Source organism: Bubalus kerabau, chromosome 1 (assembly GCF_029407905.1).
Source record: "Bubalus kerabau isolate K-KA32 ecotype Philippines breed swamp buffalo chromosome 1, PCC_UOA_SB_1v2, whole genome shotgun sequence".
NCBI lineage: Eukaryota > Metazoa > Chordata > Mammalia > Artiodactyla > Bovidae > Bubalus > Bubalus kerabau.
Window position 1 is genome coordinate 122,626,839 of NC_073624.1, and position 71,466 is coordinate 122,698,304.

General features: G+C 51.5%; 1 long non-coding RNA gene across 7 annotated transcripts; it reads right to left on the bottom strand.

Moving 5' to 3' along the window:
• Window positions 1-6,052: 6,052 nt before the first annotated feature.
• On the bottom strand, window positions 6,053-42,722 carry LOC129657449 (uncharacterized). Of its 7 annotated transcripts, none has more exons than XR_008716734.1 (4): window positions 42,486-42,722; window positions 40,040-40,094; window positions 12,760-12,883; window positions 6,053-6,727 (listed from the first exon to the last, which is right to left on the bottom strand). It is a non-coding gene; the product is annotated as an uncharacterized LOC129657449 (long non-coding RNA). The 7 variants fall into 7 exon arrangements; XR_008716736.1 differs by lacking the exon at window positions 42,486-42,722 and adding an exon at window positions 42,178-42,279; XR_008716738.1 differs by lacking the exons at window positions 40,040-40,094; window positions 42,486-42,722 and adding exons at window positions 21,296-21,452; window positions 21,739-22,128.
• Window positions 42,723-71,466: the final 28,744 nt, after the last annotated feature.

Sequence of the window (71,466 nt, forward strand, 5' to 3'; positions counted from 1 at the left end):
GCAGAGAGCTCCAGGCAATGCTTTGTGCCCAGGCCTGGAAGCCCAGTTTCCAGACGTGGGAGAGAAGAGGCAGGCTGGCTGCGGGAGCTTGCAAGCTGTATTGGGATGGACCGAGTGAGCTTCCACAGCGGCGGAGCTCCAGCTCTGTGCCCAGGCGCGATAGCGCAGAGCCCCGGCCAAGAGGCTGCTCTACCTGGGCGAGCCTCGCCAAGCCCTTCCCAGCTTCTAGCGTTCTCGCCCGGGAAGAACAGGTTGCGGGAGTGGGGTAGACGTAACTGGCGCCCGACTGGCCTCAGCTCCACTCTTCCCTTCCCTTTGCACCTATGATCCAGGCCTCCTTACAGAGGGCTTAGGTCCCGAAAGAGAGCTCTGTCAGAGGGAAGGGAAGCGCCCCAGGCTGCATTCCCAAGCTGTTGCTTGGCCGCCCAGACTCAGCACTGCACGGAGGGAATCAGGCTCTCTGTGCCCCTATGTTGGGCACGCAGATTCACACACAGGGTGTCTCCGTAGGAATCAAGAACGTTCCTGTCAGAGTGAGGTTCACTAGAGTTATACTAGGGAGCAAAGACTTGTCCAGGTGGTCTTGTCTTCCCTTGTGCGTTGGGGTCTCTGGGCTCAGCCCCAGCTCCGTGGAAACAACCCCTGAGAAAATATCTTCAAGATACGCTTTTCCCAGAGGCTGGGAACCAGGGTTCGTAGGAGGAGAGAAAAGCAAGCCTCCGTCGGGCACAAAAATGCAGCCAACCTGCCAGTGTTTGGAAGCCTCTATTTGGAAGGAATGGGTTAGCTTCTCCTATAGGAGACCTCCAGGTCTGCTCAGAAGTCGGTAATTCCAGAGGCAGGGTGCTGGTTCCTGACTGCCCTTTGCCAGCCTTGCAAAGACATTCCTAGATTCTAGAGTTATTTTCCATGAAGCAGTAGGCTTCGGGAATATGTCAGACGGGACTGGCGCCTTATTGGCTACAGCTCAGCTATTGCCTTTCCATTCAAACTAGGACAAGGGCCTACTTTATGAAGGGTAAGGGTCTTCTTCTTTGCAAACTGCCAAGGGCTACAGCAAGGGAAGCCTAAGCGGATGGATTCTCAAGCAGGTGCTTTGCCACAAAACATCAACACCCCACGGAGAGAATCAGGCTCCCTGTGCCCCAATGTTGGGAGTGTAGCTTCACACACAGAGTTGTCTCTATAGGAGCCAAGAATGTTCCTGAGAGATTAGGTTCACTAAACCTCTCCTACAGAGCATAGACCTATCCATTTGGTTTTGCCTTCCCCTGTGAGTTGGGTCCCCGATGTCCGCCACACCTCTGGGGAAACTGTCCTTGAGAAAAGATCTCCAGGAACAACTTCGCTGAGACTGGGAAATGCTGTTCACAGGAAGTAAGGCAAGCGAACCTCCTGCAGAGAAAAAGAGGCCTTACTGTCCCTGGAGGAGCAGGCTGCCAGAGTATGTGAAACCTGACTGCTGCCTTACTGGCCTCAGTTCCACCATTGCCTGTTCATCCTAGCTAGAACCCAGGCCTACTTGGAGAAGCGTTTGGGTGCGGATTTCTACAAAGTGCCAAGGGCTACAGCAGTGAGAATTCTCTCAGCGGTAAGGGAGAGCATTGTGTGGATTCTCAGGCTGTTTTCTGAACGACAGCATCAAAATGAACAGGAGAATCAGGCTCTCTGTGCCCCTATGTTAGGTACGCAGCTTCACACACAGAGGTGTCTCTATAGGAGCCAAGAATGTTCCTGAGAGATGAGGTTCACTAGAGGCCTGCTACAGAGCATAGACCTGTCCATATGGTTTTGCCTTGCCCTGTGAGTTGGGTCCCTAAGGTCCGTCCCAGCTCAGGGGAGGGAGCCCCTGAGAAAAGATCTCCAGGGACCGCTTTTCACCCAGGCTGGCAAACGCAGTTCACAGGAGGTAATGCAAGAGAGCCTCCTGCAGGGAAAAAGAGGCCTTACTGTCCCTGGACGATCAGGCTGCAAGAGTGTGTGAGACCTGACTGGTGCCTTACTGGCCTCAGCTCCGCCATTGCATATTCCTCCGAACTAGCACCCAGGCCTACTAGGAGAAGGGTTTGTGTGCGGATTTCTAAATACTGCCAAGGGCTATAGCAATGAGAACTGTGTCACAGGTAAGGAAGAGCATTGTATGGATTTTCAAGCTGTTGTTTGAACGACAGCTTCAAAGCTGCACAGAGAGAATCAGGCTCTCTGTGTCTCCATGTTTGGTATGCAGCTTCACAGACAGGGGTGTCTCCATAGGAAACAACAACATTCCTGACAGAGTGAGGTTCACTAGAGCTCTCCTAGAGAGCAAAGACTTGTCCATGTGGTTTTTCTTCCCCTGTGTGTTTCGGTCTCCAGGTTCGGCCCCAGCTCTGTGGAAACCCCTGAGAAAAGATAGTCAAGATCCGCTTTTCCCAGAGGCTGGAATGCGGGGTTCATAGGAGGCGGGAAAAACAGTCCTCCTTCGGGCAACAAGAGGCAGCCAACCGGCCTGTGTTTGGAAGCCTCTATTTGCAAGGAATGGGTTAGTTTCTCCTGACCGAGACCTCCAGATCTGCTGAGAAGATAGAAATTCCAGAGGCAGGGTCGAGGTTCCTGACTGCCCTTTGCCAGCCTTGCAAAGACATTCCCAGATTCTAGCGTTATTTTCCATGAAGGAGCAGGCTTCGGGAATATGTCAGACTTGACGGGGGCCTTACTGGCCTCAGCTCAGCTATTGCCTTTCCATTCAAACTAGGACAAGGGCCTACTTGGTGAAGGGTAAGGGTCTGCTTCTTTCCAAACTGCCAAGGACTACAGCAATGAGACCTCTGTCAAGGTGAGGGAAGCCTACGCAGATGGATTCTTAGCAGGTGCTTTGCCACAAAGCATCAGCACCCCACGGAGAGAATCAGACTCCCTTTGCCACTATGTTGGGTGTGTAGCTACACGCACAGAGGAGTCTCTGTAGAAGCCAAGAATGTTCCTGAGAGATGACGTTCACTAGATCTCTCCTACAGAGCATAGACCTGTCCATGTGGTTTTGTCTTCCCCTGTGAGTTGGGCCCCCGAGGTCCGACCCAGCTCAGGGTTAACAGCCCCTGAGAAAAGATCTCCAGGAACAGCTTTGCGCCCAGGCTGGGAAATGCAGTTCACAGGAGGCAAGGCAAGGCAAACGAGCCTCCTGCAGTGAAAAAGAGGCCTTACTGCTCCTGGAGGAGCAGGCTGCAAGAATCTGTGAGACCTCATTTGTGCCTTACTGGCCTCAGCTCCGCCATTGCCTGTTGTTCCGAGCTAGGACCCAGGCCTACTTGGAGAAGGGTTTGGGTGCGGATTTCTACAAACTGTCAAGGACTACAGCAATGAGAATTCTCTCAGCAGTAAGGGAGAGCATTGTATGGATTCTCAAGCTGTTTTCTGAATGACAGCATCAAAACTACACAGAGAGAATCAGGCTCTCTGTGCCCCTATGTTGGGTATGCAGCTTCACACCCAGAAATGTCTCTATAGGAGCAAAGAATGTTCCTCAGAGATGAGGTTCAGTAGAGCTCTCCTACAGAGCATAGACCTGTCCATGTGGTTCTGCCTTCCCCTGTGAGTGGGGTCCCCAAAGTCCACCCGGCTCCGGGGAAACAACCAGAGTAAAGATCTCCAGGAACCGCTTTTCGCCCAGGCTGGGAAACACTGTTCACAGGAAGTAAGAGCGAGCCTCCTGCAGAGTAAAAGAGGCCTTACTGTCTCTGGAGGAGCAAGCTGCCAGAGTGTGTGAGACCTGACTGGTGCCTTACTGGCCTCAGCTCCGCCATTGCATGTTCATCCGAACTAGGACCCAGGCCTACTTGGAGAAAGGTTTGGGTGCGGATTTCGACAAGCTGCCAAGGGCTACAGCAATGAGAACTCTCTTTGAGGTAAGGGAAAGCATTGTATGGATTCTCAAGCTGTTGTTTGAAGGACAGCTTCAAAGCTGCACAGAGAGAATCAGGCTCTCTGTGCCCCTATTTGGCTGTGCAGCTTCACACTCAGAATTTGACTCTGTTGGAGCCAGAAATATTCCTGAAAGACTTAGGTTCACGAAAGCTGTCCTACAGAGCAAAGACATTGGATGTAGTTTTGCCTTCCCTTGTCAGTATGGGTCCCCTAGCTTGGCCCCAGCTCCGGGGATACAGCCTCTGAAAAAAATCTTCCAAGAAGCGATTTTCCTCCAGGCTGTTAAGTGGAATTCACAGTTTGTAAGTAAAGGAAGCCTGCTTCGTGGAAGAGCAGGCAGCCAACTGGCCCTGTGTTAGGAAGCCTGTATTTGGAAGGAATGGGTTAGCTTCTACAGCGGGAGAACCTCAGATATGCTCAGGGGACTGAAATACTAGAGTCAGGGTTGAGGTTCTCCCCTGTCCTTTGCACGCCTTGCAAAGACATTCCTAGCTTCTAGCGTTAGTGTCCCTGTAGTAGCAGGCTGCGGGAGCGTATGATAAATGACTGGTGCATTCCTGTCCTCAGCTCCACTATTGCCTTTCTATTCGAACTAGAACCCAGGCCTACTTTGAGAGGGGTTAGGGCCCAGTGTTTCCAAACTGCCAAGGGCTACGGCAATGCGAGCTCTGTCAGAGGTAAGAAAAGAGCAATTGGTTGGATTCTTCAGCTGCTGCATGGCCGCACAGCTTCCGCGCCGCATGGAGAGCATGAGGCTCCTTGTGGCCCTATTTTGGGTATGCAGCAACACGCACACAGAGTGTCTGTGTTCGCTTAGGTACAGGCTTATGTACACTAGAGCTCTCCTACAGAGCAAAGATATGTGGATGTGGTTTTGCCTTTCCCTATGAGTTTGGGTCCCTTACCTCAGCCCCAGCCCCGGGGAAACAGTCCCTGAGAAAATACTTACAATAAGTGGTTTGTCCGTCAGCTGGGAAGCGAAGTTCACAGAATGCGGGTAAACGAAGCCTCCCTTGAGGAAGGAGAGTCAGCCAACTGGTGTGTGTTTGCAAGCGTGTATTTGGAAAGAACGGGTTAGCTTCTACAATGGGAGATGTCCAGATCTGCTCAGAGGACCGAAACTCAGAGTTAGAGTTGAGCTCAGTGTCAGGGCCAAGCATCTCACATGCCATCTGTGAACCTTGTTAATGACATTCCTAGGTTATAGTGGCATTGCCCATGAAGGAGCAGGCTGCGGCACTGCGTCAGACATGTTTGGGCGCATTACTCTGGTCAGCTCCACTATTTCCTTTCATGTACATTTTGGTCTCTAGGCCCGGTATCGAGGGGCGCACACAGGGTGTTTTCCCGCAGGATCCAAGAATGTTCCAGACAGTCCTAGGCTCACTAGCTGTTGCTAGGTCGCACATTATGCTATACTTATTGTTAATGATAAAAATACTATTGGAGCTCTAATTATTTTTTTTTCTTTTTACTTGCAATGCTAGTGATAGAACCAAAGGCTGCTATCTATATCAAACAAGAGAAACGTAAAGGAAACTAAGCAATTTTATGTAATCACATTGCCGTGGTCCTATACAGTAAACTAGAAATTCAAGGGACATGACTTTTCTGAATGCAGGAGACTCTGGTTTCATTCCTGGGTCTGGAAGATTCCCTGGAGAAGGTACAAGCTACCACTCCAGTATTCTGGCCTAGAGAATGCCATGGACTGTATAGTCCATGGGGTCACAGAGTCAGGCACCACTGAGCCACTTTCACTTTCACATGCGGATATTATGTAAAAATAATGTGGTAACAGATCTAGAACCTTTGGCAAGCTAACGAATGAGTAATCTAAATATGAATAATCAACTTTGTCCTGCATGGTGATTACTGTCTGGTATTTGCTTTGAGAGCAGTTGAACTCCTCATTATTAAAGAGAAATAATCCTTTCCTCTCTGAAGCATTTGTGGACCATTCAGTTGGGTGTGGTGAATAAAATACTTAAGGATCTACTACATAAAAATGCAATAGTCAAAGCACAATATTTTTTCGCTCTGTTTCTCAAAGGATGGAATATTTTGTATTTGCCCTGATTTTATGTCTTGACTTCATGTACCATTGTATAGTGACATTTTTAGTTGAAATACAGTAGGACTAAAAATATTGATAGAATACTAATAAATCATGTTGGTATGTGTGGTTGTCACATAGGATTCACAGGAGATTTAAATTCACAGTTGTCAACGTAAAGGATTCATGCTATTTAGCTTCTTCATGAATCTATACCACAAAGGAAGAGCTTTTCACAACATATTTCACTGAGGGAACTACAAGGATGATAGGCGTAATACTACGTGTCAACTCCTGGATTTCTAAGCATTGCTCACAATACAGATCTGCTTTTCAACATCAGGGTTCTTTCAGCGTCCTTGAACAGCATTTGTTTTCCTGTTCAGTTCAGTTCAGTCGCTCGGTCGTGTCCGACTCTTTGCGACCCCCATTGAACCGCAGCACGCCAGACCTCCCTGTCCATCACCAACTCCCAGAGTTTACCCAAACTCGTAACCATTGGGTCGCTGATCCACTGCCGTCCCCTTCTCCTCCTGTCTTCAATCTTTCCCAACATCAGGGTCTTTTCAAATGAGTCAGCTCTCCAAAAACTGGAGTTTCAGCTTCACCATCATTCCTTCCGATGAACACCCAGAACGGATTTCCTTTAGGATGGACTGGTTGGATTTCCTTGCAACCCAAGGGACTCTCAAGAGTCTTCTCCAACACCACAGTTCAAAAGCATCCATTCTTCTGCGCTCAGCTTTCTTTATAGTTCAGCTATATATTCTGTATACAGAAGAAAAACACTCATGAGTATAAAACTTGTTCACATAATACGAGTGTATGAATTGTTATCTTCCCGACCCAGGGATCAAACCCACATCACTTCCATATCCTGCACTGGTAGGCAGAGTATTTACTGAATGTGCCACTGAGGAATCGATACACATTTCAAGAACCACTGCCATCAGCTTCTCCTGTTCATGACCGAAGTAGGAGAAAGAACGCTGGAAGAAGTACCCGTAAGCATATTATTTAGTCAAGGAACTGTTGTTATGCTGGGTACTCCAGTTATTACTGGGACAAGTTGGTTCCTCCAATGATGATGGGTATACCTGAAAAATTCTTACAAATTCATGGGATGCAATGTCTGTATGATCAATGTGTTCATCTTATGCTACTGCTTCAGATAGACCTGCTTCAGCATGAAGGACTGCACTTGAAGGGATGCCTACTATTCCAGCTCAAGCAACAGTTACTGACGTGCAGATCACTGTCCTTTGTTGAACAGGATCAGCAGTTTGTCAACATAGGTAACACGCCAGAGCAAGCCTTGGGATGCAACTCTGAAAACAGGCTAGGCCCTCTTTTTCCCAAGCCCTGCGATAAAATACAAATCCAAAAAAGAAAAATAGCAACGATTTTGTCAGGACTTCCTCACTTTTGCGTTCTGGATGGCAAGAAGCACACACTGAGGCCAGATGACTGCAAGATTTAATTGTGAGCTAACATTGGCTGGGGTGGAAGCTCATCACTCTAGGAAGAATGTGGCTAAACTAAACCGTTTGACTTTCATTCACTTCATGTGCATAGAGTTCCATAATCCTTCGTTAAGGAATTCAGTAAGTTGTACTTCCTTACCCCTTCACCATCTCTTGGTTTACACGAATGTAAGTTCCTAGTCTAGCACTTATTTATACAACGAGTGTTACAGGTAGTAATAGTGCATAAATGATGATGAGCAATGACAGGAAGTTTATTTCTTCTCTGTTCGACTTCTCTATTTTTATACAACCAAGCAGTGAAATATACTTACGAATGTGAATATTTTAGTGGTGTGTAGAAATACACAGTGTTGGCACAATAATTATCAGGGTATTGTGTCTTTTTCATATATTCCTTTGGAGATTCTGTTCCATTATACGCTATCATAAGATATTCAATACAGTTTCTGAAACTATAGAGTAGGTCCTTGTGGTTTCTTTCATACGTAGTACTATGTAGTTGTTAATGCTTCAAACAAAAACTGGTACACAAATATTCATAGCAACTTTATTCACAATAGCCCAAAGGTAGAACCCATTCAAGTGTCCATCGGTGGGTGAATGAATATGCATCACAGGGTATATTCAAAAGCTTGAACAGTATTCTACCATACAAAAAGATAAACTGAAATGGTTCTGCCACTGCGCAAGACACTACAGAAATTACTCCAAAACTAACACATGGAACAAACAGATATTTCAATTCTAATTCATGCTATGTACCCAAAAGGTTTGGAAAAGGGGCTGAAAAAATGCATATTGCTGCAGTCATAGTCACAACAGCGTGATTCACACTGGCCAACAAACGGAGGCAATCTAAGTGTCCATGGACAGCCAGTTCCATAAACAAACTGTGGTAGACACACATTGGAATCTGATTCGGCTCTTCAAAGTCGGTAATTCTGACAATGCCACAATGTGGACGAACCTTATGGTCATTATATTACGTGAAATAAACCAGACCAAAATAGGAGAAACGTTCTGTGATTCCACTAGTATGAAATATCCAAACAAGTCAAGTCCAAAGCCAGAAAAACAGAAAGTGATTCCCAGGGATCGAAGACAGTTCATGTTTCACAGAACCCGCCCAGTTTCCCTTGGGGAAACTGACTTCTCATGACATCTCCAAAACCGATTATACAAATAATTGGAAGTCATATCCAGTCAAATGAATGTAGATATAATTTTACAATGTATACCAACCTCACTCAAACGTCTCAACAGACAAAAGGCAAAATTGTATCTATGGTACCTCAGCTTTGCTTAAAACTGTATCTACAGTACCTTAGTTCTGCTTATGAAATTTAATTAAAAAAAAAAACACACTAAAGTCTATCCAAAAACGGACATAAAAATTATAACATGAACTTTAAAAAATTATAAATTTAAACTGTGAAAAACCTTATTCACACAACTTAAATGCAAGCCACAGAAAAATGTACTGACAAAATACATATATGATAAAGGATCGTACTCCAAATATACCAAAATATCTGGAACAAACAACATCATTAAAAGTGTGTAAATCTGAACTCCTGGTCAAATGAAAGATACAGATAGTAAATCAGCATATCAAAAATACTCAAAATCATATGTCATTAGGAAATTACAAGGTAAAACAGCAGTGAAGTAGCACTGCACACCTATTAGATCCAGTAAGCTCAAAAATGGGGGAGGGGGCGCGGGGCTTCTCTGGTGGCTCAGTGGTAAAGAATCTGCGTGACGATGCAAGACACTCAAGTTCAATCCCTTACCCAGGAAGATCCCACGTGCCAGAGAAACTTAGCTGGACTTTTCCACAGCTAAACAAGGCTCACCTGTGACCTGAACACTACACGCCTAGCACTTACTAAACAGCTTTGAAAAAGTGTCCAGACAAAAAGTATCACACAATTACACACAGCTCTACTTCTAAGAGCTAAAGACTTTCAAATATCAGGATGTCCTCGGGCGATGACTGTGTAAGCAAATTGGGATACATCCAAAGTGAAGGGAAGCAAATGCTACCCCAAAATATACCACTTCAGCATGAGAATTAGTTGGATCTAATTAACTTTCTTTTTTTTAAGAGGACACATGCTCATCTCTCACACCCAAGTTCAAGATGGCTCTTCTGTGAGTCACATTTAGAAGAGAAATCTCATTTCAAAGGAATCCTCAGCATATACCAGATAGAAGGATGACAGTCTTGTGAAACTCTTTTTTTTTTAAATCAATAGGAAAACCTAAGATGTAAATCTGTAGAACGACCATATTCTTCCTTTCCTTTGGTTTTATTTTTATTAATATTGATTTTTTTTTTGTATTTGGCTGCACCAGATCGACCTTCATTGAAGCCAGCCAGATATTTAGGTAAAGGATGCAACTCTGCGTTGTGGCATGGGAGATCTAGTTCTCGGAAAAGGGATTGAACCTGGGCCACCTTCTTTGGGAGTGTCCAGTCTTAGCTACTGGACCACCAGGAAGCCCCTGATTTGGTTTTAGATGAAGATGGTATCTAAGGTGATATCTTGGGCCATTTCAGTCACTGACTCAGTTTCCTGAGTTTCTTCAAAGCACGCACGAAGGTACACATAATAAACCGGTGTGCAAAACAAGGAAAGGGAGTTCATACTACAACACTGTATGCTTACAAATAGCTAAATGGTAAATGGCATGTTATTTATTTTTAATTACTGTGGAGAAAAAAAAGAATGCAGGATTCACACATTTTATAACATGAATAAACATTAAAACCATCTTTAGCGAAAAATATCCATATAGAAAAGGCCACACAGATCCCATATTCACTGTCTGCTCTAAGTCCATCAAGTTTGTCCAAATCAACGTACATCTCCATAGCATTCCTAAAAAAAAAAAAGCGGGGGTGGGGGGGTGGGAAGAAAAGATATATTCATACAATTGAACAATTGCTGAAAGGGAAGTGGGGCTGTGGATACTGCACTATAATTAGTGCAGAAACCAAATGATGTCCTGATTTTGGAGATTATGTGGAGGTTCTGCAGGAGAATGCACCCACTTTGGATAAAACAAATAGAGTGATTTAGATGATGTGGCAAATGCGAGCACTTTTTCCCTTTGCTAGGAGTTTTCTGTACATTTTACCCAGAAAGGAAATTATGTTTCAAAACAAACAAGTCGATACCATAAAAGAAAATCGAATTAGACAGGCAGAAAATTTTCTATAGAGTTCAGACTTAGGCGAAGTTCAAGGGAAGCTGTGATGCTCCACTGTCCTTGTAGGAGTCCACATGGAATGAAGAAGTACTGTGGGAACTCTATTAGTAACCACTGTGCCTTGGGTCTGCAGAACAAACAGATTTTGCAAATAAAATGTTCCCCATAACTTCACAAAAAGTTGTTAGACTACATTCAGTAAAGTTGAATAATTTTCGATCAATTTACAATCATAGAAACTACTACAACTTACAATCCCAATCAATATATAAAAATCACTTGCGTTTCTATAAACTAATAACAAACAGAAACAAACATTAAGAAAATCTCACTTATAATTGCACCCAAAAGAATAAAACATCTAGCAACAAACTTAATCAAGGACATAAAAGACCAGTAGTCAGAAAACTAGAAAGCACGGATAAAGAAACCAAAGAAAACACAAATAAACAGAAAACGACACCACGCTCAAACACTGGAACAAGAGGAATTCAAATGCCCATTTCAAACAAAGCCATCAACAAATACACTGACTGCCATCACAAAATGATATTCAATGGCCTTTTCACAGAAACAGAAATACTCCTACTAGTAGGCTGCTAATATTGAACAGGACCTTAAAGGGCCAAGAAGACTCTGAGAAAGAAGATCACTGCTGGAGATATCTTCCTCTCCGACTTCAAACTACAGCACGGCCCTGTAGTAACCACCACAGTGAGGAACTGGCAGGAACACAGACACAGGGACTCCAGGAAAGAAGAGAGAGCCCAGGAGTGAACCCACATGGACATGGTCAGTTCATGAAAATCAAACCAGGAATGAGCCAAGAGGAAAGGACACTCTTCTGAAGAAACAGGGACAGGAAAACTGGCCAACTACTCAGAAGAACATCTGCGAAGGTTATCCTCTAGGCCATCGAACAGAAATCGAACTGAAAACCTGCCATTTGTACATGGAGCTCCCCCCACCCCCCCCACCCCCCGAGTGCTCTGAGATGGACCTCCGGTCAGCACTCAGCTGGACACAGGAAACATCTACTTTGTCCTCATTTTCCCCTCTTTCAGCGTCTCCCTGCTGGCGGGCACTGAGGCAACCCCTCTCCTCTCAGCTGGGATGCAGCCCCATAACCCCGGAGCCCGAGTCCTGAGGGTCCTGAGGAGACAGAGCTCCCACCAGGGAAGAGCGGGCAGCCCCATGCTCACAGACCTCAGAGGGCTCACTCACAAGCAGCTCTGCTGTGAGCACTCAGACTGGAAGCCCAAACTGAAATGGAGCACAATGGCTCCATGACCCTCCTCAAAACACGGCTAAGGAACAGTCAGAGCCTGGATGGAATGCAGCCATAAAAAGGAACATATTTGAGTCCGTTCTAAGGCAGGGGGTGAACCGAGAGCATATTAAACAGGAAAGTCAGTCAGAAAGAGGAAAACATGGAATCGAGAAGGATGGGTCTGACGAATCTGTTCACATAGCAGCACCGGAGATGCAGACATAGAGGACAGACTTACGGACCAGGGTGGGGAATGGAGAGAGCAACATGGATGCATGTACACCAACATTTGTAAGTAGACAACCAGTGGGATTTGCTGTTAGGACTCAGGGAACTCAAACTGGGGCTCTGTAATAACCTAGAGAGGTGGGGATGGATGGGATGTGGGAGGGAGTTTCCAGAGCGAGGGGACACAAGTACGTCTATGGTTCGTTCGCGTGGATGTATGACAAATCAAACTGATATTGTAAAGCAGTGATCAATGAACTAGAAATAAATAACTGTTTATTAAAAAAAAAATGAAATGAACAGAAGCACAAACTTTGCAACTAACACCGGAATTCCATTTAAAAAACTATACAATTTGAGAAAACAACAAAAGGTCTCCATGATTTTGGTCTGGTGATGAGTTGTAACACACAACAAAAAAGCCAACTTACCAAATTAGGAATATACATTATTTCAAATATTGACTTTTAAGATTTTATACATTGACTGTGTGAAGGACCTTATTCCAGAGAACCAAAAGACACTCTGTTAACTGAACCAGTGACCACCCAACCTTCCAGGCAAAATAGAAGAGAAAACACCTGCAGGAGTCACCTTACCACAGGAGGTCCTGGTAAGGAACAAGGAACTAACAAGCTCCCACCAACAAGGATTCTGCACAGGTCAGCAAGAGGTCAGCAAGAAATGGGAGAGACTGCAGTCCAGAGGTCTAGCAACTTCCATCTAGCAACAAAACACAGCATAGTTAAAATTCTTTCAATGTTATAAAAATAAATAAATAAATAAAAGTCAGAAGTTCTTTGAACACATGACTGAGATTAGGGGTGAGGCAGTACATGTATGTGCCTGGAAAATCTTAAAGTATGAGAAAGGAAAGAAATTAAAGACAACAATCAAGCTGTCCAAACTGATAAAAACGAATGATTACAGAGTTTTATCTGTATACATTAGCCGATAATGCTCTGAAAAGGAATTAAAAAAATTCTCTTTCAATAATGTCAACATGAATAAAATACTTTGCCATGGATGTAACGAGGATGAAAAGACTGGCACACTGGAAATTATACACCCTGGCTGAAAAATATCCTGAATACATGGACAGATATTCCATAATGATGGAAAGACAAGATGGCAACAACATGGAAGGAATCTTCAATCTGAAATGAAGATTCGATATGATTTGATCGCTCAGAGCTTTTGTGCCATCAACTGTTATTAAAGTATGAAAGAGATAGAGAAAGCTGCTGACTTAGACTTGAGGCGGGGTGTACGCCCTGCTGGGCTCTAGCCAGATATTCTACAGGCACTAGCAGTCAGCTAAGGAAAAAAAGGCACTGTCTCAGGGAATGGCAACAGGCCGCTCCCCCATGACATGCCTTGAGATAACATTGGCAGCAGGTGACTCATCCGCGGCCAAAAACTGATTGACATGAATCTTGAAGAAAGGCAGTATTCCAGGCAAATATAGCATTTCCTTAACATAGATGAGGAGAACAAGGTACGAGGAAAACATACTGTTTTGTTCAAGTCGCTTCTGAGCCTTTTGGGGGAACCAACCTGAAGCCAGAGTCTAGCACAAAACATAGGATATTTACATCGCTTGAGACAATCATTTCCTTAGGAAAAAATGCATTGCTTAGCTCAAGGTTTGTCTGCGAAATGCTTACACATCAGGAGATGACGCCAAGCTGGGTTTCAACACACAAGAACATGCATGCAAAGGACAAGCCTGCACAGCCCATCTGCCCCCCTCTCCCACAGCCAGCAGCATTTCCAAGTGACCTCCTAAGGCCTTCCCCAAACTACAGGGGCACCTCTGGGTTTCCTGTTTCCCTCACTTCGAACACTTTTCTTAAAAAAATATAAAACAAAACAAAACCCGCACACTTCTTGATAGAATGCCACAGTGGAAGGAAAATGGGCCTTCAATATTTAAACCTCCCTGTGCCAAACACTTGGAGCTTGGTTTGGTTTGGTTTTGTGTTGAATTACACCACCACATAATTTAAACTTTTTACACGTTCTAGTTATTCAGTTCCAAAACACCAAACTTTTATTGCACAAGGTCCCCATGAAAAGGCCCACGCAGCAGGACAGCCACAGATTCTGCCATGAAAGGGCAGCAAGGTGCCCTCCCCCCTTCTTTGCTGCCTGGGCGGCCACCAGGGTTTGAAATCCATGCACCCTACTAAGTTTCTAGGGTGCAATTCGTGGACCCTTCCCTTTCCCATCCCAGCAGGTGCTCCAGGGCCCACTGGCCTACAAAGTGCCAGAAGCAGGGCTGGGCCAGCCGGCCAGAGTTCAGGGTTCTGTCCCTTGGACTTCCAGCGGACACTAGGCTGCTGGGGAAAACCGCGCAGACTCGGAGATTTTTCAGCAGAGGGGTGGAGCGGTAAAGGCCTTGACCCCAAAGGCGAGGCCTTTCTGCGACCGCCAGGTGGGGGAGCTCCGAGAATGTGCCAACAGAGGGTGGAATACGTGGTTCCCTGCTCCACGCAGTCCCAGTGCCCTGACCTGTGGTCCGCACCCGTCCGCTGCGCCCACTGGATGCCGATCCTTGGGGACCCAGGAGCGCACGAAATGGGCGTGCCCAGCCGCAATGGCGACCCCGAGAGCACAAGTGGGAAGCCCTCCCCCACCCCCGCCAGGAGCCGACCCCCGCCGCGACCGGACCCCACCCCTCTCCCCGCGCCGCCAGGGTTCTCCCCACCCCTGCCGCGCTTCCGGCGGGTTCCCAGCAGCAGTGGCGACCCCCGGGAGCACAACTGGGACCGGCCCCCACCCCCGCCACGACCCGATTCCCGACCCGCGCCGCCCGGGTTCGCCCCGCCTCTGGCGCGCTGCCCACCTTCACCGGGGGCTCCCGGTGAGCCCCGCCCCCACGCCCCCACGCCCGGTTCCAGCAGAGGCTCTCGGACCTCGCTACTGCCGCCAGGTCAAACACGAGGACAATACATCCACCCCACAGAGACAATCCAAGCTGTCTATGATTTAGGGATCCAACGAGGACTACAGAAAGGCAAGATGGCCTGACCTAGGAGGGCCATGATATTCTATAGAACCAGACAAAGTTGGTTACCAAGGAAACTTTTTTCCTTGGAACCCGGAAACCTGGTTCTTTGCATATGCAATGACCAACAATTAGCTTGTTACCCTAGCCTGCCTCACTGCCAGCCACACCCCCCTCCCCACTCCCCAGAAGACCGGCTCAAAGAAATATTTTAAATCTCAGGCGGAAAACTGGAAGATGTCTTGTCTGTCTCTCTGGATTTAGGTATGTGTCAGTGTGAGCCTTGTGGTTTTTGATAAGATTGCTCAAGTTCTGAGTTCTGATTTCAATGGTCTCAAGACAAGGCAGCCCTTCCAAATCAAACTCCTGGGAATCCAAGAAAACATTGACCTAAATGGAAGTCAGAGTCCCGTGAGCTGGGAACTAGTCAATAGGAAATAGCTAGGGTTTTTGGTTTTGCTCCTCCACTCTAGACATGTCTAAGAGTCAACAACATTAAGCACAACCTGTTCATAGTGCCTAGGTTTCTTTTGAGGTAAAAATTGCTCTATTGTTATACCCGTCACAAGCTCGTTCGTCAGCAAGAAAGTACCTGGAAACGACAACAACAAAAGTAAAAAATGTAAATGGGATATGAGCTTTTAGACAAACCCTTAACAATAATTATACTCTAAAATATCTGCCTCTCATAGTCTTGATTGAAGGCAGAGGAGAAGGGGACGACAGAGGATAAGATGGCTGGATGGCATCACTGACTCGATGGACATGAGTTTGAGCAAGCCCCTGGAGTTGGTGACGGACACGGAAGCCTGGCGTCCTGCAGGCCACGGGGTCCCAAAGAGGCAGACACGACTGAGCAACTGAACTGAACTGAACTGACAAACGTTTCTCCAGGTGTTTTGGTTCCCCGAGTTTCTATCCTTGTGCTAAACTAAGTGACGCCAGTGTATTGAATAGCTAGGTCATTTCCAAAGAAATGAAAGTTCTGAAACACTCACGACTTGAAAGGACCTCCCTTTTACACAGAAACAAAAGAGATTTTTGACTCTCCATGAATAGTGTCTGGCACCATCCTGACATGTTAAATGTAAGAAAGCAATTGTTTTGTTTTGTTCTGTTCTGTTCTTGTTGGTGGGGGGTGGCGCGCTATATCGAATGCCAATATAAAAGTCAGTTCTTGGTTGCTGAAGGGAAATGCATGACTTGTTATTACACGAAGGGATGTGGAATGCAATGGCACTTGAGGAAGGAAAACGAAGTAGTTCTGTCTTCCAGGTGGCAGTTTCAGGATGGGGGAAGCAAAGGAATGGGTACAGAATGGGATAAGGAGGTTGTAGGGAAAGTGGACCCCCAGGAAAGAGTTCTGTGCCTAGCACGAGTTTTCTTGAGAGGTTGAACTGCCTTTGCTAATGGAGTTTCAGTTTCTTTACCTCTTAAGTGATCTCTTCTAGGTTGACCTAGAACAGAAATCTTTGGTTAGCTTTGGCTACGTGGAGAAGTAGTGTTTCACGGTGACATATGTGATCCTACCTGACTGTTCGCAACCCTTTTGATATCGATGCACTGCTTCTACTGCTGCTGCCGCCGCCGCCGCCGCCACCGCTGCTAAGTCGTTTCAGTCGTGTCCGACTCTGTGTGACCCCATAGACGGCAGCCCACCAGGCCCCGCAGTCCCTGGGGTTCTCTAGGCAAGAACACTGGAGTGGGTGGCCATTTCCTCCTCCCATGCATGAAAGTGAAAAGTGAACGTGAAGTCGCTCAGTGGTGTCCGACTCTTAGCGACCCCATGGACTGCAGCCTACCAGGCTCCTCCGTCCATGGGATTTTCCACGCAAGAGTACTGGAGTGGGGTGCCATTGCCTTCTCCCAGATCTATGCACAAGCCTGCCTAAATCACTGACTTCTAGCTAGCTTTGGGATGCCAATGACCATCCACCCTTACCAGGCAACAGAGAAGAGAAACCACTTACCACAGGAGGTCCTGGTAAAGGAACAAGGAACTAACAAGCTCCCACCAACCAGGATTCTGCAGAGGTCAACAAGAAGTCAGGAAGAGATGGCAGACTGCAGTCCAGAGGTCCTAGCGACTTCCATCTTGCAGCAGAGACCCAGCATAGTCCAAACGAATTCAATGTTGCAACAAATAAATAAACAAATAAAAGGACAGAAGTTCTTTGCACACATGACTGAGATTAGGGGTGAGGCAGTACATGTATGTGCCCGGAAAATCTTAAAGTATAAGAAAGGAAAGAAATTAAAGACAACTGTCAAGCTGTCCAAACTGATAAAAACGAATGATTACACAGTTTTATCTGTATACATTAGCAGATAATAATCTGAAAAGGAAATTAAAAAAATTCCCTTTCAATAATGTCAACATGAATACAACACTTTGCCATGGATGTACTGACGATGACAAGACTGGCACGCTGGAAGTTCTACACCCTGGCTGAAAACTGTCCTGAATACATGGACAGATATTCCATAACGATGGAAAGACTTAGGATGGCAATCCCATGGAATGCATCTTCAATCTGAAATGAAGATTCGATATGATTTGATCGCTCAGAGCTTTTGTGCCATCAACTGTTATTAAAGTATGAAAGAGATAGAGAAAGCTGCTGACTTAGACTTGAGGCGGGGTGTACGCCCTGCTGGGCTCTAGCCAGATATTCTACAGGCACTAGCAGTCAGCTAAGGAAAGAAAGGCACTGTCTCAGGGAATGGCCCCAGGCCCCTCCCCCACGACATGCCTTGAGGTCACATTGGCAGCAGGTGAGTCATCCGGGGCCAAAAACTGATTGACATGAATCTTGAAGAAAGGCAGTATTCCAGGCAAATATAGCATTTCCTTAACATAGATGAGGAGAACAAGGTACGAAGAAAACATACTGTTTTGTTCAAGTCGCTTCTGAGCCTTTTGGGGGAACCGACCTGAAGCCAGAATCGAGCGGCAATCCATAGGATATTTACATCGCTTAAGACAAACATTTCCTTAGGAACAAATGCATTGCTTAGCTCAAGGTTTGTCTGCGAAATGCTTACACATCAGGAGATGGCTCCGAGTTGGGTTTCCACACACAAGAACATGCATGCAAAGGACAAGCCTGCACAGCCCATCTGCCCCCCTCCCCCACAGCCAGCAGCATTTCCAAGTGACCTCCTAAGGCTTTCCCCAAACTACAGGGGCACCTCTGGGTTTCCTGTTTCCCTCACTTCGAACACTTTTCTTTAAAAAAAAAAAAAAAATCCCGCACACTTCTTGATAGAATGCCACAGTGGAAGGAAAACAGGCCTTCAATGTTTAAACCTCCCTGTGCCAAACACTTGGAGCTTGGTTTGGTTTGGTTTTGTGTTGAATTACACCACCACATAATTTAAACTTTTTACACGTTCTAGTTATTCAGTTCCAAAACACCAAACTTTTATTGCACAAGGTCCCCATGAAAAGGCCCACGCAGCAGGACAGCCACAGATTCTGCCATGAAAGGGCAGCAAGGTGCCCTCCCCCCTTCTTTGCTGCCTGGGCGGCCACCAGGGTTTGAAATCCATGCACCCTACTAAGTTTCTAGGGTGCAATTCGTGGACCCTTCCCTTTCCCATCCCAGCAGGTGCTCCAGGGCCCGCTGGCCTACAAAGCACCAGAAGCAGGGCTGGGCCAGCCGGCCAGAGTTCAGGGTTCTGTCCCTTGGACTTCCAGCGGACACTAGGCTGCTTGGGAAAACCGCGCAGACTCGGAGATTTTTCAGCAGAGGGGTGGAGCGGTAAAGGCCTTGACCCCAAAGGCGAGGCCTTTCTGCGACCGCCAGGTGGGGGAGCTCCGAGAATGTGCCAACAGAGGGCGGAATACGTGGTTCCCTGCTCCACGCAGTCCCAGTGCCCTGACCTGTGGTCCGCACCCGTCCGCTGCGCCCACTGGATGCCGATCCTTGGGGACCCAGGAGCGCACGAAATGGGCGTGCCCAGCCGCAATGGCGACCCCGAGAGCACAAGTGGGAAGCCCTCCCCCACCCCCGCCAGGAGCCGACCCCCGCCGCGACCGGACCCCACCCCTCTCCCCGCGCCGCCAGGGTTCTCCCCGCCCCTGCCGCGCTTCCGGCGGGTTCCCAGCAGCAGTGGCCACCCCCGGGAGCACAACTGGGACCGATCCCCCACCCACAGCCATCGGAATCTCGACCCGCGCAGCCCGGGTTTACCCCGCCCCGGGCGCGCTCCCGGCGCATTCCCAGCCGCAGTGGCCACCTCCGAGAGCACAACTGGGAAGGCCTCCCCCACCCCCGCCAGGAGCCGACCCCCGCCCCGCGCTCCCGGTGCTTTCCCAGCCGCAGTGGGGACCCCCGAGAGCACAACTGGGACCGCCCCCCACCCCCGCCACGACCCGATTCCCGACCCGCGCCCCCCGGGTTCGCCCCACCCCTGGCGCGCTGCCCACCTTCACCGGGGGCTCCCGGTGAGCCCCGCCCCCACGCCCCCACGCCCGGTTCCAGCAGAGGCTCTCGGACCTCGCTACTGCCGCCTGGTCAAACACGAGGACACTACATCCACCCCACAGAGACAATCCAAGCTGTCTATGATTTAGGGATCCAACGAGGACTACAGAAAGGCAAGATGGCCTGACCTAGGAGGGCCATGATATTCTATAGAACCAGACAAAGTTGGTTACCAAGGAAACTTTTTTCCTTGGAACCCGGAAACCTGGTTCTTTGCATATGCAATGACCAACAATTAGCTTGTTACCCAAGCCTGCCTCGCTGCCAGCCCCACCCCCCTCCCCACTCCCCAGAAGACCGGCTCAAAGAAATATTTTAAATCTCAGGCGGAAAACTGGAAGATGTCTTGTCTGTCTCTCTGGATTTAGGTATGTGTCAGTGTGAGCCTTGTGGTTTTTGATAAGATTGCTCAAGTTCTGAGTTCTGATTTCAATGGTCTCAAGACAAGGCAGCCCTTCCAAATCAAACTCCTGGGAATCCAAGAAAACATTGACCTAAATGGAAGTCAGAGTCCCGTGAGCTGGGAACTAGTCAATAGGAAATAGCTAGGGTTTTTGGTTTTGCTCCTCCACTCTAGACATGTCTAAGAGTCAACAACATTAAGCACAACCTGTTCATAGTGCCTAGGTTTCTTTTGAGGTAAAAATTGCTCTATTGTTATACCCGTCACAAGCTCGTTCATCAGCAAGAAAGTACCTGGAAACGACAACAACAAAAGTAAAAAATGTAAATGGGATATGAGCTTTTAGACAAACCCTTAACAATAATTATACTCTAAAATATCTGCCTCTCATAGTCTTGATTGAAGGCAGAGGAGAAGGGGACGACAGAGGATAAGATGGCTGGATGGCATCACTGACTCGATGGACATGAGTTTGAGCAAGCCCCTGGAGTTGGTGACGGACACGGAAGCCTGGCGTCCTGCAGGCCACGGGGTCCCAAAGAGGCAGACACGACTGAGCAACTGAACTGAACTGAACTGACAAACGTTTCTCCAGGTGTTTTGGTTCCCCGAGTTTCTATCCTTGTGCTAAACTAAGTGACGCCAGTGTATTGAATAGCTAGGTCATTTCCAAAGAAATGAAAGTTCTGAAACACTCACGACTTGAAAGGACCTCCCTTTTACACAGAAACAAAAGAGATTTTTGACTCTCCATGAATAGTGTCTGGCACCATCCTGACATGTTAAATGTAAGAAAGCAATTGTTTTGTTTTGTTCTGTTCTGTTCTTGTTGGTGGGGGGGTGGCGCGCTATATCGAATGCCAATATAAAAGTCAGTTCTTGGTTGCTGAAGGGAAATGCATGACTTGTTATTACACGAAGGGATGTGGAATGCAATGGCACTTGAGGAAGGAAAACGAAGTAGTTCTGTCTTCCAGGTGGCAGTTTCAGGATGGGGGAAGCAAAGGAATGGGTACAGAATGGGATAAGGAGGTTGTAGGGAAAGTGGACAACCAGGAAAGAGTTCTGTGCCTAGCACGAGTTTTCTTGAGAGGTTGAACTGCCTTTGCTAATGGAGTTTCAGTTTCTTTACCTCTTAAGTGATCTCTTCTAGGTTGACCTAGAACAGAAATCTTTGGTTAGCTTTGGCTACGTGGAGAAGTAGTGTTTCACGGTGACATATGTGATCCTACCTGACTGTTCGCAACCCTTTTGATATCGATGCACTGCTTCTACTGCTGCTGCCGCCGCCGCCGCCGCCGCCGCCGCTGCTAAGTCGTTTCAGTCGTGTCCGACTCTGTGTGACCCCGTAGACGGCAGCCCACCAGGCCCCGCAGTCCCTGGGGTTCTCTAGGCAAGAACACTGGAGTGGGTGGCCATTTCCTCCTCCCATGCATGAAAGTGAAAAGTGAACGTGAAGTCGCTCAGTGGTGTCCGACTCTTAGCGACCCCATGGACTGCAGCCTACCAGGCTCCTCCGTCCATGGGATTTTCCACGCAAGAGTACTGGAGTGGGGTGCCATTGCCTTCTCCCATATCTATGCGCAAGCCTGCCTAAATCACTGACTTCTAGCTAGCTTTGGGATGCCAATGACCATCCACCCTTACCAGGCAACAGAGAAGAGAAACCACTTACCACAGGAGGTCCTGGTAAAGGAACAAGGAACTAACAAGCTCCCACCAACCAGGATTCTGCAGAGGTCAACAAGAAGTCAGGAAGAGATGGCAGACTGCAGTCCAGAGGTCCTAGCGACTTCCATCTTGCAGCAGAGACCCAGCATAGTCCAAACGAATTCAATGTTGCAACAAATAAATAAACAAATAAAAGGACAGAAGTTCTTTGCACACATGACTGAGATTAGGGGTGAGGCAGTACATGTATGTGCCCGGAAAATCTTAAAGTATAAGAAAGGAAAGAAATTAAAGACAACTGTCAAGCTGTCCAAACTGATAAAAACGAATGATTACACAGTTTTATCTGTATACATTAGCAGATAATAATCTGAAAAGGAAATTAAAAAAATTCCCTTTCAATAATGTCAACATGAATACAACACTTTGCCATGGATGTACTGACGATGACAAGACTGGCACGCTGGAAGTTCTACACCCTGGCTGAAAACTGTCCTGAATACATGGACAGATATTCCATAACGATGGAAAGACTTAGGATGGCAATCCCATGGAATGCATCTTCAATCTGAAATGAAGATTCGATATGATTTGATCGCTCAGAGCTTTTGTGCCATCAACTGTTATTAAAGTATGAAAGAGATAGAGAAAGCTGCTGACTTAGACTTGAGGCGGGGTGTACGCCCTGCTGGGCTCTAGCCAGATATTCTACAGGCACTAGCAGTCAGCTAAGGAAAGAAAGGCACTGTCTCAGGGAATGGCCCCAGGCCCCTCCCCCACGACATGCCTTGAGGTCACATTGGCAGCAGGTGAGTCATCCGGGGCCAAAAACTGATTGACATGAATCTTGAAGAAAGGCAGTATTCCAGGCAAATATAGCATTTCCTTAACATAGATGAGGAGAACAAGGTACGAAGAAAACATACTGTTTTGTTCAAGTCGCTTCTGAGCCTTTTGGGGGAACCGACCTGAAGCCAGAATCGAGCGGCAATCCATAGGATATTTACATCGCTTAAGACAAACATTTCCTTAGGAACAAATGCATTGCTTAGCTCAAGGTTTGTCTGCGAAATGCTTACACATCAGGAGATGGCTCCGAGTTGGGTTTCCACACACAAGAACATGCATGCAAAGGACAAGCCTGCACAGCCCATCTGCCCCCCTCCCCCACAGCCAGCAGCATTTCCAAGTGACCTCCTAAGGCTTTCCCCAAACTACAGGGGCACCTCTGGGTTTCCTGTTTCCCTCACTTCGAACACTTTTCTTTAAAAAAAAAAAAAATCCCGCACACTTCTTGATAGAATGCCACAGTGGAAGGAAAACAGGCCTTCAATGTTTAAACCTCCCTGTGCCAAACACTTGGAGCTTGGTTTGGTTTGGTTTTGTGTTGAATTACACCACCACATAATTTAAACTTTTTACACGTTCTAGTTATTCAGTTCCAAAACACCAAACTTTTATTGCACAAGGTCCCCATGAAAAGGCCCACACAGCAGGACAGCCACAGATTCTGCCATGAAAGGGCAGCAAGGTGCCCTCCCCCCTTCTTTGCTGCCTGGGCGGCCACCAGGGTTTGAAATCCATGCACCCTACTAAGTTTCTAGGGTGCAATTCGTGGACCCTTCCCTTTCCCATCCCAGCAGGTGCTCCAGGGCCCGCTGGCCTACAAAGCGCCAGAAGCAGGGCTGGGCCAGCCGGCCAGAGTTCAGGGTTCTGTCCCTTGGACTTCCAGCGGACACTAGGCTGCTTGGGAAAACCGCGCAGACTCGGAGATTTTTCAGCAGAGGGGTGGAGCGGTAAAGGCCTTGACCCCAAAGGCGAGGCCTTTCTGCGACCACCAGGTGGGGGAGCTCCGAGAATGTGCCAACAGAGGGCGGAATACGTGGTTCCCTGCTCCACGCAGTCCCAGTGCCCTGACCTGTGGTCCGCACCCGTCCGCTGCGCCCACTGGATGCCGATCCTTGGGGACCCAGGAGCGCACGAAATGGGCGTGCCCAGCCGCAATGGCGACCCCGAGAGCACAAGTGGGAAGCCCTCCCCCACCCCCGCCAGGAGCCGACCCCCGCCGCGACCGGACCCCACCCCTCTCCCCGCACCGCCAGGGTTCTCCCCGCCCCTGCCGCGCTTCCGGCGGGTTCCCAGCAGCAGTGGCCACCCCCGGGAGCACAACTGGGACCGATCCCCCACCCACAGCCATCGGAATCTCGACCCGCGCAGCCCGGGTTTACCCCGCCCCGGGCGCGCTCCCGGCGCATTCCCAGCCGCAGTGGCCACCTCCGAGAGCACAACTGGGAAGGCCTCCCCCACCCCCGCCAGGAGCCGACCCCCGCCCCGCGCTCCCGGTGCTTTCCCAGCCGCAGTGGGGACCCCCGAGAGCACAACTGGGACCGCCCCCCACCCCCGCCACGACCCGATTCCCGACCCGCGCCCCCCGGGTTCGCCCCACCCCTGGCGCACTGCCCACCTTCACCGGGGGCTCCCGGTGAGCCCCGCCCCCATGCCCCCACGCCCGGTTCCAGCAGAGGCTCTCGGACCTCGCTACTGCCGCCTGGTCAAACACGAGGACACTACATCCACCCCACAGAGACAATCCAAGCTGTCTATGATTTAGGGATCCAACGAGGACTACAGAAAGGCAAGATGGCCTGACCTAGGAGGGCCATGATATTCTATAGAACCAGACAAAGTTGGTTACCAAGGAAACTTTTTTCCTTGGAACCCGGAAACCTGGTTCTTTGCATATGCAATGACCAACAATTAGCTTGTTACCCAAGCCTGCCTCGCTGCCAGCCCCACCCCCCTCCCCACTCCCCAGAAGACCGGCTCAAAGAAATATTTTAAATCTCAGGCGGAAAACTGGAAGATGTCTTGTCTGTCTCTCTGGATTTAGGTATGTGTCAGTGTGAGCCTTGTGGTTTTTGATAAGATTGCTCAAGTTCTGAGTTCTGATTTCAATGGTCTCAAGACAAGGCAGCCCTTCCAAATCAAACTCCTGGGAATCCAAGAAAACATTGACCTAAATGGAAGTCAGAGTCCCGTGAGCTGGGAACTAGTCAATAGGAAATAGCTAGGGTTTTTGGTTTTGCTCCTCCACTCTAGACATGTCTAAGAGTCAACAACATTAAGCACAACCTGTTCATAGTGCCTAGGTTTCTTTTGAGGTAAAAATTGCTCTATTGTTATACCCGTCACAAGCTCGTTCGTCAGCAAGAAAGTACCTGGAAACGACAACAACAAAAGTAAAAAATGTAAATGGGATATGAGCTTTTAGACAAACCCTTAACAATAATTATACTCTAAAATATCTGCCTCTCATAGTCTTGATTGAAGGCAGAGGAGAAGGGGACGACAGAGGATAAGATGGTTGGATGGCATCACTGACTTGATGGACATGAGTTTGAGCAAGCCCCTGGAGTTGGTGACGGACACGGAAGCCTGGCGTCCTGCAGGCCACGGGGTCCCAAAGAGGCAGACACGACTGAGCAACTGAACTGAACTGAACTGACAAACGTTTCTCCAGGTGTTTTGGTTCCCCGAGTTTCTATCCTTGTGCTAAACTAAGTGACGCCAGTGTATTGAATAGTTAGGTCATTTCCAAAGAAATGAAAGTTCTGAAACACTCACGACTTGAAAGGACCTCCCTTTTACACAGAAACAAAAGAGATTTTTGACTCTCCGTGAATAGTGTCTGGCACCATCCTGACATGTTAAATGTAAGAAAGCAATTGTTTTGTTTTGTTCTGTTCTGTTCTTGTTGGTGGGGGGTGGCGCGCTATATCGAATGCCAATATAAAAGTCAGTTCTTGGTTGCTGAAGGGAAATGCATGACTTGTTATTACACGAAGGGATGTGGAATGCAATGGCACTTGAGGAAGGAAAACGAAGTAGTTCTGTCTTCCAGGTGGCAGTTTCAGGATGGGGGAAGCAAAGGAATGGGTACAGAATGGGATAAGGAGGTTGTAGGGAAAGTGGACCCCCAGGAAAGAGTTCTGTGCCTAGCACGAGTTTTCTTGAGAGGTTGAACTGCCTTTGCTAATGGAGTTTCAGTTTCTTTACCTCTTAAGTGATCTCTTCTAGGTTGACCTAGGACAGAAATCTTTGGTTAGCTTTGGCTACGTGGAGAAGTAGTGTTTCACGGTGACATATGTGATCCTACCTGACTGTTCGCAACCCTTTTGATATCGATGCACTGCTTCTGCTGCTGCTGCTGCTAAGTCGTTTCAGTTGTGTCCGACTCTGTGCGACCCCATACATCGCAGCCCACCAGGTCCCGCAGTCCCTGGGGTTCTCTAGGCAAGAACACTGGAGTGGGTTGCCATTTCCTCCTCCCATGCATGAAAGTGAAAAGTGAACGTGAAGTCGCTCAGTGGTGTCCGACTCTTAGCGACCCCATGGACTGCAGCCTACCAGGCTCCTCCGTCCATGGGATTTTCCACGCAAGAGTACTGGAGTGGGGTGCCATTGCCTTCTCCCATATCTATGCGCAAGCCTGCCTAAATCACTGACTTCTAGCTAGCTTTGGGATGCCAATGACCATCCACCCTTACCAGGCAACAGAGAAGAGAAACCACTTACCACAGGAGGTCCTGGTAAAGGAACAAGGAACTAACAAGCTCCCACCAACCAGGATTCTGCAGAGGTCAACAAGAGGTCAGGAAGAGATGGCAGACTGCAGTCCAGAGGTCCTAGCGACTTCCATCTTGCAGCAGAGACCCAGCATAGTCCAAACGAATTCAATGTTGCAACAAATAAATAAACAAATAAAAGGACAGAAGTTCTTTGCACACATGACTGAGATTAGGGGTGAGGCAGTACATGTATGTGCCCGGAAAATCTTAAAGTACAAGAAAGGAAAGAAATTAAAGACAACTATCAAGCTGTCCAAGTGGATAAAAACGAATGATTACACAGTTTTATCTGTATACATTAGCAGATAATAATCTGAAAAGGAAATTAAAAAAATTCCCTTTCAATAATGTCAACATGAATACAACACTTTGCCATGGATGTAATGACGATGACAAGACTGGCACGCTGGAAATTATACACCCTGGCTGAAAACTGTCCTGAATACATGGACAGATATTCCATAACGATGGAAAGACTTAGGATGGCAATCCCATGGGATGCATCTTCAATCTGAAATGAAGATTCGATAGGATTTGATCGCTCAGAGCTTTTGTGCCATCAACTGTTAATAAAGTATGAAAGAGATAGAGAAAGCTGCTGACTTAGACTTGAGGCGGGGTGTACACCCTGCTGGGCTCTAGCCAGATATTCTACAGGCACTAGCAGTCAGCTAAGGAAAGAAAGGCACTGTCTCAGGGAATGGCACCAGGCCCCCTCCCCCACGACATGCCTTGAGGTCACATTGGCAGCAGGTGAGTCATCCGGGGCTAAACACTGATTGACATGAATCTTGAAGAAAGGCAGTATTCCAGGCAAATATATCATTTCCTTAACATAGATGAGGAGAACAAGGTACGAGGAAAACATACTGTTTTGTTCAAAGTCGCTTCTGAGCCTACTGGGGGAAGCGACCTGAAGCCAGAATCGAGCCGAAATCCATAGGATATTTACATCGCTTAAGACAAACATTTCCTTAGGAAAAAATGCATTGCTTAGCTCAAGGTTTGTCTGCGAAATGCTTACACATTAGGAGATGGCTCCGAGTTGGGTTTCCACACACAAGAACATGCATGCAAAGGACAAGCCTGCACAGCCCATCTGCCCCCCTCCCCCACAGCCAGCAGCATTTCCAAGTGACCTCCTAAGGCTTTCCCCAAACTACAGGGGCACCTCTGGGTTTCCTGTTTCCCTCACTTCGAACACTTTTCTTTAAAAAAAAAAAAAATCCCGCACACTTCTTGATAGAATGCCACAGTGGAAGGAAAACAGGCCTTCAATGTTTAAACCTCCCTGTGCCAAACACTTGGAGCTTGGTTTGGTTTGGTTTTGTGTTGAATTACACCACCACATAATTTAAACTTTTTACACGTTCTAATTATTCAGTTCCAAAACACCAAACTTTTATTGCACAAGGTCCCCATGAAAAGGCCCACGCAGCAGGACAGCCACAGATTCTGCCATGAAAGGGCAGCAAGGTGCCCTCCCCCCTTCTTTGCTGCCTGGGCGGCCACCAGGGTTTGAAATCCATGCACCCTACTAAGTTTCTAGGGTGCAATTCGTGGACCCTTCCCTTTCCCATCCCAGCAGGTGCTCCAGGGCCCGCTGGCCTACAAAGCGCCAGAAGCAGGGCTGGGCCAGCCGGCCAGAGTTCAGGGTTCTGTCCCTTGGACTTCCAGCGGACACTAGGCTGCTTGGGAAAACCGCGCAGACTCGGAGATTTTTCAGCAGAGGGGTGGAGCGGTAAAGGCCTTGACCCCAAAGGCGAGGCCTTTCTGCGACCGCCAGGTGGGGGAGCTCCGAGAATGTGCCAACAGAGGGCGGAATACGTGGTTCCCTGCTCCACGCAGTCCCAGTGCCCTGACCTGTGGTCCGCACCCGTCCGCTGCGCCCACTGGATGCCGATCCTTGGGGACCCAGGAGCGCACGAAATGGGCGTGCCCAGCCGCAATGGCGACCCCGAGAGCACAAGTGGGAAGCCCTCCCCCACCCCCGCCAGGAGCCGACCCCCGCCGCGACCGGACCCCACCCCTCTCCCCGCGCCGCCAGGGTTCTCCCCGCCCCTGCCGCGCTTCCGGCGGGTTCCCAGCAGCAGTGGCCACCCCCGGGAGCACAACTGGGACCGATCCCCCACCCACAGCCATCGGAATCTCGACCCGCGCAGCCCGGGTTTACCCCGCCCCGGGCGCGCTCCCGGCGCGTTCCCAGCCACAGTGGCCACCTCCGAGAGCACAACTGGGAAGGCCTCCCCCACCCCCGCCAGGAGCCGACCCCCGCCCCGCGCTCCCGGTGCTTTCCCAGCCGCAGTGGGGACCCCCGAGAGCACAACTGGGACCGCCCCCCACCCCCGCCACGACCCGATTCCCGACCCGCGCCCCCCGGGTTTGCCCCGCCCCTGGCGCGCTGCCCACCTTCACCGGGGGCTCCCGGTGAGCCCCGCCCCCACGCCCCCACGCCCGGTTCCAGCAGAGGCTCTCGGACCTCGCTACTGCCGCCAGGTCAAACACGAGGACACTACATCCACCCCACAGAGACAATCCAAGCTGTCTATGATTTAGGGATCCAACGAGGACTACAGAAAGGCAAGATGGCCTGACCTAGGAGGGCCATGATATTCTATAGAACCAGACAAAGTTGGTTACCAAGGAAACTTTTTTCCTTGGAACCCGGAAACCTGGTTCTTTGCATATGCAATGACCAACAATTAGCTTGTTACCCAAGCCTGCCTCGCTGCCAGCCCCACCCCCCTCCCCACTCCCCAGAAGACTGGCTCAAAGAAATATTTTAAATCTCAGGCGGAAAACTGGAAGATGTCTTGTCTGTCTCTCTGGATTTAGGTATGTGTCAGTGTGAGCCTTGTGGTTTTTGATAAGATTGCTCAAGTTCTGAGTTCTGATTTCAATGGTCTCAAGACAAGGCAGCCCTTCCAAATCAAACTCCTGGGAATCCAAGAAAACATTGACCTAAATGGAAGTCAGAGTCCCGTGAGCTGGGAACTAGTCAATAGGAAATAGCTAGGGTTTTTGGTTTTGCTCCTCCACTCTAGACATGTCTAAGAGTCAACAACATTAAGCACAACCTGTTCATAGTGCCTAGGTTTCTTTTGAGGTAAAAATTGCTCTATTGTTATACCCGTCACAAGCTCGTTCGTCAGCAAGAAAGTACCTGGAAACGACAACAACAAAAGTAAAAAATGTAAATGGGATATGAGCTTTTAGACAAACCCTTAACAATAATTATACTCTAAAATATCTGCCTCTCATAGTCTTGATTGAAGGCAGAGGAGAAGGGGACAACAGAGGATAAGATGGTTGGATGGCATCACTGACTCGATGGACATGAGTTTGAGCAAGCCCCTGGAGTTGGTGACGGACACGGAAGCCTGGCGTCCTGCAGGCCACGGGGTCCCAAAGAGGCAGACACGACTGAGCAACTGAACTGAACTGAACTGACAAACATTTCTCCAGGTGTTTTGGTTCCCCGAGTTTCTATCCTTGTGCTAAACTAAGTGACGCCAGTGTATTGAATAGCTAGGTCATTTCCAAAGAAATCAAAGTTCTGAAACACTCACGACTTGAAAGGACCTCCCTTTTACACAGAAACAAAAGAGATTTTTGACTCTCCATGAATAGTGTCTGGCACCATCCTGACATGTTAAATGTAAGAAAGCAATTGTTTTGTTTTGTTCTGTTCTGTTCTTGTTGGTGGGGGGTGGCGCGCTATATCGAATGCCAATATAAAAGTCAGTTCTTGGTTGCTGAAGGGAAATGCATGACTTGTTATTACACGAAGGGATGTGGAATGCAATGGCACTTGAGGAAGGAAAACGAAGTAGTTCTGTCTTCCAGGTGGCAGTTTCAGGATGGGGGAAGCAAAGGAATGGGTACAGAATGGGATAAGGAGGTTGTAGGGAAAGTGGACCCCCAGGAAAGAGTTCTGTGCCTAGCACGAGTTTTCTTGAGAGGTTGAACTGCCTTTGCTAATGGAGTTTCAGTTTCTTTACCTCTTAAGTGATCTCTTCTAGGTTGACCTAGGACAGAAATCTTTGGTTAGCTTTGGCTACGTGGAGAAGTAGTGTTTCACGGTGACATATGTGATCCTACCTGACTGTTCGCAACCCTTTTGATATCGATGCACTGCTTCTGCTGCTGCTGCTGCTAAGTCGTTTCAGTTGTGTCCGACTCTGTGCGACCCCATACATCGCAGCCCACCAGGTCCCGCAGTCCCTGGGGTTCTCTAGGCAAGAACACTGGAGTGGGTTGCCATTTCCTCCTCCCATGCATGAAAGTGAAAAGTGAACGTGAAGTCGCTCAGTGGTGTCCGACTCTTAGCGACCCCATGGACTGCAGCCTACCAGGCTCCTCCGTCCATGGGATTTTCCACGCAAGAGTACTGGAGTGGGGTGCCATTGCCTTCTCCCATATCTATGCGCAAGCCTGCCTAAATCACTGACTTCTAGCTAGCTTTGGGATGCCAATGACCATCCACCCTTACCAGGCAACAGAGAAGAGAAACCACTTACCACAGGAGGTCCTGGTAAAGGAACAAGGAACTAACAAGCTCCCACCAACCAGGATTCTGCAGAGGTCAACAAGAGGTCAGGAAGAGATGGCAGACTGCAGTCCAGAGGTCCTAGCGACTTCCATCTTGCAGCAGAGACCCAGCATAGTCCAAACGAATTCAATGTTGCAACAAATAAATAAACAAATAAAAGGACAGAAGTTCTTTGCACACATGACTGAGATTAGGGGTGAGGCAGTACATGTATGTGCCCGGAAAATCTTAAAGTACAAGAAAGGAAAGAAATTAAAGACAACTATCAAGCTGTCCAAGTGGATAAAAACGAATGATTACACAGTTTTATCTGTATACATTAGCAGATAATAATCTGAAAAGGAAATTAAAAAAATTCCCTTTCAATAATGTCAACATGAATACAACACTTTGCCATGGATGTAATGACGATGACAAGACTGGCACGCTGGAAATTATACACCCTGGCTGAAAACTGTCCTGAATACATGGACAGATATTCCATAACGATGGAAAGACTTAGGATGGCAATCCCATGGGATGCATCTTCAATCTGAAATGAAGATTCGATAGGATTTGATCGCTCAGAGCTTTTGTGCCATCAACTGTTAATAAAGTATGAAAGAGATAGAGAAAGCTGCTGACTTAGACTTGAGGCGGGGTGTACACCCTGCTGGGCTCTAGCCAGATATTCTACAGGCACTAGCAGTCAGCTAAGGAAAGAAAGGCACTGTCTCAGGGAATGGCACCAGGCCCCCTCCCCCACGACATGCCTTGAGGTCACATTGGCAGCAGGTGAGTCATCCGGGGCTAAACACTGATTGACATGAATCTTGAAGAAAGGCAGTATTCCAGGCAAATATATCATTTCCTTAACATAGATGAGGAGAACAAGGTACGAGGAAAACATACTGTTTTGTTCAAAGTCGCTTCTGAGCCTACTGGGGGAAGCGACCTGAAGCCAGAATCGAGCCGAAATCCATAGGATATTTACATCGCTTAAGACAAACATTTCCTTAGGAAAAAATGCATTGCTTAGCTCAAGGTTTGTCTGCGAAATGCTTACACATTAGGAGATGGCTCCGAGTTGGGTTTCCACACACAAGAACATGCATGCAAAGGACAAGCCTGCACAGCCCATCTGCCCCCCTCCCCCACAGCCAGCAGCATTTCCAAGTGACCTCCTAAGGCTTTCCCCAAACTACAGGGGCACCTCTGGGTTTCCTGTTTCCCTCACTTCGAACACTTTTCTTTAAAAAAAAAAAAAATCCCGCACACTTCTTGATAGAATGCCACAGTGGAAGGAAAACAGGCCTTCAATGTTTAAACCTCCCTGTGCCAAACACTTGGAGCTTGGTTTGGTTTGGTTTTGTGTTGAATTACACCACCACATAATTTAAACTTTTTACACGTTCTAATTATTCAGTTCCAAAACACCAAACTTTTATTGCACAAGGTCCCCATGAAAAGGCCCACGCAGCAGGACAGCCACAGATTCTGCCATGAAAGGGCAGCAAGGTGCCCTCCCCCCTTCTTTGCTGCCTGGGCGGCCACCAGGGTTTGAAATCCATGCACCCTACTAAGTTTCTAGGGTGCAATTCGTGGACCCTTCCCTTTCCCATCCCAGCAGGTGCTCCAGGGCCCGCTGGCCTACAAAGCGCCAGAAGCAGGGCTGGGCCAGCCGGCCAGAGTTCAGGGTTCTGTCCCTTGGACTTCCAGCGGACACTAGGCTGCTTGGGAAAACCGCGCAGACTCGGAGATTTTTCAGCAGAGGGGTGGAGCGGTAAAGGCCTTGACCCCAAAGGCGAGGCCTTTCTGCGACCGCCAGGTGGGGGAGCTCCGAGAATGTGCCAACAGAGGGCGGAATACGTGGTTCCCTGCTCCACGCAGTCCCAGTGCCCTGACCTGTGGTCCGCACCCGTCCGCTGCGCCCACTGGATGCCGATCCTTGGGGACCCAGGAGCGCACGAAATGGGCGTGCCCAGCCGCAATGGCGACCCCGAGAGCACAAGTGGGAAGCCCTCCCCCACCCCCGCCAGGAGCCGACCCCCGCCGCGACCGGACCCCACCCCTCTCCCCGCGCCGCCAGGGTTCTCCCCGCCCCTGCCGCGCTTCCGGCGGGTTCCCAGCAGCAGTGGCCACCCCCGGGAGCACAACTGGGACCGATCCCCCACCCACAGCCATCGGAATCTCGACCCGCGCAGCCCGGGTTTACCCCGCCCCGGGCGCGCTCCCGGCGCGTTCCCAGCCACAGTGGCCACCTCCGAGAGCACAACTGGGAAGGCCTCCCCCACCCCCGCCAGGAGCCGACCCCCGCCCCGCGCTCCCGGTGCTTTCCCAGCCGCAGTGGGGACCCCCGAGAGCACAACTGGGACCGCCCCCCACCCCCGCCACGACCCGATTCCCGACCCGCGCCCCCCGGGTTTGCCCCGCCCCTGGCGCGCTGCCCACCTTCACCGGGGGCTCCCGGTGAGCCCCGCCCCCACGCCCCCACGCCCGGTTCCAGCAGAGGCTCTCGGACCTCGCTACTGCCGCCAGGTCAAACACGAGGACACTACATCCACCCCACAGAGACAATCCAAGCTGTCTATGATTTAGGGATCCAACGAGGACTACAGAAAGGCAAGATGGCCTGACCTAGGAGGGCCATGATATTCTATAGAACCAGACAAAGTTGGTTACCAAGGAAACTTTTTTCCTTGGAACCCGGAAACCTGGTTCTTTGCATATGCAATGACCAACAATTAGCTTGTTACCCAAGCCTGCCTCGCTGCCAGCCCCACCCCCCTCCCCACTCCCCAGAAGACTGGCTCAAAGAAATATTTTAAATCTCAGGCGGAAAACTGGAAGATGTCTTGTCTGTCTCTCTGGATTTAGGTATGTGTCAGTGTGAGCCTTGTGGTTTTTGATAAGATTGCTCAAGTTCTGAGTTCTGATTTCAATGGTCTCAAGACAAGGCAGCCCTTCCAAATCAAACTCCTGGGAATCCAAGAAAACATTGACCTAAATGGAAGTCAGAGTCCCGTGAGCTGGGAACTAGTCAATAGGAAATAGCTAGGGTTTTTGGTTTTGCTCCTCCACTCTAGACATGTCTAAGAGTCAACAACATTAAGCACAACCTGTTCATAGTGCCTAGGTTTCTTTTGAGGTAAAAATTGCTCTATTGTTATACCCGTCACAAGCTCGTTCGTCAGCAAGAAAGTACCTGGAAACGACAACAACAAAAGTAAAAAATGTAAATGGGATATGAGCTTTTAGACAAACCCTTAACAATAATTATACTCTAAAATATCTGCCTCTCATAGTCTTGATTGAAGGCAGAGGAGAAGGGGACAACAGAGGATAAGATGGTTGGATGGCATCACTGACTCGATGGACATGAGTTTGAGCAAGCCCCTGGAGTTGGTGACGGACACGGAAGCCTGGCGTCCTGCAGGCCACGGGGTCCCAAAGAGGCAGACACGACTGAGCAACTGAACTGAACTGAACTGACAAACATTTCTCCAGGTGTTTTGGTTCCCCGAGTTTCTATCCTTGTGCTAAACTAAGTGACGCCAGTGTATTGAATAGCTAGGTCATTTCCAAAGAAATCAAAGTTCTGAAACACTCACGACTTGAAAGGACCTCCCTTTTACACAGAAACAAAAGAGATTTTTGACTCTCCATGAATAGTGTCTGGCACCATCCTGACATGTTAAATGTAAGAAAGCAATTGTTTTGTTTTGTTCTGTTCTGTTCTTGTTGGTGGGGGGTGGCGCGCTATATCGAATGCCAATATAAAAGTCAGTTCTTGGTTGCTGAAGGGAAATGCATGACTTGTTATTACACGAAGGGATGTGGAATGCAATGGCACTTGAGGAAGGAAAACGAAGTAGTTCTGTCTTCCAGGTGGCAGTTTCAGGATGGGGGAAGCAAAGGAATGGGTACAGAATGGGATAAGGAGGTTGTAGGGAAAGTGGACCCCCAGGAAAGAGTTCTGTGCCTAGCACGAGTTTTCTTGAGAGGTTGAACTGCCTTTGCTAATGGAGTTTCAGTTTCTTTACCTCTTAAGTGATCTCTTCTAGGTTGACCTAGGACAGAAATCTTTGGTTAGCTTTGGCTACGTGGAGAAGTAGTGTTTCACGGTGACATATGTGATCCTACCTGACTGTTCGCAACCCTTTTGATATCGATGCACTGCTTCTGCTGCTGCTGCTGCTAAGTCGTTTCAGTTGTGTCCGACTCTGTGCGACCCCATACATCGCAGCCCACCAGGTCCCGCAGTCCCTGGGGTTCTCTAGGCAAGAACACTGGAGTGGGTTGCCATTTCCTCCTCCCATGCATGAAAGTGAAAAGTGAACGTGAAGTCGCTCAGTGGTGTCCGACTCTTAGCGACCCCATGGACTGCAGCCTACCAGGCTCCTCCGTCCATGGGATTTTCCACGCAAGAGTACTGGAGTGGGGTGCCATTGCCTTCTCCCATATCTATGCGCAAGCCTGCCTAAATCACTGACTTCTAGCTAGCTTTGGGATGCCAATGACCATCCACCCTTACCAGGCAACAGAGAAGAGAAACCACTTACCACAGGAGGTCCTGGTAAAGGAACAAGGAACTAACAAGCTCCCACCAACCAGGATTCTGCAGAGGTCAACAAGAGGTCAGGAAGAGATGGCAGACTGCAGTCCAGAGGTCCTAGCGACTTCCATCTTGCAGCAGAGACCCAGCATAGTCCAAACGAATTCAATGTTGCAACAAATAAATAAACAAATAAAAGGACAGAAGTTCTTTGCACACATGACTGAGATTAGGGGTGAGGCAGTACATGTATGTGCCCGGAAAATCTTAAAGTACAAGAAAGGAAAGAAATTAAAGACAACTATCAAGCTGTCCAAGTGGATAAAAACGAATGATTACACAGTTTTATCTGTATACATTAGCAGATAATAATCTGAAAAGGAAATTAAAAAAATTCCCTTTCAATAATGTCAACATGAATACAACACTTTGCCATGGATGTAATGACAATGACAAGACTGGCACGCTGGAAATTATACACCCTGGCTGAAAACTGTCCTGAATACATGGACAGATATTCCATAACGATGGAAAGACTTAGGATGGCAATCCCATGGGATGCATCTTCAATCTGAAATGAAGATTCGATAGGATTTGATCGCTCAGAGCTTTTGTGCCATCAACTGTTATTAAAGTATGAAAGAGATAGAGAAAGCTGCTGACTTAGACTTGAGGCGGGGTGTACGCCCTGCTGGGCTCTAGCCAGATATTCTACAGGCACTAGCAGTCAGCTAAGGAAAGAAAGGCACTGTCTCAGGGAATGGCACCAGGCCCCCTCCCCCACGACATGCCTTGAGGTCACATTGGCAGCAGGTGAGTCATCCGGGGCCAAACACTGATTGACATGAATCTTGAAGAAAGGCAGTATTCCAGGCAAATATATCATTTCCTTAACATAGATGAGGAGAACAAGGTACGAGGAAAACATACTGTTTTGTTCAAAGTCGCTTCTGAGCCTACTGGGGGAAGCGACCTGAAGCCAGAATCGAGCCGAAATCCATAGGATATTTACATCGCTTAAGACAAACATTTCCTTAGGAAAAAATGCATTGCTTAGCTCAAGGTTTGTCTGCGAAATGCTTACACATTAGGAGATGGCTCCGAGTTGGGTTTCCACACACAAGAACATGCATGCAAAGGACAAGCCTGCACAGCCCATCTGCCCCCCTCCCCCACAGCCAGCAGCATTTCCAAGTGACCTCCTAAGGCTTTCCCCAAACTACAGGGGCACCTCTGGGTTTCCTGTTTCCCTCACTTCGAACACTTTTCTTTAAAAAAAAAAAAAATCCCGCACACTTCTTGATAGAATGCCACAGTGGAAGGAAAACAGGCCTTCAATGTTTAAACCTCCCTGTGCCAAACACTTGGAGCTTGGTTTGGTTTGGTTTTGTGTTGAATTACACCACCACATAATTTAAACTTTTTACACGTTCTAGTTATTCAGTTCCAAAACACCAAACTTTTATTGCACAAGGTCCCCATGAAAAGGCCCACGCAGCAGGACAGCCACAGATTCTGCCATGAAAGGGCAGCAAGGTGCCCTCCCCCCTTCTTTGCTGCCTGGGCGGCCACCAGGGTTTGAAATCCATGCACCCTACTAAGTTTCTAGGGTGCAATTCGTGGACCCTTCCCTTTCCCATCCCAGCAGGTGCTCCAGGGCCCGCTGGCCTACAAAGCGCCAGAAGCAGGGCTGGGCCAGCCGGCCAGAGTTCAGGGTTCTGTCCCTTGGACTTCCAGCGGACACTAGGCTGCTTGGGAAAACCGCGCAGACTCGGAGATTTTTCAGCAGAGGGGTGGAGCGGTAAAGGCCTTGACCCCAAAGGCGAGGCCTTTCTGCGACCGCCAGGTGGGGGAGCTCCGAGAATGTGCCAACAGAGGGCGGAATACGTGGTTCCCTGCTCCACGCAGTCCCAGTGCCCTGACCTGTGGTCCGCACCCGTCCGCTGCGCCCACTGGATGCCGATCCTTGGGGACCCAGGAGCGCACGAAATGGGCGTGCCCAGCCGCAATGGCGACCCCGAGAGCACAAGTGGGAAGCCCTCCCCCACCCCCGCCAGGAGCCGACCCCCGCCGCGACCGGACCCCACCCCTCTCCCCGCGCCGCCAGGGTTCTTCCCGCCCCTGCCGCGCTTCCGGCGGGTTCCCAGCAGCAGTGGCCACCCCCAGGAGCACAACTGGGACCGATCCCCCACCCACAGCCATCGGAATCTCGACCCGCGCAGCCCGGGTTTACCCCGCCCCGGGCGCGCTCCCGGCGCGTTCCCAGCCACAGTGGCCACCTCCGAGAGCACAACTGGGAAGGCCTCCCCCACCCCCGCCAGGAGCCGACCCCCGCCCCGCGCTCCCGGTGCTTTCCCAGCCGCAGTGGGGACCCCCGAGAGCACAACTGGGACCGCCCCCCACCCCCGCCACGACCCGATTCCCGACCCGCGCCCCCCGGGTTTGCCCCGCCCCTGGCGCGCTGCCCACCTTCACCGGGGGCTCCCGGTGAGCCCCGCCCCCACGCCCCCACGCCCGGTTCCAGCAGAGGCTCTCGGACCTCGCTACTGCCGCCAGGTCAAACACGAGGACACTACATCCACCCCACAGAGACAATCCAAGCTGTCTATGATTTAGGGATCCAACGAGGACTACAGAAAGGCAAGATGGCCTGACCTAGGAGGGCCATGATATTCTATAGAACCAGACAAAGTTGGTTACCAAGGAAACTTTTTTCCTTGGAACCCGGAAACCTGGTTCTTTGCATATGCAATGACCAACAATTAGCTTGTTACCCAAGCCTGCCTCGCTGCCAGCCCCACCCCCCTCCCCACTCCCCAGAAGACTGGCTCAAAGAAATATTTTAAATCTCAGGCGGAAAACTGGAAGATGTCTTGTCTGTCTCTCTGGATTTAGGTATGTGTCAGTGTGAGCCTTGTGGTTTTTGATAAGATTGCTCAAGTTCTGAGTTCTGATTTCAATGGTCTCAAGACAAGGCAGCCCTTCCAAATCAAACTCCTGGGAATCCAAGAAAACATTGACCTAAATGGAAGTCAGAGTCCCGTGAGCTGGGAACTAGTCAATAGGAAATAGCTAGGGTTTTTGGTTTTGCTCCTCCACTCTAGACATGTCTAAGAGTCAACAACATTAAGCACAACCTGTTCATAGTGCCTAGGTTTCTTTTGAGGTAAAAATTGCTCTATTGTTATACCCGTCACAAGCTCGTTCGTCAGCAAGAAAGTACCTGGAAACGACAACAACAAAAGTAAAAAATGTAAATGGGATATGAGCTTTTAGACAAACCCTTAACAATAATTATACTCTAAAATATCTGCCTCTCATAGTCTTGATTGAAGGCAGAGGAGAAGGGGACGACAGAGGATAAGATGGCTGGATGGCATCACTGACTCGATGGACATGAGTTTGAGCAAGCCCCTGGAGTTGGTGACGGACACGGAAGCCTGGCGTCCTGCAGGCCACGGGGTCCCAAAGAGGCAGACACGACTGAGCAACTGAACTGAACTGAACTGACAAACGTTTCTCCAGGTGTTTTGGTTCCCCGAGTTTCTATCCTTGTGCTAAACTAAGTGACGCCAGTGTATTGAATAGCTAGGTCATTTCCAAAGAAATGAAAGTTCTGAAACACTCACGACTTGAAAGGACCTCCCTTTTACACAGAAACAAAAGAGATTTTTGACTCTCCATGAATAGTGTCTGGCACCATCCTGACATGTTAAATGTAAGAAAGCAATTGTTTTGTTTTGTTCTGTTCTGTTCTTGTTGGTGGGGGGTGGCGCGCTATATCGAATGCCAATATAAAAGTCAGTTCTTGGTTGCTGAAGGGAAATGCATGACTTGTTATTACACGAAGGGATGTGGAATGCAATGGCACTTGAGGAAGGAAAACGAAGTAGTTCTGTCTTCCAGGTGGCAGTTTCAGGATGGGGGAAGCAAAGGAATGGGTACAGAATGGGATAAGGAGGTTGTAGGGAAAGTGGACCCCCAGGAAAGAGTTCTGTGCCTAGCACGAGTTTTCTTGAGAGGTTGAACTGCCTTTGCTAATGGAGTTTCAGTTTCTTTACCTCTTAAGTGATCTCTTCTAGGTTGACCTAGGACAGAAATCTTTGGTTAGCTTTGGCTACGTGGAGAAGTAGTGTTTCACGGTGACATATGTGATCCTACCTGACTGTTCGCAACCCTTTTGATATCGATGCACTGCTTCTGCTGCTGCTGCCGCCGCCGCCGCTGCTAAGTCGTTTCAGTCGTGTCCGACTCTGTGCGACCCCATACATCGCAGCCCACCAGGTCCCGCAGTCCCTGGGGTTCTCTAGGCAAGAACACTGGAGTGGGTTGCCATTTCCTCCTCCCATGCATGAAAGTGAAAATGAACGTGAAGTCGCTCAGTGGTGTCCGACTCTTAGCGACCCCATGGACTGCAGCCTACCAGGTTCCTCTGTCCGTGGGATTTTCCACGCAAGAGTACTGGAGTGGGGTGCCATTGCCTTCTCCCATATCTATGCACAAGCCTGCCTAAATAATTGACTTCTAGCTATCTTTGGGATGACAATGACCATCCACCCTTAGCAGGCAACAGAGAAGTGAAAACACTTACCACAGGAGGTCCTGGTAAGCAACAAGGAACTTACAAGCTCCCACCAAGCAGGATTCTGCAGAGGTCAACAAGAGGTCAGTAAGAGATGGCAGACTGCAGTCCATAGGTCCTAGCGACTTCCATCTTTCAGCAGAGACCCAGCATAGTCAAAACGAATTCAATGTTGCAAAAAATAAGGACAGAAGTTCTTTGAACACATGACTGAGTTTAGGGGTGAGGTAGTACATGTATGTGCCCGGAAAATCTTAAATATGAAAAAGGAAAGAAATTAAAGAAACTATCAAGCTGTCCAAACTGATAAAAACGAATGATTACACAGTTTTCTCTGTATACATTAGCAGATAATTGTCTGAAAAGGAATTTTAAAAAATTCCCTTTCAATAATGTCAACATGAATACAACACTTTGCCATGTATTAATGACGATGACAAGACTGGCACACTGGAAATTATACACCCTGGCTGAAAACTATCCTGAATACATGGACAGATATCCCATAATGATGGAAAGACTTAAGATGGCAATCACATGGAATGCATCTTCAATCTGAAATAAATATTCGATATGGTTTGATCGCTCAGAGCTTTTGTGTCATCAATTGTTATTAAAGTATAAAAGATATAGAGAAAGCTGCTAACTTAGTCTTGAGGCTGGATGTACGCCCTGCTGGGCTCTAGCCAGGTATTCTACAGGCACTAGCAGTCAGCTAAGGAAAGAAAGGCACTGTCTCAGGGAATGGCACCAGGCCCCTCCCCCACGATATGCCTTGAGATAACATTGGCAGCAGGTGAGTCATCCCGGGCCAAAATTTGATAGACCTGAATCTTGAAGAAAGGCAGTATTCAAGGCAAATATATCATTTCCTTAATATAGATAAGGAGAACAAGCTAGGAGGAAAACATACTGTTTTGTTCAAGTTGCTTCTGAGCCGTTTCGGGGAACCGACCTGAAGCCAGAGTCTAGCGGAAATACATAGGATATTTATATCACTTATGACAAACATTTCCTCAGGAAAAAATGCATTGCTTAGCTCAAGGTTTGTCTGCGAAATGCTTACACATCAGGAGATGGCTCCGAGCTGGGTTTCCACACACAAGAACATGCATGCAAAGGACAAGCCTGCACAGCCAATCTGCCCCACCCCACAGCAAGCAGCATTTCCAAGTGACCTCCTTAGGCCTTCCCCAAACTACAGGGGCACCTCTGGGTTTCCTGTTTCCCTCACTTCGAACACTTTTCTTAAAAAAAAAAAAATATCCCGCACACTTCTTGATAAATGCCACAGTGGAAGGAAACAGGCCTTCAATAGTAGGACCTCCATTTGAAAAACACTTGGAGCTGGTTTTGTTTTAATTACACCACCACATAATTTAAACTTTTTACACGTTCTAATTATTCAGTTCCAAAACACCAAACTTTTCTTCCACAGGGTCCCCATGAAAAGGCCCACGCAGCAGGACAGCCACAGATTCTGACATGAAAGGGCAGCAAGGTACCCTCCCCCCTTCTTTGCTGCCTGGGCGGCCACCAGGGTTTGAAATCCATGCACCCTACTAAGTTTCTAGGGTGCAATCCGTGGACCCTTCGCTTTCCCATCCCAGTAGGTGCTCAAGGGCCCGCTTGCCTACAAAGTGCCAGAAGCAGGGCTGGGCCAGCCGGCCAGAGTTCAGGGTTCTGTCCCTTGGACTTCTAGCGGACACTAGGCTGCTTGGGAAACCCGCGCAGACTCGCAGATTTTTCAGCCAAGGGGTGGAGCGGTAAAGGCCTTGACCCCAAAGGCGAGGCCTTTCTGCGACCGCCAGGTTGGGGAGCTCCGAGAATGTACCAACAGGCGGCGGAATACGTGGTTCCCTGCTTCACGCAGTCCCAGTGCCTTTACCAGTGGTCCACAGCCCTCCGCTGCACCCACGGGATGGCGATCCTTGGGGACCCAGGAGCGGACGAAATGGGTGTTCCCAGCCTCAGTGGAGACCCCGAGAGCACAACTGGGAAGCCCTCCCCATCCCCGCCAAGAGCCAACCCCCGCCACATCCGGACCCCCTCCCCTCGCGCCAGGGTTCGCCCCGCCCCTGCCGCCCTCCCGGCCGTTCCCAGCCGCAGTGGCGACCCCCGGGAGCACAACTGGGACCGACCCCCACCTCCAGCCATCGTAATCTCGACCCGCGCAGCCGGAGTTTACCCCGCCCCGGTGCGCTCCCGGCGCGTTTCCAGCCGCAGTGGCCACTTCCGAGAACACTACTGGGACCGCTTCCCACCCCCTCCCGACCGGAAACCCGCCCCGCGCCGCCCGGTTTCGCCCCGCCCCTGCCTCGCTCCCGGTACCTTTCCAGCCGCAGTGGGGACCCCCGAGAGCACAACTGGGACCGCCCCCCACCCCCTCCCGATCGGAACCCCGACCCGCGCCGCCCTGTTTCGCCCCGCCCCTGCCACGCTCCCGGTACCTTACCAATTTCTAGCGTTCACGCCCGGGTAGGAGCAGGATGTAGGAGTGTGGGAGATGTGTCTGGAGCCTGACAGCCTCAGCTCCGCTCTGGCCTGCCCTTTGGACCTAGGAGCCAGGCCAACTTGCAGAGGGCTTATTGCCCTACTGTATGCAAACTACCAAGGCCTACCGCAAGGAGAGCTCTGTCGGAGGGAAGGGAAGTGCCCCAGGCTGCGTTCCCAAGCTGTTGCTAGGCAACCCAGACTCAGCGCTAAACGGAGGCAATCAGGGTCCTAGTGCCCCAGTCTTGAGGAGGGAGCTCCACAGCCAGAGTGTTCCTCCGTTTGTGCCCAGAAAGCGCCTGCCAGACTGGGCTTCCCTGGAGCTCTGTTGCAGAGCAGAGACGTGTGGATGTGTTTTGGAGCCTTGACTTGTGCGTTTGGGCTCCCTAGCACAGCCCCAGCGTAGGGGAACCAGCCCCTTAGCAAAGAGCTCCAGGCAGTGCTTTGTGCCCAGGCCTGGATGCCCAGTCCCAGCACGCGGGAGAGATGAGTTAGGCCGTCGGCGGGTTCTTGCAAGCCTGTATTGGAAAGGACCGAATGAGCTTCACACCGGCGGAGCTGCAGATCTGTGCCCAGGCGCGATAGGACAGAGCCCCTGTCGAGAGGCCGCTCTGCCTGAGCGAGCCTCGCCAAGCCCTTCCCAGCTTCCAGCTTTCGCGCAGGGGAAGGAACAGACTGCGGAAGTGGGGGAGACGTGACTGGCGGGCGCCTTACTGGCCTCAGCTCCGCTCTTCCCTTCCCTTTGCACCTATGATCCATGCCTCCTTGCAGAGGGCTTAAGGCCCGAAGGAGAGCTCTGTCAGAGGGAAGGGAAGCGCCCGAGGCTGCATTCCCAGCTGTTGCTTAGCCGCCCAGACTCAGTGCTGCACAGGGGGAATCAGGCTCTCTGTGCCCCTATGTTGGGCACACAGCTTCACACACAGGTGTGTCTCCGTAGGAATCAAGAAAGTTCCTGACAGAGTGAGGTTCACTAGAGCTATACTAAAGAGCAAAGACTTGTCCATGTGGTCTTGCCTTCTCCTGTGCGTTTGGGTCTCCGGGCTCACTCCCAGCTCCGTGGAAACAACCCCTGAGAAAATATCTTCAAGATCCGCTTTTCCCAGTGTCTGGGAACTGGGGTTCGTAGGAGGAGAGAAAAGCACGCCTCCATCGGGAACGAAAAGGCAGCCAACCTGCCTGTGTTTTGAAGCCTCTATTTGGAAGGAATGGGTTAGCTTCTCCTAAAGGAGACCTCCAGATCTGCTCAGAAGTCGGTAATTCCAGAGGCAGGGTGCTGGTTCCTGATTGCCCTTTGCTAGCCTTGCAAAGATATTCCTAGGTTCTAGAGTTATTTTCCATGAAGGAGCAGGCTTCGGGAATGTGTCAGACGGGACTGGCTCCTTATTGGCCTCAGCTCAGCTATTGCCTTTCCATTCAAACTAGGACAAGGGCCTACTTTATGAAGGGTAAGGGTCTTCTTCTTTGCAAACTGCCAAGGGCTACAGCAATGAGACCTCTGTCAAGGCGAGGGAAGCCTAAGAGGATGGATTCTCAAGCAGGTGCTTTGCCACAAAGCATCAGCACCCCACGGAGAGAATCAAGCTCCCTGTGCCCCAATGTTGGGAGTGTAGCTTCATACACAGAGTTGTCTCTATAGGAGCCAAGAATGTTCCTGAGAGATTAGGTTCACTAAACCTCTCCTACAGAGCATAGACCTGTCCATGTGGTTTTGCCTTCCCCTGTGAGTTGGGTCCCCGAGGTCCGCCACACATCCGGGGAAACTGTGCCTGAGGAAAGATCTCCAGGAACCGCTTCACTGAGGCTGGGAAACGCTGTTCACAGGAAGTAAGGCAAGCGAATCTCCTGCAGAGAAAAAGAGGCCTTACTGTCCCTGGAGGAGCAGGCTGCCAGAGTGTGTGAAACCTGACTGTTGCCTTACTGGCCTCAGCTCTGCCATTGCCTGTTCATCCGAGCTAGGACCCAGGCCTACTTGGAGAAGCGTTTGGGTGCGGATTTCTACAAAGTGCCAAGGGCTACAGCAGTGAGAATTCTCTCAGCGGTAAGGGAGAGCATTGTATGGATTCTCAAGCTGTTTTCTGAACGACAGCATCAAAATGAACAGAGAGAACCCCTATGTTAGGTATGCAGCTTCACACACAGAGGTGTCTCTATAGGAGCCAAGAATGTTCCTGAGAGATGAGGTTCACTAGAGATCTGCTGCAGAGTATAGACGTCTCCATGTGGTCTTGCCTTCCCCTGTGGCTTTGGGTCTCCGGGCTCGGCCCCAGCTCCGTGGAAACAACTCCTGAGAAAATATCTTCAAGATCCACTTTTCCCAGAGGCTGGGAACTGGGGTTCATAGGAGGAGAGAAAAGCAAGCCTTCTTCGGGCACGAAAGGCAGCCAACCTGCCTGTGTTTTGAAGCCTCTATTTGGAAGGAATGGGTTAGCTTCTCCTAAAGGAGACCTCCAGATCTGCTCAGAAGTCAGTAATTCCAGAGGCAGGGTGCTGGTTCCTGACTGCCCTTTGCCAGCCTTGCAAAGACATTCCAAGATTCTAGAGTTATATTCCATGAAGGAGCAGGCTTCGGGAATGTGTCAGAGGGGACTGGCTCCTTATTGACCTCAGCTCAGCTATTGCCTTTCCATTCAAACTAGGACAAGGGCCTACTTTATGAAGGGTAAGGGTCTTCTTCTTTGAAACTGCCAAGGGCTACAGCAATGAGACCTCTGTCAAGGCGAGGGAAGCCTAAGAGGACGGATTCTCAAGCAGGTGCTTTACTACAAAGCATCAGCACCCCACGGAGAGAACCAAGATCCCTGTTCCCCAATGTTGGGAGTGTAGCTTCACACACAGAGTTGTCTCTATAGGAGCCAAGAATGTTCCTGAGAGATTAGGTTCACTAAACCTCTCCTACAGAGCATAGACCTGTCCATGTGGTTTTTCCTTCCCCAATGAGTTGGGTCCCCGAAGTCTGCCACAGCTCCGGGGAAACTGTCCCTGAGAAAAGATCTCCAGGAACTGCTTCGCTGAGGCTGGGAAACGCTGTTCACAGGAAGTAAGGCAAGCGAATCTCCTGCAGAGAAAAAGAGGCCTTACTGTCCCTGGAGGAGCAGGCTGCCAGAGTGTGTGAAACCTCACTGTTGCCTTACTGGCCTCAGTTCCACCATTGCCTGTTCCTCCGAACTAGGACCCAGGCCTATTTGTAGAAGCGTTTGGCTGCGGATTTCTACAAAGTGCCAAGGGCTACAGCAGTGAGAATTCTCTCAGCGGTAAGGGAGAGCATTTTATGGATTCTCAAGCTGTTTTCTGAACGACAGGGTCAAAATGAACTGAGAGAATCAGGCTGTCTGTGCCCCTATGTTAGGTACGCAGCTTCACACACAGAAGTGTCTCTATAGGAGCCAAGAATGTTCCTGAGAGATGAGGTTCACTAGAAGTCTGCTACAGAGCATAGACCTGTCCATATGGTTTTGCCTTGCCCTGTGAGTTGGGTCCCTGAGGTCCGCCCCAGCTCAGGGGAAGGAGCCCCTGAGAAAAGATCTCCAGGGACCGCTATTCCCCCAGGCTGGCAAACGCAGTTCACAGGAGGTAACACAAGCGAGCCTCCTGCAAGGCACAAGAGGCCTTAGTGTCCCTGGACGATCAGGCTGCAAGAGTGTGTGAGACCTGACTGGTGCCTTACTGGCCTCAGCTCCGCCATTGCATGTTCCTCCGAACTAGGACCCAGGCCTACTAGGAGAAGGGTTTGGGTATGGATTTCTAAATACTGCCAAGGGGTATAGCAATGAGAACTGTGTCACGGGTAAGGAAGAGCATTGTATGGATTTTCAAGCTGTTGTTTGAACGACAGCTTCAAAGCTGCACAGAGAGAATCAGACTCTGTGTCTCCATGTTCGGTACACAGCTTCACAGACAGGGGTGTCTCCATAGGAAACAAGAACGTTCCTGACAGAGTGAGGTTCACTAGAGCTCTCCTAGAGAGCAAAGACTTGTCCATGTGGTTTTTCTTCCCCTGTGCGTTTGGGGCTCCAGGCTCGGCCCCAGCTCCGTGGAAACAACCCCTGAGAAAAGATCTTCAAGTTCCGCTTTTCCCAGAGGCTGGGATGTGGGGTTCATAGGAGGCGGGAAAAGCAGGCCTCCTTCAGAGAGCAAGAGGCAGCCAAGCGGCCCGCGTTTGGAAGCCTCTATTTGGAAGAATGGGTTAGCTTCCCCTAAGGGAGACGTCCAGATCTGTTCAGAAGTCGGTAATTCCAGAGGCAGTGTGCAGGGTCCTGACTGCCCTTTGCCAGCCTTGCAAAGACATTCCTAGATTCTACAGTTATCTTCCTGAAGAAGCAGGCTTTGGGAATATGTCAGACTTGACTGGTGCCTTATTGGCCTCAGCTCAGCTATTGCCTTTCCATTCAAAGTAGGACAAGGCCCTACTTTATGAAGGGTAAGGGTCTTCTTCTTTCCAAACTGCCGAGGGCTACAGCAATGAGACCTCCGTAAATGCGAGGGAAGCATAAGCGGATGGATTATCAGGAAGGTTCTTTGCCACCAAGCATCAGCACCCCACGGAGAGAATCAGGCTCCCTTTGCCCCTATGTGGGGTGTGTAGATTCACAAACAGTGGTGTCTCTACAGGAGCCAAGAATGTTCCTGAGAGATGAGGCTCACAAGAGCTCTCCTACAGAGTGCTCACCTGTACATGTGGTTTCGCCTTCCCCTGTGAGTTGGGTCCCCGAGGTCCACCCCAGCTCCGAGAAAAGAGCCTCTGAGAAAAGATCTCCAGGAACCGCTTTTCGCCCAGGCTGGGAAAAGCTGTTCACAGGAAGTAAGGCAAGTGAGCCTCCTGCAGAGAAAAAGAAGCCTTACTGTCCCTGGAGGAGCAGGCTGCCAGAGTGTGTGAAAACTGACTGGTGCCATACTGGTCTTAGCTCCGCCATTGCTTGTTCCTCTGAACTGGGACTCAGGCCTACTTGGACAAGGGTTTAGGTGCAGATTTCTACAAACTGCCAAGGGCTACTGCAATGAGAACTCTCTCAGAGGTAAGGGCGAGAATTGTATGGATTCTCAAGCTGTTTTCTGAACGACAGCATTAAACCTGCACAGAGAGAATCAGGCTCTCTGCCGCCATGTTGGGTACGCAGTTTCACACACAGAGGTGTCCGCATAGGAGCCAAGAACATTCGTCAAAGACTGAGGTTCACTAGAGCTCTCTTAGAGAGCAAAGACTTGTTCATGTGGTTTTGCCTTCCCCTGTATGTGTGGGTCTCTGGGCACAACCCCAGCTCCGTGGAAACAACCCCTGAGCAAAGATCTCCAAGATCTGCTTTTCCCCCATGCTGGGAACCAGGGATCATAGGAGGCAGGAAAAGCAAGCCTCCTTCAGGCAGGAAGAGGCAGCCAACCGGCCTGTGTTTGGAAGCCTCTATTTGCAAGGAATGGGTTAGCTTCTCCAGAAGGAGACCTCCAGATCTGCTCAGAAGATAGATATTCCAGAGGCAGGGTCGAGGTTCCTGACTGCCCTTTGCCAGCCTTGCAAAGACATTCCTAGATTCTAGCAATATTTTCCATGAAGGAGCAGGCATCGGGAATATGTCAGAGTTGACGGGTGCCTTACTGGCCTCAGCTCAGCTATTGCCTTTCCTTTCAAACTAGGATCAGGGCCTACTTGGTGAAGGGTAAGGGTCTACTTCTTTCCAAACTGCCAAGAGACACAGCAATGAGACCTCTGTCAAGGCGAGGGAAGCGTAAGCGGATGGATTCTCAAACAGGTGCTTTGCCACAAAGCATCAGCACCCCACGGAGAGAATCAGGCTCCCTGTGCCCCTATGTTCGGTGTGTAGCTTTACACACAGAGGTGTCTCTGTACGAGCCAAGAATGTTCCTAAGAGATGAGACACACTAACGTCTCCTACAGAGCATAGACCTGTCCATGTGGTTTTTCCTTCCCCTGTGAGATGGGTCCCCGAGGTCCACCCCAGCTCTGGGGATAGAGCCCCTGAGAAAAGATCTCCAGGAACCGCTTTTTGCCCAGGCTGGGAAATGCAGTTCACAGGAGGCAAGGCAAGCGAGCCTCCTACAGGGAAAAATAGGCCTTACTGTCCCTGGAGGAGCAGGCTGCCAGAGTGTGTGACACCTGACTGGTGCCTTACTGACTTCAGCTCCGCCATTGCATGGCCATCCAAACCAGGACCCAGGCCTACTTGGAGAAGGGTTTGGGTGCGGATTTGTAAAAACTGCCAAAGGCTACAGCAATGAGAATTCTCTCAGAGGTAAGGGAGAGCATTCTATGGATTCTCAAGCTGTTGTTTGAACGACAGCTTCAAAGCTGCAAAGAGAGAATCAGTCTCTCTGTGCCCCCTTGTTGGGTACGCAGCTTCACACACAGGGGTGTCTCCATAGGAGTCAAGAACGTTCCTGACAGAGTAAGTTTCACTTAGAGGTCTCCTGGAGAGCAAAGACTTGTCCATGTGGTTTTCCTTCCCCTGTTCGATTGGGTCTCTGGTCTCGGCCCCAGCTCCATGGAAACAACCCCTGAGAAAATATCTTCAAGATCCGCTTTTCCCAGAGGCTGGGAACAGGGCTTCATAGGATGCGAGAAAAGCAGGCCTCCTTCGGGCGCGAAGAGGCAGCCAACCGGCCTGTTTGGAAGCCTCTATTTGGAAAGAATGGGTTAGCTTCTCCTAAAGGAGACCTCCAGATCTGCTCAGAAGTCGGTAATTCCAGAGGCAGGGTGCTGGTTCCTGACTGCCCTTTGCCAGCCTTGCAAAGACATTCCCAGATTCTAGAGTTATTTTCCATGAAGGTGAAGGCTACAGGAGTATGTCAGACTTGGCAGGCACCTTATTGGCCTTAGCTCAGCTATTACCTTTCCATTCAAACTAGGACAAAGGCCTACTTTATGAAGGGTAAGGGTCTTCTTCTTTCCAAACTGCCAAGGGCTACAGCAATGGGACCTCTGTCAAGGCGAGGGAAGCCTAAGTGGATGGATTATCAAGCAGGTGCTTTGCCACAAAGCATCAGCACCCCACGGGGAGAATCAGGCTCCATTTGCCCCTATGTTTGGTGTGTAGCTTCACATACAGAGGTGTCTCTATAGGAGGCCAGAATGTTCCTGAGAGATGAGGTTCACTAGAGCTCTCCTACAGAGCATAGACCTGTCCATGTGCTTTTGCCTTCTCCTGTGAGTTGGGTCCTCGTGGTCCTCCCCAGCTCCGGGGAAGGAGCCCCTGAGAAAAGATCTCCAGGGACCTCTTTTCCCCCAGGCTGGGAAATGCAGCTCACAGGAGGGAAGTCAAGTGAGCCTCCTGCAGGGAAAAAGAGGGCTTACTGTCCCTGGACGATCAGGCTGCCAGAGTGTGTGAGACCTGACTGGTGCCTTACTGGCCTCAGCTCCGCCATTGCATGTTCCTCCGAACTAGGACCCAGGACTACTTGGAGAAGGGTTTGGGTGCGGATTTCTAAAAACTGCCAAGGGCTACAGCAATGAGAACTCTGTCACGGGTAAGGAAGAGCATTGTATGGATTTTCAAGGTGTTTTTTGAACGACACCTTTAAAGCTACACAGAGAGAATCAGGCTTTCTGTGCCCCCATGTTGGGTACGCAGCTTCGCACACAGGGGTGTCTCCATATGAATCAAGAATGTTCGTGACAGAGTGAAGTTCACTAGAGCTCTCCTAGAGAGCAAAGACTTGTCCATGTGGTTTTTCTTCCCCTGTTAGTTTGGGTCTCCAGGCTTAGCCCCAGCTCCGTGGAAACAACCCCTGAGAAAAGATCTTCAAGATCCGCTTTTCCCAGAGCCTGGGAAGCTGGGTTCATAGGAGGCAGGAAAAGCAAGCCTCCTTCGGGCACGAAGAGGCAGCCGACCGGCCTGTTTTTGGAAGTCTCAATATGGAAGGAATGAGTTAGATTCTAATAAAGGAGACCTCCAGATCTGCTCAGAAATCGGTAATTCCAGAGGCAGGGTGCAGGCTCCTGACTGCCCTTTGCCAGCCTTGCAGAGACATTGCTAGATTCCAGCGTTATTTTCCATGAAGGAGCAGGCTTCGGGAATATGTCAGACTTGACTGGCGCCTTATTGGCCTCAGCTCAGCTCTTGCCTTTCCTTTCAAACTAGGACAAGGGCCCACTTTATGAAAGGTAAGGGTCCTCTTCTTTCCAAACTGCCAAGGGCTACAGCAATGAGACCTCTGTCAAGGCGAGGGAAGCGTAAGCTGATGGATTCTCAAGCAGGTGCTTTGCCACAAAGCATCAGCACCCCACAGAAAGAATCTGGCTCCCTTTGCCCCTACATTGCGTGTGTAGCTACACACACAGAGGTGTCTCGATAGGAGCCAAGAATGTTCCTGAGAGAGGAGGTTCACTGTTGGGGGCCAGAGTGAGGCACTTCGCCCATGGCAAAGGTCATGAGGAAGGAGGCTCGACATACGCAAAGGTGGGATCGAGCCTCAGGAGTCCCCCTGGAAATCCTCGAGCATCTACCCCCATAACCAGAGCCTGCCTACCTTACTACTTTGTGCTCTCACCTACACCTCTGACTTTACGGGGGGCTGTCCCCCACCACCTCTTTCGGAGAAGGAGTTAACCTAGAGCTCCAGTTGATAAAAACCCCTGGGTGTGACAAGAGTGTTTTAACCTACAAACTCCTCTGAAGGTTCTCTAGCCTGCCTGACAGGCTTGTCCGGCCACATGTGATTGCTCACAGCCTCTCAACCATGAGAGGCACGAGATGCTTTAAACCTTCTAAAAACAGGTTCCTTAGAAAAGTTAGAAAATTATTAGTATAAGTATAATGGGCTGATTAGAAATCATATTGGTGAAGGGTTTTTCATTTGTTGAGCTGATGTTTACTGCTAAGTCTCCACATCCCCTGCCCTTATACACATTAATGAATATATAGAAGAAATAAGTATTAACTTTTGATATAAATCACGTTAGACCTTAGGCTAAGTAAATTCTTTCCTTAACTAAAACCCACTACACCCTCACCCTATAGGAATGTAACTTTATTTGGGTGGCGTCTGTTTTAAGAATAATCACCCCTGGAGAAATAAGTGTCCTGGTTGACTGACCGCTGTCACAAGGAGAGGGTCGTAAATTGTCAGCAGGCCCCCCGGCCGGAAGATGATGTAACACCCCTAAGACCTCTGTATACTTTTGTATGAAGCACCTGACTTTGATAAAAGTCAGGACTGCTGACCCCACGTGACTTTTGCATAACATCTCAGTGTATAAAAGTAGACCATGGAAAATAAAGAATTGGGATCAGTTTCTCAAAATACTGGTCTCCCCATGTCTCTCTCTCTCTCTCACTCTGGTTGAGTCTCCATCTGGAGCGCGGAACCCACCAAGCTTACTAATTGTGCCTGGGCTTCTAAGATCCGACCGGGGAGGCCTCAGTGTCTCCTCTCCTTCGGGAGAACGGAAGGACGCCTGCGGCCTACGTAAGTGGTGCAAGCTTCTTGTCTTGAAGTTTTATTGGTCCCCCGCGTAAACCAAGCTACTCAGCCTCTTTTCTCCACTGAATTTTCCTACTGAGCTATCCTCATTTTATTACTCTTTATATCCTTAATTAACGTTTAATTAAGCAGTTGTTCCCTGACCCTCGCCTACGCCATCTCTGCTTCGAATACCCTGGATCAGCTGGGGCTGGACCCCGGCAGTTCACTAGAGATCTCCTACAGAGCATAGACCTGTCCATTTGGTTTTGCCTTCCCCTGTGAGTTGGGTCCCCGAGGTCCGCCCCAGCTCCGGGAAAACAGCCCCTGAGAAAACATCTCCAGGAACTGCTTTCCGCCCAGGCTGGGAAACGCTGTTCACAGGAAGTAAGGCAAGCGAGCCTCCTGAAGGGAAATAGAGGCCTTACTGTCCCTGGAGGAGCAGGCTGCCAGAGTGTGTGACACCTGACTGGTGCCTTACTGGCCTCAGCTCCGCTATTGCATGTTCATCTGAACTTGAACCCAGGCCTACTTGGAGAAGTGTTTGTGTGCCGATTTCCAGAAACTGCGAAGGGCTACAGCAATGATAACTCTCTCAGTGGTAAGGGAGAGCATTGTGTGGATTCTCAATTTGTTGTTTGAACGACAGCGTCAAAGCTGCACAGAGAGAATCAGGTCTCTGTGTCTCTATGTTGGGTATGCAGCTTCCCACACAGAGATGTCCCCATTGGAGCCAAGAACATTCCGCATAGACTGAGGTTCACTAAAGCACTCCTAGAGAGCAAAGACTTATCCATGCGGTTTTCCCTTCCCCTGTGCGTGTGGGTCTCCAGGATCGGCCCCTGCTCCGTGGAAACAGCCTCTGAGAAAAGATCTCCAAGAACCTCTTATCCCCCAGGCTGGGAAGCGGAGTTCGCAGGAGGTGGGATAAGCAAGCTTCCTTCGGCAAGAAGAGACAGCCAACCGGCCTGTGTTTGGAAGCCTATATTTGCAAGGAATGGGTTAGTTTCTCCTGACCGAGACCACCAGATGTGCTGAGAAGATAGAAATTCCAGAGGCAGGGTCGAGGTTCCTGACTGCCCTTTGCCAGCCTTGCAAAGACATTCCCAGATTCTAACGTTATTTTCCATGAAGGAGCAGGCATCGGGAATATGTCAGACTTGACTGGCGCCTTACTGGCCTCAGCTCAGCTACTGCCTTTCCATTCAAACAAGGACAAGGGCCTACTTGGTGAAGGGTAAGGGTCTGCTTCTTTCCAAACTGCCAAGGACTACAGCAATGAGACCTCTGTCAAGGTGAGGGAAGCCTATGCGGATGGATTCTTAGCAGGTGCTTTGCCACAAAGCATCAGCACCCACGGAGAGAATCAGACTCCCTTTGCCACTATGTTGGGTGTGTAGCTTCATGCACAGAGGTGTCTCTGTAGAAGCCAAGAATGTTCCTGAGAGATGAGGTTCACTAGAGCTCTCCTACAGAGCATAGACCTGTCCATGTGGTTTTGTCTTCCCCTGTGAGTTGGGCCCCCGAGGTCCGACCCAGCTCCAGGGAAACAGCCCCTGAGAAAAAATCTCCAGGAACAGCTTTGCGCCCAGGCTGGGAAATGCAGTTCACAGGAGGCAAGGCAAGCGAGCCTCCTGCAGGGAAAAAGAGGCCTTACTGCTCCTGGACGATCAGGCTGCAAGAGTGTGTGAGACCTCACTTGTGCCTTACTGGCCTCAGCTCCGCCGTTGCCTGTTGTTCCGAGCTAGGACCTAGGCCTACTTGGAGAAGGGTTAGGGTGCAGATTTCTACAAACTGTCAAGGACGACAGCAATGAGAATTCTCTTAGCAGTAAGGGAGAACATTGTATGGATTCTCAAGCTGTTGTTTGAATGACAGCTTCAAAGCTACACAGAGAGAATCAGGCTCTCTGTTCCCCTATTTTGGCTGTGCAGCTTCACACACAGAATTTGACTCTGTTGGAGCCAGAAATATTCCTGAAAGACTTAGGCTCACCAAAGCTGTCCTCCAGAGCAAAGACATTGGATGTGGTTTTGCCTTCCCTTGTCAGTATGGGTCCCCTAGCTTGGCCCCAGCTCCGGGGATACAGCCTCTGAAAAAAATCTTCCAAGAAGCGATTTTCCTCCAGGCTGTTAAGCGGAATTCGCAGTTTGCAAGTTAAGGAAGCCTGCTTCGTGGAAGAGCAAGCAGCCAACTGGCCCTGTGTTAGGAAGCCTGTATTTGAAAGGAATGGGTTAGCTTCTACAGCGGGAGAACCTCAGATCTGCTCAGGGGACTGAAATACTAGAGTCAGGGTCGAGGTTCTCCCTTGTCCTTTGCGCACCTTGCAAAGACATTCCTAGCTTCTGGCGTTAGTGTCCCTGTAGTAGCAGGCTGCAGGAGTGTATGATAAATGACTGCCTCGTTGCTGTCCTCAGCTCCGCTATTGACTTTCTATTCGAACTAGAACCCAGGCCTACTTTGAGAGGGGTTAGGGTCCAGTGTTTCCAAACTGCCAAGGGCTACGGCAATGCGAGCTCTGTCAGAGGTAAGAAAAGAGCAATTGGTTGGATTCTTCAGCTGCTGCGTGGCTGCACAGCTTCCGCGCCGCATGGAGAGCATGAGGCTCCTTGTGGCCCTATTTTGGGTATGCAGCAACATGCACACAGAATGTCTGTGTTCACTTATGTACAGGCTTATGAACACTAGAGCTCTCCTACAGAGCAAAGACCACTCAGTGGGCTCCAAGAGATACCTGTCGCGACTCGAGAAGAGAGTGGAGTCCTTTGCTTCCCCTCGAGATGAGGCCTGACTCCCCGGGTGAGTATGGAATGCAACCCCAAATACCTGTCGCCTATGGAGAGGAACATTAAGTCCTGGATACAAGCCTAGATGAGGTCTAGTTTGCCCTTCAGTGAATGGAGCCCAATCCCCAGCTCTCCCTGGCAACTCGAATGGAAGATTAGACTTCCTGGGCCAACACAAGAGGAAGCCTGAATTCCCCGTCGTAACTCGAGAATCCCACCGCAACTCGAAAAAAACACGTGCTTCCCTCGTCATCGCAAGATGAGGCCCTTTGTCCACTACAGCATCTCAAGAGAAGTCCCACGTTCCATCCTGAAGTGCGAAACGGTACTTGGCACCCTTGATGCGACCCCAAAAGTTCCGCGACATACCAGACTCACTCAAGGGGAACACCGAGGTTCCCGGCACCACTTCATCTGAGCCCCTTCTCCTCTCCTGATTGCGACAGGAGGGTCGACTCCCCTTCTCTGTCTGCAAGGGGTTCCCGACCTTCCGGGTGCACCTCAGGATGAGGCCGGTCTCATGAGGAAGTTCGAGACGTAGCCTCGTGGGTGGTGCCACATGTCGAAAGACCCCAACTTCACGGTCCACTCTTGAAAAGAACCCGATGCCAGCACACCTCTTTGAAGGAAAACCTGTGGATGAAGGCACAACACGAAGGGGCACTGACACCCGTGTGCATCGTCCAGAAAAACCTGAGGTCCCACAGACATTTCGACAAGTGGCCTGTCACCCTGTAAACAACTCGAAAGGCAAACGAAGGTCCATTCCTCAACAGAAGACTAGGTGTGACTCTCTTGTCCCTACTCTGCAGGGACCATGGGATTCGAGTCAGAAACCGAGAGGAAGCCTGAGGTTCCTGCGTCCACTCGAGATGAAGCCCTCTTCCATTGCACCACAACCAGTGGAGTCCCGAGAGGCCCCTACCAACTCCACAGTATCCCTGAGTTCTCAGAGGCACAATGAGAAGCTCCCTGAGGTCACAGGCACAAGTCGAGGGAACCCTGGGTTTTCTGCCGTGACTAGAGAAAGACCTCGAGAGTGCTTCAAAATGTGTTGAGTCGCGATTCCCCTACCATGACTCGAGAGCCATGACACGCTCCCCCTCGCCACGCGCACGGAGAAATGACTAACCTGGCACTGCACGAGAGGCTCCATGAGTTCCTCATCGTACCTCGTGAGGAAACCCACACTGGCGCGGCAGCTCGAGGAAACACATGAGACACCCCGGTCATCGCGAGATGAGGGCCTTATTTTCCTGTATGGCCTGGAGACCAATCATGAGTCCTCTCTCCAAACTGAACAGGAGGCTGGATTCCCTTGAAGCCGCTCAGGGGGCTTCAAGAGATCCGCGTCGGGACTCGAGAGGAGAGCGGAGTCCTTGGCTTCCCCTCGAGACGAGGCCTGACTCCCCGGGGGAGCCTGGAATGCAACCCCGAGATCCCTGCCTTCCATGGAGAGGAATATTAGGTCCCGGACACACGCCTAGGTGAGGTCTCTTCGGCCCTGCAGTGACCCGAGCGCAACCCCCAGCTTTCCCTCGCAACTCGAGGGGAAAATTGGGCTTCCCAGGGCCAACCCAAGAGGAAGCCTGAGATCCCCGTCGTAACTCGAGAATGCCGCCGCAACTCGAGAAAAACCACGTGGTTCCCACCTCTTGGCAAGATGAGGCCCTTGCCCGCGACGGCGTCTCAAGGGAAGTCCCCTGTTCCGCCCTGAAGGGCGAAACGGTCCCTGACAGCCTTCCTGCGACCCCCAAAAGTCCCCCGAGGGGAACACCGAGGGTCCCGGCACTTCTTCCTCTGAGCCCCTTCTCCCCTCCTGATCGCGACAGGAGAGGCGATTCCCCTGCTTCGAATGGAAGGGGTTCCCGGCCTTCCCGGCGCACCTCAGGATGAGGCCGGACTCACGAGTAAATTCGAGACGAGCCACGTGGGTGGGGCCACATGCCGAACGCCCCCGGTTCCCCGGTCCGCTCTTGAGAAGGACCCGAGGCCCGGACCCCTCTTCGAAGGCAACCCTGTGGGTGAAGGCACAACACGAAGGGGCACTGCCACCCCCGTGCATCGTTCGCAAAGACCCGCGGGTCCCACACACAGCTCGACGAGGGGCCTGAGACCCCCTGAGCAACTCGAGAGGCCAGCGGGGTTCCCTTCCTCAGACAAGACGAGGCCTGACTCTCCTGTCCCAACTCTGCAGGGACCCTGCGGTCGGAGTCCGAAATGGAGAGGAAGCCTGAGGTTGCTGCCTCCCCTCGAGGTGAGGCCCTCTTCCGTTGAACCAGACCCAGCGGAGTCCCGAGGGGCCCCGCCACCTCCACAGGATTCCTCGCCTCTCAGAGGCACCCTCGGAAGTTCCCTAAGGTCCCCGGCAGAAGGCGAGGGAAACGAGGGTTTCCCGCCACCCCCCGAGAAAGACCTCGAGAGTCCTTCTTCAACGCGTCTCGAAGCCCTAGTCCCCTCCCGTGACACGAGAGCCAGGACGCGCTCCCCCTCACCACGCGCATGGAGACCTGACTTCCCTGGCGCCGCACGAGAGGCTCCCTGAGATCCTCGTCGTGCCTCGGGAGAAAACCCCCACGGGCGCCGCAGCTCGAGGAAACCCCTGAGACGCCCCCGTCCTCGTGAGCTGAGGGCCTTCTTTTCCTGCATGGCCTGGAGAGCAATCCCGGGTCCTCTCTCCAAACGGAAGAGGAGGCTGGACTCCCTTGAGGCCGCTCAGGGGGCTCCAAGAGACCCGCGTCCTGACTCGAGAGGAGAGCGGAGTCCTTGGCTTCCCCTCGAGACGAGGCCTGACTCCCCGGGGGAGCCTGGAATGCAACCCCGAGATCCCTGCCTTCCCTGGAGAGGAATATTAGGTCCCGGACACACGCCTAGGTGAGGTCTCTTCGGCCCTGCAGTGACTCGAGCGCAACCCCCAGCTTTCCCTCGCAGCCCGAGGGGAAGATTGGGCTTCCCAGGGCCAACCCAAGAGGAAGGCTGAGATCCCCGTCGTAACTCGAGAATCCCGTCGCAACTCGAGAAAAACCACGTGGTTCCCACCTCTTGGCAAGATGAGGCCCTTGCCCGCGACGGCGTCTCAAGGGAAGTCCCCTGTTCCACCCTGAAGGGCGAAACGGTCCCTGACAGCCTTCCTGCGACCCCCAAAAGTCCCCCGACACGCCGGGTTTCCCTGAGGGGAACACCGAGGGTCACGGCATTGCTTCCTCTGAGACCCTTTTCCCCTCCTGATCGCGACAGGAGAGGCGATTCCCCTGCGTGGTCTGGAAGGGGTTCCCGGCCTTCCCGGCGCACCTCAGGATGAGGCCGGTCTCACGAGGAAATTCGAGACGAGCCAAGTGGGTGGTGCCACATGCCGAACGCCCCCGATTCCCCGGTCCGCTCTTGAGAAGACCCGAGGCCCGGACCCCTCTTTGAAGGCAACCCTGTGGGTGAAGGCACAACACGAAGAGGCACTGCCACCCCGTGCATCGTCCGCAAAGCCCCGCGGGTTCCACACACAGCTCGACGAGGGGCCTGAGACCCCCTGAGCAACTCGAGAGGCCAGCGGGGTTCCCGTCCTCAGACAAGACGAGGCCTGACTCTCCTGTGCCAACTCTGCAGGGACCCTGCGGTCGGAGTCCGAAACGGAGAGGAAGACTGAGGTTCCTGCCTCCCCTCGCGGTGAGGCCCTCTTCCGTTCCGCCAGACCCAGCGGAGTCCCGAGGGGCCCCGCCACCTCCACAGGATCACTCGCCTCTCAGAGGCACCCTGGGAAGTTCCCTAAGGTCCCCGGCAGAAGGCGAGGGAAACGAGTGTTTCCCGCAGCCCCCCGAGAAAGACCTCGAGAGTCCTTCTTCAACGCGTCTCGAGGCCCTAGTCCCCTCCCGTGACTCGAGAGCCAGGACGCGCTCCCCCTCGCCACGCGCATGGAGACCTGACTTCCCTGGCGCCGCACGAGAGGCTCCCTGAGATCCTCGTCGTGCCTCGGGAGAAAACCCCCACGGGCGCCGCAGCTCGAGGAAACCCCTGAGACGCCCCCGTCCTCGCGAGCTGAGGGCCTTCTTTTCCTGCATGGCCTGGAGAGCAATCCCGGGTCCTCTCTCCAAACGGAAGAGCAGGCTGGACTCGCTTGAGGCCGGTCAGGGGGCTCCAAGAGACCCGCGCCGTGACTCGAAAGGAGAGCGGAGTCCTTGGCTTCCCCTCGAGACGAGGCCTGACTCCCCGGGGGAGCCTGGAATGCAACCCCGAGATCCCTGCCTTCCCTGGAGAGGAATATTAGGTCCCGGACACACGCCTAGGTGAGGTCTCTTCGGCCCTGCAGTGACTCGAGCGCAACCCCCAGCTTTCCCTCGCAACTCGAGGGGAAGATTGGGCTTCCCAGGGCCAACCCAAGGGGAAGGCTGAGATCCCCGTCGTAACTCGAGAATCCCGCCGCAACTCGAGAAAAACCACGTGGTTCCCACCTCTTGGCAAGATGAGGCCCTTGCCCGCGTCGGGGTATCAGGGAAGTCCCCTGTTCCGCCCTGAAGGGCGAAACGGTCCCTGACAGCCTTCCTGCGACCCCCAAAAGTCCCCGGACACGCCGGGTTCCCTCGAGGGGAACACCAAGGGTCCTGGCACCGCTTCATCTGAGCCCCTTCTCCCCTCCGGATCGCGACAGGAGAGTCGATTCCCCTGCGTGGTCTTGAAGGGGTTCCCGGCCTTCCCGGCGCACCTCAGGATGAGGCCGGTCTCACGAGGAAACTCGAGACGAGCCACGTGGGTGGTGCCACATGCCGAACGCCCCCGATTCCCCGGTCCGCTCTTGAGAAGGAACCGAGGCCCGGACCCCTCTTCGAAGGCAACCCTGTGGGTGAAGGCACAACACGAAGGGGCACTGCCACCCCCGTGCATCGTCCGCAAAGACCCGCGGGTTCCACACACAGCTCGACGAGGGGCCTGAGACCCCCTGAGCAACTCGAGAGGCCAGCGGGGTTCCCTTCCTCAGACAAGACGAGGCCTGACTCTCCTGTCCCAACTCTGAAGGGACCCTGCGGTCGGAGTCCGAAATGGAGAGGAAGCCTGGGCTTCCTGCCTCCCCTCGAGGTGAGGCCCTCTTCTGTTGCGCCAGACCCAGTGGAGTCCCGAGATGCCCCGCCAACTCCACAGTATCCCTAGCCTCTCAGAGGCACCCTGGGAAGTTCCCTGAGGGCCCCGGCAGAAGTCGAGGGAAACGAGGGTTTCCCGCCGCAACACGAGAAAGACCTCGAGAGTCCTTCAACGTGTCTTGAGGCCCTAGTCCACTCCCTGGACTAGAGAGCAATGACGCGCTCCCCCTCGTGTCGTGCATGGAGAACTGGCTTCCCTGGCACCGCACGAGAGGCTCCCTGAGATCCTCGTCGTGCCTCGTGAGAAAACCCCCACTGGCCCCGCAGCTCGAGGAAACCCTGAGACGCCCCTGTCCTCTCGAGGTGAGGGTCTTCTTTTCCTTCCTGGCCTGGAGAGCAATCTCGAGTCCTCTCTCCAAACTGAAGAGGAGGCTTGACTCCCTTGAGGCCACTCAATGGGCTCCAAGAGATCCGCGTCGCGCTCGAGAGGAGAGCGCAGTCCTTTGCTTCCCCTCGAGGCGAGGCCTGGCTCCCCGGGGGAGTCTGGAGTGCAACTCCGAGATCCTTGTCTTCCCTTGAGAGGACTATTAGGTCCTGGACACACGCCTAGATGAGGTCTCTTTGGCCCTGCAGTGACTCGAGCACAACCCCCAGCTTTCCCTCGCAATTCGAAGGGAAGTTTGGGCTTCCCAGTGCCAACACAAGAGGAAGCCTGAAATCCCCATCGTAACTCGAGAATCCCGCTGCAACTCTAGAAAAACCACGTGGTTCCATCGTCTTCGCAGCATGAGGCCCTTGCCCGCCACAGCGTCTCAAAAGAAGTCCCACGTTCCGACTGAAGTGCAAAACGGTACTTGGCACCCATGATGCCACCCCAAAGTTCCCCAACATACAGGCCTCACTCGAGGGGAGCACCCATGTTCCCCACACCACATCATTTGAGTCCCTTCTCCCCTCCTGATTGCAACAGTAGTGTCGATTCTCCTGCTTTGTCTGGAAGGGGTTACCGATCTTCCCAGCGCACCTCAGGATGAGGCCGGTCTCACGAGGAAATTGGAGATGTAGCCTCGTGGGTGGTGCCACATGCGGAAAGACCGCATTTCCCGGTCAGCTATTAATAAGAATCCGATGCCTGTACACTTCTTCGAATGCATCCTGTTGGATGAAGGCACAACAAGGAGGGGCCCTGCACACCCGTGCATCTTTTGGAAAATTCTGCAGGTTCCACATACAGCTCGACAAGTGACCTGTTACCTCGTGGACAACTCGAGAGGCAAGCTAAGTTTCATTTCTCCACAGAATACGAGGCCTGACTCTCCTGTCCCAACTCTGCAGGAATCCTGAGATCGGAGTCTGAAATGGAGAGGAACCCTGAGGTTCCTTCCTCAACACGAGATGAGGCCCTCTTGCATTATACCACACCCAGTGGAGTCCCGAGAGGCTCCTCCCAACTCCACAGAATCCCTGACTTCTCAGAGGCACCATGTTAAGCTCCCTGAGGTCACCAGCACAAGTCGAGAAAAACCAGGGTTTCCTGCCACAACCGGAGAAAGACCTTGAGAGTCGTTCTTCAACGCCTCTTGAGGCCCAATGCCCCTACCATGACTCAAGTGCAATGACGCGCTCCCCCTCCACACATGCATGGAGACCTGACTTTCCTGTCACCACACGAGAGACTCCCTGAGCTCCTCATCGTATCTTGTGAGAAACCCCATCCTGGCACCGCACCTAGAGAAAACGCACAAGACGCCCCCGTCATCACGATATGAGGGCCTTCTTTTCCTGCATGGCCTGGAGAGCAATCCCGAGTCTTCTCTCCAATCTCCACAGGAGCCTTGACTCCCTTTAGGCCACACAATGGGCTCTAAGAGATACCCGTCGCGACTCAAGAGGAGAGGGGTGTCCATTCATTACCCTCGTGAAGAGGCCTGACTCCTCGAGAGGATCTGGAATGCAACTCCAAGATCCCTATTGCCCCTTGAAAGGAACATTAGGTCCTAGACACAAGCCTAGATGAGGTCTCTTTTGCCCTGCAATAACTGGAACCAACCCCCAGCTCTAGCTCTCAACTCGTATGGAAATTTGGACTTCCCTGGGCCAACACAAGAGGAAGCCTGAATTCCCTGCTGCAACTCGAGAAAAACCACGTGGTTCCCCTGTCATCACAAGATGGGGCCCGTGCTCGCTACAGCGTCTCAAGAGAAGTCCCACGTTCCGTGTTGAAGTGCGAAATGTTACTTGGCACCCTTAATGCAACCCCAAATGTTCCCCGACACACCGGTTTCATTTGAGGGGAACACCGAGGTTCCCGGCACCACTTGTTTTGAGCCCCTTCTCCCCTCCTGATAGCGACAAGGGGGTCGATTCCCCTGCTTTGACTTAAAGGGGTTCCTGACATTCATGGCGCACCTCAGGATGAAGCTGGACTCATGGGAAATTTCAAGACGTGGCCTCGTGGGGGGTGCCACATGCTGAAAGACCCCGATTTCCCAGTACACTCTTGAGAAGAACCCGATGACCAGACACCTCTTTGAAGACAACCCTGTGGATGAAGGTACAAGAAAAGGGGCACTGACACCCCTGTGCATCGTCCGGGAAAACCCACAGGTTCCACATACAGCTCTACAAGAGGCCTGTCACCCCGTGAAGAACTCGAGATGCAAGCGGATTTCCATTCCTCCACACAAGATGAGTCCTGACTCTCCTCTCCCAACTCTGCAGGAACATGCGATCCGAGTCAGAAATGAAGAGGAAACCTGATGTTCCTGCTTTATCTAGAGATGAGGCCTTTTTCCATTTCACCAAACCCAGTGGAGTTCCGAGAGGTCACTCCCAACTCCACAGTATCCCTGATTTCTCAGAGGCACCTGAGAAGCTCCCTGACGTAACATGCATGAGTTGAGGGAACCCATGGTTTCCTGCCACAACCTGAGAAAGACCTTGAGAGTCCTTCTTCAATGCATCTTGAGGTCCAAATCCCCTATCATGACAAGAGAGCAATGACGCACTCCCCCTCGCCACACGCATGGAGACCTGACTTCCCTGGCGCCACACAAGATGCTCCCTGAGCTCCCAGCCTTACCACGTGGGAAACACCACACTTGTGCCTCAGCTCGAGAAAACCCACGAGATGCCCCTGTCATCGCGAGATGAGGGCCTTCTTTTTCTGCATGGCCTGGAGAGCAATACCGAGTCCTCTCTCCAAAATCCACAGGAAGCTTGGCTCCCTGTAGGCCACTCAGTGGGCTCCAAGAGATATCCGTCGCGACTCGAGAGGAGAGTGGAGTCATTTTCTTCCCCTCGAGATGAGGCCTGACTCCCCGGGTGAGTCTGGAATGCAACCCCGAGATCCCTGTCGCCCCTGGAGAGGAACATTAGATCCTGGACACAAGCCAAGATGAGGTCTCTTTTTCCCTACAGTGACTCGTGGGCAATCCCCTGCTCTCCCTCGCAACTCGAATTGAAGATTGGACTTCCCTGGGCCAACACAAGAGGAAGCCTGAAATCCCCGTCGTAACTCTAGAATCCCGCCGTAACTCGAGAAAAACCAAGTGGTTCCCCCATCATCGCAATATGAGGCACTTTCACGCTACAGCGTCTCAAGAGTAGTCCCACGTTCCATCTTGAAGTGCGAAACAGTACTTGGCACCCTTGATGCAACCCCAAAAGTTCCCCAACATACCGGTCTCACTTGAGGGGAACACCGAAGTTCCCGGCACCATTTCTTTTGAGCGCCTTCTCCCCTCCTGATCACGACAGGAGGGTCGATTCCCCTGCTTTGTCTGCAAGGGTTTCCCGACCTTAACGGCGCACCTCAGGATGATGCCGGTCTCACGAGGAAGTTCGAGACGTAGCCTCGTGGGTGGTGCCACATGCCAAAAGACTCCGATTGCCCGGTCTGCTCTTGATAAGAACCCGATGCCTGGACACCCCTTAGAAGGCAACCTTGTGGATGAAGGCACAACACGAAGGGGCACAGACACACCCGTGCATCGTCCGGAAAAACCTACAGGTTCCACACACAGCTCGACACGTGGTCTGTCACCCCGTGCACAACTCGAGAGGCAAGCTGAGTTCCATTCTCCACACAGGACGAGGCCTGACTCTCCTGTCCCAAATCTGCTGGGACCCTGCAATCCAAATCAGAAATGGAGAGGAACCCTGAGGTTCCTGCCTCAACTCGAGATGAGGCCCTCTTCCATAGCACCAAAACCACTGGAGTCCCAAGAGGTCCCTCCAACCCACAGTGTCCCTGACTTCTCAGAGGCACCCTGACAAGCTCCCTGAGATCTCCGGCACAAGTTGATGGAACCCAGGGTTTCCTGCCGCAACCCGAGAAAGACTGGATAGTCCTTCTTTGATGCGTCTTGAGGCCCGATTCCCCTACCATGTCTCAAGATCAATGAAGCGCTCCCAGTACCCACGTGCATGGAGACTTAACTTCCCTGGCACCTCACGAGAGGCTCCCTGAGGTCCCCGTCGTACCTCGTGAGAAACCCCACACTGGCGCCGCAGCTTGAGAAAACCCACGAGACGCCCCCGTTATCGTGAGATGAGGGCCATCATTAACTGCATGGCCTGGAGGGCAATCCCGAGTCGTCTCTCCAAACTCCACGGGAGGCTTGACTCACTAAGGCTACTCAGTGCGCTCAATAGGTACCCGTCGCGACTCGAGAGGAAAGCGGAGTACTTTGCTTCCCCTAGAAACAAGGCCGGACTTCCCGGGTGAGTCTGGAATGCCACCCCGAGATCCCTGTCACCCCTGGAGAGAAAAACTCGGTCCTGGACACAAACCTAGATGAGCTCTATTTTGCCCTGCAGTGACTCGAGAGCAATCTCCAGCTCTCACTTGCAACTCGAATGGAAGATTGGACTTCCCTGGGCCAACACAAGAGGAAACCTGTATTCCCCGTCGTAACTCAAGAATCCTGCCGCAACTCGAGAAAAAACACGTGGGTCCCCCATCAGCGCTAGATGAGGCCCTTGCCCACTACAGCGTCTCAAGAGAAGTCCCAGGTTCCGTCTTGAAGTGCGAAACGGTACTTGGCACCCTTGATGCAACCCGAAAAGTTACCCGACTTACCAGTTTCACTCAAGGGGAGCACCGAGGTTCCCGGCACTACTTCATCTGAGCCCTTTCTCTCCTCCTGATCCCGAAAGGAGGGTCGATTCCCCTGCTTTGTCTGGAAAGGGTTCCTGGACTTTCCTGCGCGCCTCAGGATGAGGCCGGTCTCACGAGGAAATTCGAGACGTAGCCTCGTGGGTGGTGCAACATGCTGAAAGACCCCGATTTCCCGGTCCGCACTTGAGGAGATCCTGATGCCCGGACACCTCTTCGAAGGCAACCCTGTGGATGAAGGCACAACACGAAGGAGCACTGACGCCCCCGTGCATCTCCGAAATACCCGCAGGTTCCACACACATCACGAAAAGTGGTGTCATCCTTGAACAACTTGAGATGTAAGCGGAGTTCCATTCCTCCGCAGAACACGAGACCTGACACTCCTGAGCAAACTCAGCAGGGACCCTGCGATCTGAGTCAGATCCGGCTCCAGGAAGTCAGGAGCAGAACCCTGAGGTTCCTGCCTCAACTCGAGATGAGGCCCTCTTCCATTGCACCAAACCCAGAGGAGTCCCGAGAGGCCTCTCCCAAATCCACAGTATCCCTGACTTCTCAGAAGCACCCAGAGAAGCTCCCTGAGGTCACCGGCACAAGTCAAGGGAACCCAGGGTTTCCTGCCGCAACCCTAGAAAGACATCGAGAGTCCTTTTTCAACCCGTCATGAGGCCCGATTCCCCTACCCTGACTTGAGAGCAATGACGCGCTCCCCCTTGCCCTGCCCATGGAGACCTGACTTCCCTGTTGCCACACGAGAGGCTACCTGAGCTCCCCGTCGTACCTCGTGAGAAACCCCACACTGGCGCCTCAGCTCGAGAAAACCCATGAGACGCCCCCGTCATCTCGAGATGTGGGCCTTCTTTTCCTGCATGGCCTGGAGAGCAATCCCGAGTCCTCTCTCCAAACTGAAGAGGAGGCTTGACTCCCTTTAGACCACTCAGTGGGCTCCAAGAGATACGCGTCGCAACTCGAGAGGAGAGCCGAGTCCTTTGCTTCCCCTCGAGACGAGGCCTAACTCCCCGGGTGAGTCTGTAATGCAAACCCGAGATCCCTGTCGCCCTTGGAGAGGATCATTGGGTCCTGAACACAAGGCTAGATGAGGTCGCTTTTGCCCTGCAGTAACTCGAGAGCACTCCCCAGCTTTCCCTCGCAACCCGAATGGAAGATTGGCCCTCCCTGGGCCAACACAAGAGGAAGCCTGAATTCCCAGTAGTAATTCGAGAATTCCACCTCAACTCGAGAAAAACCACGTGGTTCCCCCGTCATTGCAAGATGAGGCCCTTGCCCGCTCCAGCGTCTCAAGAGTAGTCCCACGTTCCGTCTTGAAGTGCGAAATGAAATTTGGCACCCTTAATGCTACCCCAAAAGTTCCCCGACATACGGGTCGCACTCGAGGGGAACACCGAGGTTCCTGGCACCACTTCATCTGAGGCCCTTCTCCCCTCCTGATCGCGAAAGGAGGGTCGATTCCTCTGCTTTGTCTGCAAGGGGTTCCCGACCTTCTCCGGGCACCTCAGATGAGGCTGTCTCACGAGGAAATTCGAGACGTAGCCTCGTTGGTGGTGCCACATGCCGAAAGACCGCGATTTCGCGATCTGCTCTTGATAAGAACGCGATGCCCAGACACCTATTTGAAGATAGTGTGGATGAAGGCACAACACGAAGGGGCACTGACACCCCCGTGCATCGTCCGGAAAAGACCGAAGGTTACTCATACAGCTCAACAAGTGCCTGTCACCCAGTGAACAACTCGAGAGGCAAGCGGAGGTCCATTCCTGCACACAAGACGAGGCCTGACTCACCTCTCCCAACTATGCAGGGGGCTGCGATCGGAATCAGAAATGGAGAGGAACCCTGAGGTTCCTGCCTCCCCTCCAGATGAGGCCCCCTTCCATTTCACCAAACCCAGTGGAGTCCTGAGAGGTCTTTCCCAACTCCACAGTATCCCTGACTTCTCAGAGGCACCCAGAGAATCTCCCTGAGGTCACTGGCACAAGTCGAGGGAACCCAGGTATTCTTGCCAAGACCCGAGAGAGATCTTGAGAGTCCTTCTTCAACGCGTCTAGAGGCCTGATTCCCCTACCATGACTCGAGAGCAATGACGCGCTCCCCCTCGCCACACGCATCGAGACCTAACTTCCCTGGCGCCACACAAGAGGCTCCCTGAGCTCCCCGTCGTACCTCCTGAGAAACCAACACAGGCGCTGCAGCTCGGTAAAACCACCGAGACCCCCCCGTCTTCGTGAGATGAGGGCCTTCTTTTCCTGCATGTCCTGGAGTGCAATCCCGAGTCCTCTCTCCAAACTCCAGAGGAGGCTTGACTCCCTTTAGTCCACTCAGTGGGCTCCAAGAAATACCCGTCGCGACTCGAGAAGAGAGAGAAGGCCTTTGTTTCCCCTCGAGACGACGCCTGACTCCCGGGTGAGTCTGGAATGCAACCCCAAGTTCCCAGTCATCCCTTGAGAGGAACATTAGGTCCTAGACACAAGCCTGGATGAGGTCTCTTTTGCCCTGCAGTGACTCGAGTGCAACCCCCAGCTCTCCCTCGCAACTCGAATGGAAGATTGGGCTTCCCTGGGCCAACACAAGAGGAAGCCAGAAATCCCCTTCGTAACTCGAGAATCCCGCCGCAACTCGAGAAAAACCACGTGTTTCCAACGTCATCCCAAGATGAGGCCCTTGCTGCTATGGCGTCTCAAGAAAAGAACCACGTTCCGTCTTGAAGTGCGAAACGGTACTTTGCACCCTTGATGCGACACCAAATGTTCCCGGACACGCCGGTCTCACTCGACAGGAACACCGAGGTTCCCGCACCACTTCATCTGAGCACCTTCTCCCCTCCTGTTCGAGACAGGAGGGTCTATTCCCCTGCTTTGTTTGGAAGGGGTTCCCCACATTCCCGGCGCACCTCAGGATGAGGCCGGTCTCGAGGAAATTCGAGACGTAGCGTCGTGGGTGGTGTCACATGCCGAAATACCCCGATTTCCCGGCCCACTATTGAGAAGAACCCGATGCCCGAACATCTCTTCGAAGGCAACCCTGTGGACGAAGGCACAAAACGAAGGGTCACTGACACTCCCGTGCATCATTCGGTAAAAGCCACAGGTTCCACACACAGCTCGACAAGAGGCCTGTCATCCCATGAACAACTCGAGAGGCAAGCAGAGTTCCATGCCTCCACTCAAGACGAGGCCTGACTCTCAGGTCCCAACTCTGAAGGGACCCTGCGATCGGAGTCCGAAATGGAGAGGAACCCTGAGGTTCCTGACTCCACTCGAGATGAGGCCCTCTTCCATTACACCAAAAACAGTGGAGGCCCGAGAGGCCCCTCCCAAATCCACAGTATCCCGACTTCTCACAGGCACCCTTAGAAGCTCCCTGAGGTCACCGGCACAAGTCGAGGGAACACAGGGTTTCCTGACGCAACCCGAGAAAGACCTCGAAAATCCTCCTTCAACACGTCTTGAATCCCGATTCCCCTACCATGACTCGAGAGCAATGACGCGTTCCCCCTCGCCACTCGCATGGAGACTTGACTTCCCTGGTGCCACACGAGAGGCTCCCTGAGCTCCCCGTCATACCTCGTGAGAAATCCCACACTGGCTCCCCAGCTCGAGAAAACCCACGAGACGCCTCCGTCATCGCGAGATGAAGGCCTTCTTTTCCTGCATGGCCTGGAGAGCAATCTCGAGGCCTCTCTTCAAACTCCACAGGAGGCCTGACTCCCTTTAGGCCACTCTGTGGGCTCCAAGAGATACCCGTTGGGACTCGAGAGGAGAGCAGAATTCTTTGCTTCCCCTATATACCAGGCCTGACTCCTCAGGTGAGTCTGGAATGCAACCCCGAGATCCCTGTCATCCCTGTCGCCCCTGGAGGGGAACATTAGGTCCTAGACACAAGCATAGATGAGGTCTCATTTGCCCTGAAGTGACTCGAGAGCAATCCCCTGCTCTCCCTCGCACCTCGAATGGAAGAATGGACTTCCCTGGGACAACACAAGAGGAAGCCTGAATTCCCCGTCGTAATTCGAAAATCCCGCTGCAACTCGAGAAAAACCACGTGGTTCCCCCGTCATCGCAAGATGAGGCCCTTGCCAGCTACAGCGTCTCAGGAGAAGCCCCACGTTCCATCTTGAAGTTTAAAACGATAATTGGCAACCTTGATGTTACCACAAAAGTTCCCCGACACCCTGGTCTCACTCGAGGGGAACACCAAGGTTCGGTGCACCGCTTGTTCTGAGCCCCTTATCCCCTCCTGATCGCGACGGGAGGGTCGATTACCCTGCTTTGTCTGGAAGGGGTTGCGGACCTTCCCGGCGCACCTCAGGATGAGGCCGGTCTCACGAGGAATTTCGAGACGTAGCCTTGTGGTTGGTGCCACACGCCGAAAGACCCCGATTTCCCTGTCTGCTCTTGATAAGAACCCAATGCTAGGACACCTCTTTGAAGGCAATCCTGTGGATGAAGGCACAAAACGAAGGGGTCTGACACCCTCGTGCATCGTTGGAAAAGCCTGCAAGTTCCACATACAGATCGACAAGTGGCCTGTCACCCCGTGAACAACTCGAGAGGCAAGAGGAGTTCAATTCCTCCACACAAGACGAGGCCTGACTCTCCTGTCCCAACTCTGCATGGACACTGAGATCCGATTCAGAAATGGAGAGGAACCATGAGGTTCCTGCCTCAACTCGAGATAAGGCCCTCTTCTACTGCACCAAACCCAGTGGAGTTCAGAGCGGCCCCTCCCAACTGCACAGTATCCCTGACTACTCAGAGGCACCCTGAGAAGCTCCCTGAGGTCACGGGCATAAGTCGAGGGAACCCAGGGTTTCCTGCCGTAACCTGAGAAAAACCTCGAGAGTCCTTCTTCACGCGTCTTGAGGCCCGATTCCCCTACCATGACTGGAGAAAAACGACGCACTCCCCCTCTCCACGCGCATGAAGATCTGACTTCCCCGGCACCACATGAGAGGCTCCCTGAGCTCCCCATCATACCTCGTGAGAAACCCCACACTGGCGCCGCAGCTCGAGAAAACCCACGAGACGCCCCTGTCATGGTGAAATGAGGGCCTTCTTCCCTGCATGACCTGAAGAGCAATCCCGAATCCTCTCTCCAAACTCCAAAGGAGGCTTGACTCCCTTTAGGTCACTCAGTGGGCTCCAAGAGATACCCGTCGATACTCAGGAGGAGAGCGGTGTCCTTTGCTTCCCCTCGAGATGAGGCCTGACTACGAGGGTGAGTCCGGAATGCAACCCTGGACCCCTGTCGCCCCTGGAGAGGAACCTTAGGTCCTGGACAAAAGCCTAGATGAGGTCTCTTTGGCCCTGCAGTGACTCAAGCGCAACCCCTAGCTTTTCCTTGCAACTCGAATGGAAGATTGGCCTTTCTGGGCCAACACAAGAGGAAGCCTGAATTTCCAGTCATAATTCGAGAAACCCGCCGCAACTCGAGAAAAATCACGTGGTTCCCCATATTGCAAGATGAGGCCCTTGCCCCCTACAGCGTCTCAAGAGAAGTCTCACATTCCGTCTTGAAGTGCAAAACAGTACTTGGCACCCTTGATGCGACCCCAAAAGTTCCCCTATATACCGATCTCACTAGAGGGGACACTGAAGTTCCCGGCACCACTTCATCTGAGGCCTTTCTCCTCTTCTGATCGCGATAGGAGGGTCGATTCCACTGCTTTGTCTCGAAGGGGTTCCCAACCTTCCCGGCACACCTCAGGATGAGGCCGGCCTCACGAGGAAATTCGAGACGTAGCCTCGAGGGCCATACTACATGCCGAAAGACTCCAATTCCATGTTCCACTTTTGATCAAAACCAGACTCCTGGACACCTCTTCGAAGGCAAGCCTGTGGATGAAGGCACAACACGTAGGGGCACTGACACCCCGTGCATCTTCCGGAAAAACCCGCAGGTTCCTCACACAGCTCCACAAGTGGTCTGTCACCTCGTGAACAACTCGAGAAGCAAGCGGAGTTCCATTCCTCCACACAAGACGATGCCTGACTCTCCTGTCACAACTCTAGGGACCTTGTGCACCGAGTCAGAAACGGAGAGGAAGCCTGAGGTTCCTGCCTCCACTCAAGACGAGGCCCTTTTCCATTGCCGCAAAACTAGTGGAGTCCCGAGAGGCCCGTCCCAAATCCACAGTATGCCTGACTTCTCAGGGGCACCCTGAGAAGCTCCCTAAGGTCACCGGCAGAAGTCGACGGAACCCAGGGTTTCCTGCCGCAACCCGAGAAAGACCTTGAGAGTCCTGCTTTAACGTGTCTTGAGGCCCGATTCCCGTACCATATCTCGAGAGCAATGACGCGCTCCCCCTTGCCATGCGCATGGAGACCTGACTTCCCTGGCGCCACATGAAAGGCTCCCTGAGCTTCCCGTCGCACCTCGTCAGAAACCGCACACTGGCACCGCAGCTCGAGAAAACCAACAAGACGCCCCTGTCATCGCGAGATGAGGGTCTTCTTTTCCTGCATGGCCTGGAGAGCAATCCCGAGTCCTCTCTCCAAACTCCACAGGGGTCTTGACTCCCTTTAGGCCACTCAGTGGGCTCCAAGA